The 72,089-nt window shown below is 40.9% G+C and overlaps 2 protein-coding genes across 2 annotated transcripts; one reads left to right on the top strand and one right to left on the bottom strand.

Annotated features, from left to right (window-relative positions):
• Positions 1–5,490: 5,490 nt before the first annotated feature.
• On the bottom strand, positions 5,491–23,767 carry lrig3 (leucine-rich repeats and immunoglobulin-like domains 3). The gene is made up of 19 exons (XM_026327296.2): positions 23,298–23,767; positions 19,034–19,105; positions 18,851–18,925; positions 13,544–13,678; positions 13,202–13,345; positions 12,730–12,873; positions 12,494–12,637; positions 11,265–11,408; positions 10,058–10,138; positions 9,892–9,963; positions 9,323–9,394; positions 8,732–8,895; positions 8,060–8,395; positions 7,678–7,959; positions 7,111–7,587; positions 6,809–6,967; positions 6,578–6,718; positions 6,191–6,439; positions 5,491–6,104 (listed from the first exon to the last, which is right to left on the bottom strand). The coding sequence occupies exons 1-19, from the start codon at positions 23,492–23,494 to the stop codon at positions 5,857–5,859; spliced, it is 3,336 nt and encodes a 1,111-aa protein (XP_026183081.1). The 5' UTR covers positions 23,495–23,767; the 3' UTR covers positions 5,491–5,856.
• A 13,321-nt stretch (positions 23,768–37,088) lies between these two features.
• On the top strand, positions 37,089–55,446 carry zgc:165507 (monocarboxylate transporter 2). The gene is made up of 5 exons (XM_026327310.1): positions 37,089–37,498; positions 43,671–43,916; positions 48,559–48,702; positions 49,429–50,232; positions 50,988–55,446. The coding sequence occupies exons 2-5, from the start codon at positions 43,700–43,702 to the stop codon at positions 51,266–51,268; spliced, it is 1,446 nt and encodes a 481-aa protein (XP_026183095.1). The 5' UTR covers positions 37,089–37,498; positions 43,671–43,699; the 3' UTR covers positions 51,269–55,446.
• Positions 55,447–72,089: the final 16,643 nt, after the last annotated feature.

Here is a 72,089-nt window from a genome sequence, read left to right as displayed (position 1 = left end):
CTAGGACCACCTTGCTGGTTTCTGCTCTCACAGATAACCCATTGGGTTGTTTTTTAGGGCAGGACTGTCTCATTTATTGGTTTGGTATTTTGAATATGTCCTGTGCTCCCCAGTCCTGCATTAGCATGCATTACAGACAACCATTTCAGAGATAATACGCAGAGCTGTAAAAGAAAGAATGGCTAAGTGTCACAGGTGCAGCCAAACAGCTTAGCCTCTGGCTCTCAGTTGTCACTGTTTCGCTCCTAACCCTCTACACTCATCACTACGAAGCCCCTCACACCATCAAAAGCTGGCCTGAAGTGCAGCTGAATCAGCATGAGTGGAGACTGAAACAATAGTGAACCTACATGTGTCAGGTGGACAGACACATGAGTCAACAAAGGTGATAATATGCAAATCAGAGCCAGGAGATGTTTACCTTGGCATAACAAAAAATACAGGGAAGTAGCTAGTCCAAAGTTTAACATGTTATATCTCATGTGGTTAATTTTCCATACAAGCACACATGAAATGAACAGGAGTGGTTTGATCTTCTCATCTAATTCTGCCTAGAGAGTCTAAAATGATGTGCAAAGAAGAGAAAAACTGAATTTCAACCATCCAGTTCCAACTTGCTGCTGTCAGTATCAGCCTGTGAAGCTGTCTATAGACAGCATCGTTCTCAGATGCCTTGGAGACCGTGATTCATCTCAGCCATTATGGGTGCATCTTTTACAGGCGTGGGGGTGTCGGTTATTGCCGTCCACAGACACACAGGCTGTGTGACTGATTTAGTTCTTTAGATTTGTGTGGAATTAGTCACAGTGGAATTCTGGCTGGGACAGCAGGGAGTTTAAGACATTGTTGGGAAAGAGAAAGCCTTCATTGGGCAGGCCTTTTTTTCCCCCCCTTTCTGTTTTTACGACCCCTCAGGTTTCCACCTGTGCTGACAAGGCTGAGGCTTTACAATAGTCCTGAAAGAGTTACAAGCAGCCGGATAGAAATTCCAGCCCCCCTTTCTCTTTTACCCCTTTTCTTTTTTTACTTTTTACTGGAAGGGTGGGGTGGGGGCTGGAGTTATTGTGGAACATTTGTCAGGCAGCCAGTTGCAGAGGCAGGGCCAACCGGTGATTTATGGCAACATCTGCAAGATGCAAAGCCCTTGTATATGCTTCTAATCATACAAAGAGCCATGGCTGGATTGGAGTATGAAAAGAGATGGTCTAATAGGGTCTGATGGGGTTTTATGGAGTATGTGCTGCAATTCACACTGAAGGCAACTTGTGTGAAAATATTATATGACCGTGGGATTTCTCCAACTCACTGTCTCCAAACTTAATTTGGCTTGGGTTGGGTTTTGCACCAAGCGAGAGCTGTTTCTGTGATCCGATATGGTCAAAAGATTCTCACCAAGCTTGAAAATAATCAGTGAATGATCTAAACATTTAGTAAAAGGAAAACTCAAAAGAACAGTGAGAAAGAGCAAAAACCATCCTTGACTGCATCACAACACAAATCTTGGCAGATTAGTCTGTCAACAGTTGACCTCACATACTGAAACCTGGGGTCACCTCATTTTTTAAATCAGTCTTTTAGCCCTGACAAAGCATATCTAATATTGAAACAAGCCCAATGGATATAAACGTAAGACACCAACCCCCCAGGAGATTTTCTGAGCTTCATAAGAGAGAAATAATGATTTCTGAGAGCCGCCTGTAGCTATTTAATATAATAAACATCTGTCTATATGTCACCACATCTGGCAATAGTAAGGGCAAATTAGCCACAAAATTCAGAGTGTCTGGCAATGAGATAAGACCATGGCATGCTAAATTAATTTTTCTAGGTCAGTCTCTTGGGTGTGGAGCGCAGAGATGGCCTCAGGAGCTGACTGTAGATCAGACTGATTGCTAACCTGAACCCTGTTAGGTCAGAAAAGTGAGATCTGACTGATCTCAGAGCAGGGAGCAGTGGACTCCATCAATTGTCTGCCAGTCACTGGTGGTCTGGAAGAATAGTCAACTTCCTGTCTCATTTCTCTGGATGCAGAATCAAAGAGGGGAAATTATTCTGCAATCTGGCCGGTGTTTTCTTTTTCCCTGAGGCTGGAAATGTGAGGGTTGTCGGCGGCTGCAGGAGACTCGAGGAAACCTTCTGCACCTCAGTCACTTGTTAGACCACAAATTGTTTTTTTGTTTGCAGCAACTTCAGAGACTTTCCTAAAGAAATAAATAAACCATTCTGAGGGGAATTACATCCACCCGCTTAATTGTAACACGCATAGTTTAGAGAAGTGTAAAACTTTGCCTACATGAAGGGGATCAAGTACTGCTGAGGAAAAGGACTGGCTCAACCAGACCAGCTGCTGAACTTTAAAAAGGGGGAGAAAAAAAAACGTTCTTCCCGCAGTTGCCATTAAGTGACCTTGAGAAAGGCAGCTCAAGGAAAAATCCCCCAGATCATTTTACGCCGCTAACAATCTTCAATCTGAGTGTTTCAACACAATCCAGGAGTAAATTAGTAATGACGTGTAGCACTCGATCTGCTTTCCCTCAACTTGTCTGGTGAGGGTGCCAATACAGAGATGTGTTAAACAAATAAATAAATAAAATAAAATAAAAAGAGACATCTGGCAACAGAAAACCTTGAACCTCTCATGTCAAATAACACAAACTTGAATTATTCTTAAATTAGTTTGAACCATAATTTTGTAATGTCCAACTCTACTAGTCATTAAATTGAACTAGTCATTAAATTGAAAGGTCAAATAATTGTCGCCATGATCGCTCAGAGTTGTAAAATCCTCTTCCAGACTGTCATAAACTGTTGTGCAGTGATTGGACATGTGATAATCCTTCAGGCTTATAGATCTGTTTCTCTATCTGGACTTCCTGGATCCTATTTCATGTCTCACTGGCACCTGAAGTAACATTGTCCGATCAAGGCAGCCCCCACGTGTTGTTTGACGTTCTGTAATGTCCTCCATGTTTAGTCAATTATCCACAGGAGCAAGAAACTACACTCGACTAAATCCTCCCTGTATTGCAAAGTATATAATCAAAATGTGTTTTAAATAATGCTGAAGTATTTCAGGTTGGTGTTTTCCTTAAATTCCCCCAACTGCTCAAAGGGGGAAAACAAAAACTACAACCAAAGCAACCTTTTCTCCTCTGGTCTGATGTGTTTATTTACATGCATTACCAACTCATCATACATCATTTTACCCACACAAAGATTTGGAAATTTACTTCCAAACAATACAACGTGTCAGTCCAGTAACTATCACCACATTGTACTCCACAAGAAGTCCAATCCAAATCCAGAGTTTATCATTTATCACTCCCAGGCCCCGCTGATCCATCCTGGAGGTTTGGGTAGACATGGTTTCGGCTCTAACCTGACACGACTCCACACGGAGATAAGGTTATTAGCCAGAAGTGGACTGGGCCTTGAATGTTCCCTCAGCGGCGGCGGCGCCATCTGTTTCCCAGGTGTTTGGATGTGTGTGGCTCCACCATCTTGTCTTAATCGCAGCCTTCTCAAAGAACTGGCAAGACTTCCAACAAACCCCCTCATTCCTTTTCAGTGGGGTAAAGCAATACAAACCAGCACAGCACTGCCAACAGCCAGGTGTACTTAAACATTAGTCAGCCAGAGGGATGGGAGAGAAATAACACATCCTATGTAAGCAAATCTCATCATCAGCATTTCCATACACAAACTGAATTAGAGTGGGAATCTAAACACACCATCAGAGTGACTATAACAAAAAGAAGTTCATTTTACTACTTTTCACTCCAGTTCTTTTCACATTCTAAATGCATGACTGAAACCACTCTCCATGAACAGGGCATCTAACTAAATCACCTCCAAACTGCCCGCACCACCATCGTGAATCTGCCATTTCGTAAACACAGCTCCACTGTGGCAGCCAGGGAGCCACAAGACTCTTTCCAAGTGCAAGTTTCAACAGCTAGCCCGTTGCACAAGCACACCTTTTTCCTCTCATGTTGAAGAGAAGAGGCCTGAAACAACAAACTGCCAGGCGCGAAGGGCTGAGGGAATCAGGGAGGGATGAGTCATCCAGCAAACAGAGAGACTCTAATTTGGGCTAAAGAACATTGTGCCATACTATTTCAGCAGTAATTCGTAGGTTTAACTCAAATCACATATAGTTATTATTAAATAACAATTATTAGTATGTTTATTATTAGATAAATATTCTTATCTTTGTTGTAAACATTGTCATCAAACTGCTTATCACGTTCATAATACCTAATGATATTTGACTTTGATTATCATAGAAATAATTCCAACAAAAACCTGCTTTGCTAAAGCAAGTAGCTCATTTTACTGGAAAGCTAAATTAAATCCAATAGAGTCCTAAACCAATATCCAAACATTATAAAAATAATAACCACCTAGACACAACATTGGACACAACCATTTTAGTCTGTATTATTATTAGCATTATTATTACTATTATTGTTGTTGTCAGTAGTAGTAGGTCACAAGACCTTATTTTGTTAGACTATATGAGGCTACAGGTTATATGTTTCCATAATACCGTAGTTATACAAATTAGGGCTAACAAGCTAAATGAAAATGAATTAGCCCAGACACGTTGAATGTGGTCTATCAGTGTGACATTAGCTCACCTGTTTTCCTCCATGTTGACAAAGAAACTTTTCCTTTCTTCAGTCTCTCTCCCTTTTCGGCGTCTTCTTCATCTTTCCCTTTGTTACAGATGAAATAAATGTTTTCTTGACTCGTGTCTCAGGCACTGACTGAACCAAACTGTAGAAGAAGAAGCTAGCCGTGCTAATTTAGCCCGGAGAGGCTAACTTAAATGGCTGTTGAACAGTGCTGAATTTAGGTGTTGACTTACAGTGAAAAGATAACCTTCTTTGTTGTACGGGTTACCTTCCAACACACACGATGCATTTAAAATAGTATATGTTCAAATACATGGTACATTAATCATATAAAAACCCTTTAAGACCGTGTCCACCTGAAGGCCCGGTCAGCCTGGAGGCGTTCAGGAACCAGTGAGTGTAGGACATCTGAGCTTTAGAAGCGCTCAGTCCAATACACTACCATTATCACGTTAAGAAACCAAAGGACCGGGGGCAAATAAACAGGGAAATTCTTCTATACTATTAGGATCCATTTGCTACTGTTTTACGTATGTTCACATACAATATAATTATTTATAATTGTTATTTTTAAATAATGTTGAGAGGGGCACCTTTATTTCAGGGGTAAAGGGCGGAGGCTTAAGTCCCTAAAGACCCCACTCCATGCATTCCAGCTGAAGACAGACCAACACCAGCCTTGGAGGTCTGTGGTTCTGCTCTACAAGCCAGAGTTTTAAGACCCACCACCAGCACTGCCTCTTCTGAATCTGTAATACATGTCTTGCAGGATGAAGACAGTAAAATCATTGAAGACTCCTAGTCCCTTAAGTGAATGTAGCAGCACACATTAAGGTGTTTTTATTGTCTACATATGTGCAAAACATTGCTTCATTCAAAGCTGGAATAACTGAATAGGCAGGACCGCAAAATACTCATACACAAAAAGTAAGCAAAAATATTGAAATCTGTTTATGTACAATTTACAAAATATAATAAACTTTATATAAAAATGCATATATTCATCTGTATCATTTAAATGCCGTGTCAAAGAACAGCTGTTTATGTGCTCCCTGTCATCTCCGTAGGAGCATTTAAAATCGTCCTTTACATTCATTTGTTGCTTATTTGAGGAGTCCTTTATTGTGAAAGTGTTTATTCAGTGAGGTAGAAATTTTTTTGGTCATCCTCTTCATGAAAAACAAGTTGCTCTTGTTTTTCAGGAGCTCAGTTACTCAGGCTAAGTGCTCACTCTGCACTGTGGGATGGGATCAGTCCTGCTGCTATTGTCAAACGGCTGTTCATAAACACTGTTACTCTGCTCTGACACCGAGTCCCTGCCCAGGCTGTTCTCTTCGTGTTCTGAATCAGTGTCCGGAGCAGCATAGGGGTTTTCGTGCAGAGCTATTCCATTTTGCATTGCCAGTGATGGGCCGAATCCCGTGCACAGGTCCTGCTGAGGCCTCCAGGGAGTTTTCCCAAAAGTTCCTGAGTGAGAAATGTGAGAGAGGAGGTCAGGTTCAAGCATGGACAAAACTTGGAAAGCTGGAAAAACAGAACAAGTTATGACCTACCCATGAAGGTGTTGTAGGGGGAGAGACACTCCTGAGGTCTCCCACAGTCATTCATATCACCCTCCTCCACAGGCTGCTGGCGCTCATTCTGGGAGGATCCTTGATGAAGACTGGCATTGGGAAGCTGCATTAGGACAGTGGAAGAGCAAAGGTCAAAATGCTCAGACAGGAAGTAGTCCCTCCTTTTAGAGCTGGCCAGGCTGCCGCTGTAGGAGTCAATGCAGACGGGTCTTTGGTCGATGGAGCAGCCTGAAGATGACAAATGGAAATTATTAGCTACTTTAGGAATAATTAGGTATAATGTCCTGGATCAATAACAGTCTCACAGTATTGTGGTAAGATAATGATCAAGAGAACATTTCCATTTGTCAGGAAATTTGGACAGACCTGTGAAGATTTCTGAAGGGTCAGTGGAGTACGTGATGTCTCGGCGAAGCAGCGAGCCTATTGGACCTTGGTAATGGCAGAGCAGAGGATCAATGGCTGCCTCCATGTCTGCTTCACTTCCAGTATCCAGCTGACAAAGACCTGCATGTGTGAAGGAACGGCATGTGAGAAAAATGTGATGCAGCAAGATGATTACATTTTAGGTCAAAAATGAAAGGGCAGGTGGTTTACCGTTCATGTCTCTAGCCTGCAGGTAGAAGCCACTGATTGAAGACGCCATGTACTGATGGCTGCTGCCGCTCTCAGACGGGATGTAGCCATCTTGTCGGTCAGCCAGCGTGCCCTGTGAGGACAGGTAGCTTGGGATGTCAGCAGGCAGGTTGGTCTCGTCTGGAATATGAAGACATCAAGTCAGGTCACACAAAAACTGTTATTTTTACACTTCACACATGCCAACCATGGTCAAAGAAGAGTAAAACTGGCAGCTTGGAGGAGGTTGAGAACTCCATCCAGTAAAGCCATCATGGACTCACCTGTGTTGGTGACGCTGCAGTCCTCATTGCGTCGACGGGTGTGGTAGATAATGACCACCCAAACTAGCGAAGTACCAACCACACAGCACACCACTGCTATGATGACGATGCCCACTGTCGTCCACCCGTCATCATCTGATCCTGCCCCACCGACCACGCCCACCCCAATGCTGCCCTGCATGCCAGGGTCACAGTTGGGGTTTGATATGACCGCCAGCCGAATGTTGCCTCGCTCTGTGCCCAGTGTATTGGACATTTCACAGGTGTATTTCCCTGCATCAGCTTCAGCAGCATCAACAATGATGAGGAGTTGGTTGGCAGCTGCAAAGAAGTGACGCTCGGTCACTATCAAGGGGCTGTCGTCTTTGGTCCAGTTGAGCCTTGGGGGTGGGCTACCCCCAGCGATGCACTGAAGGACGGCGGTCTCACCCTTGGCCACTGTTCGATCCACGAGGGGCCGCAGAAAGGAGGGTGTTTCTGCAAGAGGGAGGAGGCACCAAAATAAATTAGTGTTTCAAGAAACCAGAGTTTAGCATTCCTTTACCCATCATTCAGTCCATTTCTCACCTAGAACAGTCAACGTAGCATTTGCAGAAATGGCCCCAGCTGTGTTTTGAGCTGTGCAGCTATATACACCGATATCCTCTGTCTTGACATCTACAATGAAAAAGACATCATCCTCCGGCATGACATGCATGCGACGTTCACGGGCGGCAGGAAAGTCAGTGCCACCGTCTTTTTGCCAGGCAATCTGAGGAGTAGGGTGACCCTCAGCAGCACATTCCAATCTGGCTGTAGCCCCAGCTCGAATACTGAGGTCCATGGGCATCTTGACGAAAGAAGGGAGCACTAAAAATGGAAAGTATGAATTTACATCATTTATTAAAGACATGATAGCTATAAGCTATAGATACATGCCCAAAAATGGTTTCTCCCTGCCCTAACTTACTGTTGACAGTGAGCCTGGCTTTGGTGGAATAGGATGATCCAAAGTGGTTGGAGATGACACACTGATATTTTCCTTCGTTGGAGAATTCCACATTACGAAGCTGCAGGGTAGTTGTATACTCCGTTACCTCTGTCTCACCTCCTGCGCCTCCCTGAACCCGCAGGTGAGCCTGGTTATGGATCTCTGCGTCGTTCAGGACCTCGTTGTCTTTTTTCCAGGCAAAGGTCATAGGGGAGTCACTGGAGCTGGCCGCCGAGCAGATGAATGTCACGTTGGCGCCCTTAAGGGCCGACTGCGTCTCTGGCTGCACAGTGATCTGAGGCTTTGGGAAGTCATCTGGGCAAAAAAACCAAAAAAAAAAAAAACAGGTACCATTATAAATTGCCATATAATCTAGTCTTCATTAAGTTCCTGTCTATGAGAAGGGAAAAAACTGAATTTTTTCCTACTTAGTTTTTCCTGACAGTAATCAGGAAAGCTGAAAACCTAGTACATTTCCAATATGGACTCTCCATAAGAACCATTAGCTTGTCCAGGATTTGAGGAGGAAAATAATGAACAATCTGGGTCAGTGTATAAATGGAAAACCTTCCTTGGATAAATGACTCTTTCTGAGACATTACAGTATGCATGTGTAAAGGTGCTACACCGACTGAATGCATCATCGCTCACCACACACAAACTCCTCCTGGCTGATGGCGAACACGCTCCTGCCCTTCAGCATCTGCGGGTGGGCGCAGATGGCATTGACACAGGACTGGAAGGTTTGTTCTGCCACCCAGACGGGAAGCCACTTCAGCTGGCAGTCGCACAGCAGGCTGGAGGTGTTGAGGCACCTGTACGGGGGAAGATACCAGAAGCGTTTAACAGTTGGTTTCTGTGATTTTACTCTCAAATAGTTCATAAAGTTCAAACTTAAGCTCAAGATAAAACTTTTTTGCACAACTGTTTCTTAATCACCTCATTTAACCAACCAGGCTTACTCTAACAATAATATTCCCATGTGAACAATGCTCAACACAGTACATAAGAAATGTATAAGTAATTTGTCTAACAATAAGTCAAAATCATTTAGAAAAAATGTAAAGATTCCTTTGCATTGCTTGTCAGTAGAAAGTGTACCATTAGTGGAAGGAGACAAAAGGAAACAACTGCTGTTTGTTGCTGACTTTCCCAGCAGACTATAATGAGTTTCACCTGGTGTTGTGTCCCAAGAACCAAACCCTAACTGAAGCTGAAGCCTTTAAACATGATCACACTTACAGCTCCTGCAGGTTCTTCATCTGGGAGAAGGCGTTCGCTTGGATGGACATGATTGCGTTATTGCTTAAATCTCTGAGGAGAAAAGAGAAAATAAATTAGAACTGGTGAGATCTTCCCAGAAAGATGGCAGCTTTGTCTGCCAATATCAGCCTTATGGGGGGAAGGCTACAGAAACTTCAATTGAGTGAAAAAAAAAAAAAAGAAGGTCTGGGCTCCAGAACAATGAAGCCAGGGCAGCAGTTTGCTGTGTTAATCAAGAGAGGCCCAACACTGGGCTGCTTTTAGCTCTGGCAAAGACTGGGAAAAAACTCTAATTAGAATCAAATGCAGCTGTTTTACACTCACACACAGTTCTCTCTGCTCGCCTCTGTGATCGATATAGTTTGGCACACATGTTAACATACTAACAGCAGAGTTTTTTCTTGATTCCACATCAAAGAGTAGGAATGGGAGAAGACAGTTTGGGTGTATGGAACTAACAAACAATCCTGTGTCTCAGTGTGATTCACTCTGTTTAGCTTACAGCTCGAACTGTTGGAAACAATCAGTGAAACACGAGGCCAACTCACAGGTGCTGCAACGCATCCAGGCCGGAGAAAGACTTCTTGGTCACCGAGCGGATCTGGTTCCCCTGCAGAAATCTGTAAAAAAATTACATACGTCTGATCAATTTCAACCCTCACTTTTTCTCCCTGACCTTATTTGTTGGTGTGTTCCACTGAGTCATGAGCTCACAGTTTTTTCAGCTTGTCCAAGGCAGAGAAAGGCCCATTCATGTCTTCAATGGTCCAGGAGATTTCGTTATTCTGCAGATCCCTTCAATAAGAAACAAAGACAGGCTGCATTGTAAAAATTCCACACCCAGAAAACGACTGCACTTGCCATGTTAATAAAAGCTTATGCGGCTTTGCATTGTGACTTTAAAGTTGTATTCACAGAGGCTCAGTGCCTTCCAGGAAGTCTGTGGCACTTTCTAAAATCGTGTTTAAATCTATGGCTTTTCTGTGTTGTACAGGAAACAGTTCCACAGTGACGCAAAACCTCATTCACTACCTCCACTCCACTTGCTAACTCCATCTCTACAAGGAAAGCCCTGGTTCTATCAAACTCTGGCTGCTGAAAAAAAAAAAAATATGGTGATGTTTATCCTGTTACAGGCGGAAAAATGCAGCAACTAAATTCAAAGTTTTGGAGCACAAACATCAGTAAAAGCCAAAAATTTCTAAGATAAATTGCTTCCTTTGATCCCTCTCCGTTACTCCAATGCTTTCAAACAGTTAACTTTCCTCCTCAGCGTGCCTGGTTATGGCTGATTTAGACTGAGGAAGGGTGTGTGTATTGTGTGTATGTGTGAATGTTAGTGTGTGTGTGTGTGTGTGTGTGTGTCGGTGGGTGTCGGTGGGTGGGGGTGGGTGGGGGTTGCAGCCCCGAAGCAAAGTCCACCTAGCAGCACACCTGCCCTACACTGACCTCAGCAGCAAAGTTCACATTTGATTCCACTTAAAAGAATCCCAACCAGGGGAAATGTTATGGAGCCCCTCTGTGGGAAAGTGGGGGATGGGTGGATGTGGGTGTGGGTGTGCGAGTGGAGGATTGGGAGAGGTCTGGGGGGAGGGTGTTGAGCTTGGGTTTTTGTGTGTGTGTGTGTGTGTGTGTGTGTGTGTGTGTGTGTGTGTGTGTGTGTGTGTGTGTGTGTGGAGAGACCTCCATACTGTAATCTATCTCACGTCGCCAAAACAAATCAGGCAGAGGATTGATGGTGGGGGTAGTATAAAGAGGATGGGACAGGCAAAAACAAAAGTTAAGATTTAATATGATGTGTTGACTGAATGAATACATGTATCACTGCTGCTGCAGCTTGGATAAGTCATCAACATTACAACACCGATTTTAAATGGTGGTAGAAACAAACCAAAAAAGTCCTAATAAAAGTTTTACTCACAGCATCTGCAGGTTGGAGAGGCCACGGAAAGCTCCGTCTGCGATGAAGCTAACACGATTGTTTCCGATGTGGAGCTCATCTAGGAGGCTGAGACCTACAAAACTGGATTCCTCCAGTCTGGACAGGTGGTTGGAGGATAGGTTGCTGTAGAGAGAGACACAGAATAAAACAAGAAGAGGTGGTTAAATACATCATAACTAACCTCAAGAACAAAGGTTTTCCAAAGTCACATTAAAAACTCCTTAATTGAATTTAATGGTGCTGCTGCAGAATCATATAATCTACCAATGACATCAGCATATTCAGGACAATAGTGGACAAGAAATTAGGCAGCTGTGTGTAATAGGCTATACGCTGTATTGTTTCATGGTTTCATATTTATTCAATTACCACACTTCAAGCCTTGGAAATAGGAAAAAAATGTCCTCATGTTTCGGGACATGTATATCTGCACAATCTGTGATTTCATTTCAAGATAACTTATACTTGTGTGAGTTTTTGAAAATCTAATTTAGCAACAAGCCAGAAATCGTGAAATTCTAGGCAAGCTGTTTTTTAAGTAAACTCAGATGGGAACACATCAGATAGGTGGGCACGTTCCCAGCCAACAGGCGGACTGTTTACTCTCAGGTTCATGTGATAAGAGCAAGAGAAACAGGGGATAAAAGAACAACAACCGATCTATGAGCTAAAAAAAAAAAAAAAAAAGCTCCAGACACTCAAAAACAGAACTGACTGCTGCTGTAAACAACAGCCACAACAAAGGAAATTTAATCTGTTTCCAGGAATATGTGTTGATGTGCGGGAAGTCACTGATGTTGTGAGGGTAATGTAGTATTTCATGAGAGAAAAAAAAACTGGAACTAGTTGTGGAATTTTCAACAGGAAAATTAAGTGCCACTTCCGGAGGCCAATGTTTTGGCTCAAGTGATAGCAGAGCAGAAAAGAGGCAAAGCTGTGTGAAGTATGTTGGCAGCATTGTAAGGTTGGCAATGACTGGCAGGGGATAAGAGATTTTGTGTGTGTGTGCGTGTGTGTGTGTGTTGGTGACAGGAGGAACTACAGTGTGAGGACTGGCAGGCAGGAGTGCCAGAGAGGAGGAAAGGGCACTGCAGAGAAGTGTTGGGAGTTCAGAGTGTGAGCAGAAAGTGAGTAGGGAATAATGAGAGGGAGGTCGGGGGTGGGTACAGAGGGAGTGGGGAGAAATTAGCAAAAAAAGGTGGACTCACAGCTCACTGAGTTTCTGGCAGAATTCCCAGGCATCAGGTTGGATCCTGCTGATGGTATTGTGGCTGAGGTGGAGCTGCTGCAGAGTCAGCAGGCCGTACAGCCAGCCCTTACTCACCTCCGTCAGGTTGTTGTAGTCTAACTGCCTGCACATCCACACACACACAATCACAGAGTAAGATCTTACACTAAATTTAAGCCATGGTGGAAGAGCAAGACGTGATGGTAAGTTCCTTACAGGACTTCCATGTTGCTGAGTCCCCAGAAAGCTCCATCCATCAGGCGGCTGAGGCTGTTTCTCTGCATCTTCAGGGATCGAAGAGCATGTAGGCCATGGAACGTCAGGCCCTCCACCCTGCGAACCCGGTTTCTGCTCAGCTCTCTGAAACACATGCTCAGTGTCAGACCACAAGGACAGAAAACTACCCTAGCATTTCCCCATATGCTTCCACTGTTGTCAGTATTACCTAAGGGTGTCCAAAAATGAACCATTATTTAGTTTAGGGAATCTAACATTCATGCTTTATGTATTTTATCATGGTTTATATATGTCCATATTATATGTGCATATTCTGTGTTTTACCAAAAAAAAAAAGCCAAATTGAGATGAACTGAAGTTGAAATTGAGGTATGTATGCATGCACAATAAAGGTTTTTATAATTTACCCCTAATTGTGATATTTCTTAAATAAAGTAAAAAGTAAACTTACAGATGTTGGAGGTTAGGCAGCTGGAAGATCTTGGCTGGGATGGTGGACAGGCGGTTGCGGTTGAGCCGGAGAACCTGCAGAGTACTGGACAGGTTGGTGAAACAGCCTGTCTCCAACGACGAGATACGATTGTTGTTGAGGAACCTGAGACATAAAGTGCAAGTTTAGCTTGAAATATAAAAAGACAAGAAAATCTGCAGTAAAACCTTATTAACCATCAGATTTAAGCTACTGATACAGACGTTTTTGCATTAGATCAAAAATTCACCTTCAGACACATAATTCACCTTCAGACACATAATTAACCAATTAGAAATGCACATCTGTGGTGGTAACACTCACAAATTCTTGAGAGGCAGAGCGGGGAAGGAATTGGCCTTTATATCCACGAGGTTGTTGTTGCTGAGGTCGAGCGTTTCCAGAGCGAGGAAGGGCCTGAGCTGCCCCACAGAGATCCTGGTGATCCTGTTGTTTGCTCTGAAAATACAAACAACCAGCTCTCCAATAAATGACAAAAATACTGTGTATTTGACTAGTGGTGCACACCAGTTTCATGTTTCCAGATATACAAACAGCCCAGTCCCTCAATTAGCCCGTGGCATTAAAAAACGACTCTCTCATGTGCTGGAAAGCTAAAACTTACCACCCAGTGTGAAACTCTCTGTCACTGTTCTTTTTTTTTTTTTTTGCTGATGATACATGAATATTTCATAAATTCTTCAGTATGATCAAGGGTGCTGCTATTCACACCAGATCCAAACAACCTTTGGTTTAGAGATGTGTTATTTTGTTTATAAGGTAATTACTAACAAGGTATTTAAAAAAGCAACCTGCCAATTACTTGGCTGATGAATACCATTCCCTCAGTGAAAGCATGCCTTGGCAGAGGCCAGCAATTTCCTGAGCTGCACGCCTCCTAAATTGCAGTGCAGGGACTGCTCAGTTATAAACAGAGCCTGTACAGTGCCCTCTTTGTGTATGAGGCTCTGCAGCAGAGAGAGAGTGAAGGGTGGGGGGGGTCAGGAATTCCCTCCAGTGCACCAGACTACAGCCCTTGTTTTCATGGAGATGGTTACAGTCCCCTTCCAGCGACACCTTACTGACCACAGACCTGTTGGGTTTTCTGTTTTGTTTTCACAGAACCACTTGCACAAAGAAGGACCACAGGACAGTTTTAAAATGTAGCTTTCCTTTAGGATGAGCTGTCAATGATATTTCCATTTTAAGACTATTTGATAAAAAAAGTCAAATTTTATTTCTAATGTGTATCACTTTGAAAATAGGTTGTTTTTAGGACTCCTGTTGAGGTATTATGACCTCTCTAACCTTTGCTCCTACAGACACTGCTGTTCGGTCTGGTCCTGATCTCAGATTTTACACTCATCTTGTCCACCTCTGGCAGAAACATCACAGCATCATGCTGCTGCGAAAGCTATCAGCTTTTCAAAATGCCGTGTGGGACAACCATGACCCATTCTCTGCACAGAAGGTGTAGCACCTTTAGGTAATCTTCCGATTCAAACACACAGACGGGAAGATCACTCGTCAACACATATCCAAGATGGATGGCAGCCCGCACAGTCTGGTGGGACTGTGGGGTAATACTGGAACAAAACCCACCAGAGCATATCTTTGGCACAGCACCAAGTTTGACTCAAGCCCTAAGCACAGACAGCAGCTGGGGGTTGGCAGGATGAGGGTCAGGGGCAGAAGCTAATAAGGGCATCAACCTTCCTCAAAGATTTTATGATGCACTGAAACAAGTGGATGGATTTCAACATTATCAAATCATTGATGGAAATCTCATATTCTTAAATTATTACATGGAGTTTGGTATATGAGCACAGCCCAGGCAGCATGACTGTGCACAGCACAAAGTCCAAAGTCGATGTAAAAGTTTTTTCATGTCTGTAAATATTTTCCTTACACGGGCTATACAGCCCTAACATCACAAATACTCAAAACATTTTTCAAATTTCTTCAGTGTACAGCCACTACAGTACTACAGGCTATGGTAAAATACATCAGCTCATTGTTGACTATAAAAATGGCACAGGCAGCTCTTTTGTTTGGAGATTTGCAAAGGGCTTTCCATGCACCACAGCCCCCAGGTCTCAAACAAAAGCATTGCACACCACCTGTAGCTCAGTTTTCATGTTCCCCTGACTGGTCGCTGACTGAAGGAGGGCTGCCCGGAGAGAGAAAACCAGTCTTTCCAGTTTCTCTCTGAGGGAAAGTAAAGCCGTGGAAAGGGGAAGGAGTTGGGTGCATGTTTCCTGGCTGAGGATGAGGAGATGGACCCTGAAGTTTGGCTGCTGGCTGGCTCGTTATTTCATATTCATATCAGCCATCTCAGAATCACATCTGGCTCATTTTGCAGAAATATCATCTGCAGTGCACCCACGAATTCAACAATAAACTTTGGGCCCAATCTTCAACATCTGCACTGTCACTCAGTGAGCGCACCTGTGTCTTCTCCACACACAAACAAAGCGAGCATTGTGCGCTTTAATGAAACACACACATACAAATTTGTTCATCCAATTACGATCAGGTAACATGATTACGGACTCATTACAACTGAGGCTGCAGGGCTCTGCTTCTCTTAGAGTAAGTCAATGGAAGGTCAACCATGTGTCAATAACCACCTGAGGTATGTGTACTCGCTATTAAACTGATGCAAATATGATGTTGTGCTGATCCTATCACAGCCAGACAGATTTATTCCTAGGAATTCAACTTACTTTCAATTTATAATCCTCATCTGCATGTTTCCAAACTTTCTAAGAACTCATGAACTGCTGGTGTAACAAGTTATTATTACAGGCCTATTACATCAACACATACCTGACAGCAGTCCACAGTAGTTTTGGCTTCATTTACCATCAAACTGACCACATTTAAACACTGAACAATTTTGTTGTTAAGTTGTTGTTGTCCACTGAGCAGCAACTAATTCTGTTAATGTGGGAAAGTCTTTGGAAAGTTGCTTCGTCAAAAACGGTCTCGCACATACTGTAGATCGTGTGTGTGCGTGTGTGTGTGTGTGTGGTATTTCCTATTGGAAAATGAACAGAGTTTTGAAAAGCCATCTGATGACTCCCTCTCTCTGCAGTGGCGCCTGTAATGAAAACCAGGACCGAGTTTGCTGTAGAGACGCCATATTAAACTCTGCACATATCTCACTCAGATGGCTGATCATCTTGAGACATTGGCTCTCTGTTGGAACGGAGAGAGGCACGGATCGTGTTAACATATAAACTGAAGAACCTTCACACAAAATGACAGGGGAGTTGTAAAATTCTTGCTGTCTTTGTGCATTGCCTACAGTACTTCAAAAATTAAATTACATATGTCATTTAAGTTCATCAGATCATGCAAAAAGCTGCTTGAAACTAGTACTGAAACAACTAAAACGAATAATACCATGAATCAATCAAACTAGAAAAACAGTGTTGGGTAATGACTGTACTGTGAATTGCTTTGGTTACTGTTTGTAAGTCTCATCTTCCTCAAGTTTCCCTTTCGTCAGAGGGATACCCAGAGGTCCACCTCCTTACATACCTAATCAGACCTGAAATCTCCAGGTCATTTGTTAAACCCCCTGAACACAGGCAGGGGATTTAGTGGCGGTGGGGTTTACCCCCTCCATAAATTCCTGGGAAATTGTTCAATTAATTAAGATGATCACGACTCAATTACTACCAGCTGCAGGGTTATTGCCGTTTGTTTTTACTCGGAGCTGCAGGGTCAAAGAAGTCGACGAGAGCTGCCGCTATGTCTGACTGGCTGTTTGAATAAGTGGTATTTGATACCCTGAGGTCTTTTTTTTCTTTACTGCCCTCCCAGATCCAAGAAACTGAAGGAGGGAGAGAAATTCTGGAAAAATTGTTCCACTGGAAGGAGGGGAGAAAAAAAAAAAAAAAAAAAAAAAAAAAATCACACTATGTCATCTAATCTCAGGAATGAGCGACCAGTGCTATGTGTGAAGTGTGAATTTCAGTTTCTTCATAAGTTTACTCAAGCTGCAGCTTAGCAAAACAGCAACTTTGAAAAAAAAAAACCCAAAAACTAAAACACAGTATAAATATGAATGTCGGCCCTATCTTTTTTATTAATGATCAGGACCTTAGCCCTTTTTGGACAATATTTGTACAACTTTCATTCTCAAGGGAGTTTGTACACTTCTCTGGAGTTATTTATGTTCTACTCTTAAAAGTTCTCTATTTACAAAAAAAATCAAACGGTGTAGTATTGATTTGGAACGTGTAAAGGCAGAGTTTACACGGATGACACAACTTCGGGTAAACCAAAATGAACAACATCCTGACATCAAATAAAGAAATTATGGCTTGGAGAAAGTGTGGAATTTTAAAAGTGAACTCAGGAACTCAGCTTTCTAACCCAGAGCTGCTCAAGGGTACTTGGACAGCAGTTGTGGTAGATCAGCCTGTGACCTCTTCCAACCATTAAGGGAAGAATGCAGCCACTCACCACCAGGTGTTTTTTTTTTTTGTATATGGAACAAATAAAGAAAAATTAGAATGTTTTTTTACTTGGGCGAGGATACCAAATCTGATTCATTTTCCAATCCAAATCAAAGCCACTACATGCAGGGGGAAAACTTTCAATGGTTCGGCCTCAAATAATGCAGTCACTACCTACTTCTAAGGTGAATGGGGACTGCTTTAACTAAAAAGAGCATCCCGTTCATCTTCTTCGGCTGAAACTTATAGCTGAAGGTGACACTCCTACACTAAACGTGCAAATAAAGTGTTGAAGGCTGACAGCTGCACACCCTGCGGCTGCAGCAGAGCGTCATGTTGAGGCTTGATGAGGAATATGCCTCATCTAGCCAGGAGACAGATACATTCTTCCACAATAACTTCACGTCGCTTGGTTTGGGAGAGGTATGCCACAGAAAGCAAATAAAATTGTTGAGGTTTCACATATTAATATCTGGTGTTGTTCCGAAAGCACGTATTGCACAACAAGTTGTGTCTGGTTGAAGACTAAACAGGATGAAATATGCCAAAGTCAGACAGTTTTCAGTGAGTTTATCAGCAGGAGTGAACTCAGACTCACAGCATCAAATCAGATAAGGTTATATTAAATTGCTTCTTTAAGGTGACAGACCAAAACACTATCAAATTCCAGGCACTAAATGAAACGTCCTTGTGTTCAGATTAACCTCCATTCATTTCCGAGTCCCATAATGGGCAGCACAGAACCACGTAATCCTTTTATTTTAGCTCAAAACAGAAAAATCAGCACCAAATTTGGATTCCTGTCAATTTCACATGACGAATTTTCTTTCTGTCCAACATTACGTCACTGCCTCCAGGGTAAAAATACACCAACTGCAGCGAAAGCCACTAAACAAAACATTTCCATTTCTGTTGATGGCATTTGTCTTCAAACATGTGACCTGTCTGGGGCTGGGTGCCATGTCTCCGACTGCCCTGTCTGGGAACTAGCTCAACCAAAAGGGTTGCTCTCTAGAGGGAAGGAGGGGGGTGGGGGCACTTCCCAGCTCACTGCTTTAACCAGCAATGACAACTCTGGCGGAGGATTACTCTCCCAAGTGGGCAGAAACTCTCAGGAGAGTCCAGAGAGGTGTAAATCAAAACAAAGAAGGATTTTACTTACAGACTGAGCGTCGTGATGTTTGAAGCGGAAGGGCCCAAATCAGGTACCGCCTCCAGTTCATTGTGGTTCAGCTTTCTGTATACAATGACAAAGACAAATAGTTTATAACATGTATAACAGTGACACTGTTGGGAAGATCATATGTTTGCTCTAGAAAGTGCTAAAAACACAGGACATACTTACATTTCCCTTAGATGTTGTAGTTTGGAAAACAAAGTGCTGTCAAGCACCTGTAATTTGTTATGGCTCAGGTCCCTGTGAAGGAAAAAAAAAAAAGGCAAAAAGTAAGAGAAAAGTATACACCATGGGCCAGATTTTTCAAATGCTGCAGTCCTCTATTTGGACCCACACTGCAAACATAATTACATACCAATTCTCTGTGTTATTGTGCTGTAACACTGTGAACAGAGGAAGCACATCAAAGAGAAGGAGTCGTAATTAAACTGCAAGGCTGTAAGACCATAGGTGGTGAAATGAAACGGCACGTTCAGAATCACATACTGCAAAAAACGGGACAACTCATGACGAAGTCTGAGTTTCAGATGTAACCCACAGTCACCAAGTCCCGTTAAGAACTGTCCTAATTTCCAACTGTTTACCATTGCATCTAATTTTAACTGATTATCTGGGGTTGATATTGATTTTGAACATTAGTTTGTCTCAGACTGAATTGATTCTTCATGCATAACATCTAAAAAGCAGCTGAAAAATTTCCAAAACAAACTGCCCCCCCCACCTACAAAAAAAAAAAAAAAAAAAAAGTCTTAAAAGTTAAAGGTCTGGTGTTGGATTTCCACCCGTTCTTTATAACACAGAAGAGAAAGTCTATGCCAAAACATCTCACTTCACATCCAGGCCTCTGCTGAGAAGCAGAGCCAAAACAGACAAGCTGAGAAGTTATTGTGAGGCGAGACTCTTTCTGTGTGCTCAAAGGAGGCCGAAACCTGGCAAGGGAAGTCGATAAAATGCTGGAGTTGAGGTTTTGGCACCAGCCAAGGCTCAGTGCAAACCTCTTTTTTCTGGTGTCTGGACTTGTATTAATCACATTTCCATTTTAACTTTAATATTTACAAACCGACAAACCAAACCTAACAGCTAAAACATGTATGTTCTTTGATATGTAGCTTATTTCTGTGTGTCTTTTAGAGCCATTGATTAGTCATTTAGAGGGCCGTGTATGTAGATTGATTATAGCCTATTTTAACCATGAGTACGGCTTAAGTAGCTCTGGTCCATGTCTCAATTCTGTCTGAGCCCAGGCTGGATCTGGCCCTGACTCAGACTCCGCTGAGCCTGCTCTTGGACTCAAGTGAAGCAGTCCTGGCTCCAGGTCACAGGCTGTGAGACCTGTCTGTTTGCTGCCTGTTTTGAAAAGACGCCTGAATACCAGCTCAAGGAGCCTGGCAAACAGAGCCTCATGCACCATAAACCCATGGAGTTATTGAGGCTGCTGCGCACGATCAACGCCGTGGTGCCAGACACTTTTTACACCCCCTCACCCTCAACCCCTCCTCCGCCTTACCTCCCTCATCTGGAATCCATCAAGGAGCTCCAGGAGGAGGGGAAGAGCCGAACAACTGGTAATGCATTCACAATGCCGGGAAGAACAAGAGGGACGCCTTTCATACGTCTGAAACACCCCTGTCGAATTTTCTGGGGTCTGTTTTTGTTCTTTGGTGGAAACTTTCATGAACCACTCAACCAGAGTTTTACTTGCCTTGCCAAAGCAGCCCCCCGCCCCCTCCATCTTTTCTTTCCAGCCATGCAGCTGCGTGTTGTTGTTGTTGTTGTTGTAGTCCCAGTGCTGGGGGCCATATGGGAAAGGTGTCCTATCATACTCCCTAGATAAACCCTGAGTAGCCCTAACACTTCCACTTCCCTCACAAAGCAGGCTCTGAGCGCAGAGAGATAACACACAGTGCTGCGTACAGGCTTCAGCCTGTATCTGCCGGGTCCTGTGAAAACGTAGCGAACATCATCCTTATCAGTGACTGAAAAGTAGATGATGAACTACACTTTAGGCTGAAAGAGCTGCCATTAATACTTTGAGATTAGGATAACAATGAAAAACAGCAGCAAAGGATGGAGCCAAAGGGCCAAACATCAGTTAGCCAAATAGCAGATTAAAGACAGAAGAGCATAGTTTGGTAATAATAGAAATATATGTGGTACTAATGGCTTTTGTGAGTTAGCAAAGTCAGTGTGATGACCTGTAGCTTGTTAGCTTAAAACTAGCTGCCTTCTTAAAGGTCAAAAGTTAATGTATATTAGGATTAGCTACAGTTAACTCTATTAGCATTAGCTAATATGCAAAGTGCTGTAATTCCTAACATTATCAATTCCCTTTAGTATTATTAGATTATATTTTTATATTATATAACCCCCCTGGTTTGCTCAAGACAGTAAGTTTACCTGGTCAAACAAATGTGGTTCTCTAGCTGAAAAAAAAAATGAAAAACACTAATTTCTCCAAAGACTGTCTATATCAACCTGAGAACAGCTTATATCACCATTTTCAAACAGGATATAGTGTCCGTGTGTGATTTAGTGTGTGGGTCCAAGTACTGGAATTAAACAGTGCCCTTAATACAGACTTTAATAAAAACAGAGCACTTGGACTGCTCATACCTAAAATCCACTTTAACCTGTACACAGAGAATTAATGGAACTTGGCCAAATAAATTTAGTTCTTTAGCTCCAAAAGCCTCAATTTTCTCTAGTAATCGTATGTAAAAGTCTCAAGATTTATTTCCCCTCCACAAAGATATTATTATTGGTGTAGTTTTTTGTGATTCATTGTGATTTTTTTTTTTTTACCTTGATGTACATAAAACAACATAAACCTTTTACCATGCCAAAGTGTTAAACTCTAAGTTTTATTTGTATTCCTGTGAAAAGCCATTAAGCCTTGGGTCTACTTTCCCCACGACAACCTCCCAGATATTCAGGACTTAATCTCATCGCTCCTTCTCCCTCCTACTTTCTCCTTCCCCCGTCTTCTTTCTGAGAGTTCGTTTCAAACTAATCCTACACGCTCCGCCTTAATCAGTACCATCACTGGCCCTGGAGTTGCTAATTCAGCAGAAATAATGGGGTGCTGGAAAACAAAGGGTCGGCCAGTTTAAGGGGTTTAAGATGTGCTGGAGAGCCACTCGTAAATTAGCATGCCAGAGTGAAAAGAATTTTTCCCCCCATGTGGAACTTTTTTTTTTTTTCATTTTCTTTGGGAGGCTGGTCTTGGTTATGAGGCTCAGGCTTGGTCTGTTTTCTCTGGCAACGTCAAGTTTCCAGACCAGCACATTTTAGAAAGAGAAAAACTAAACTCAACAGCAGGGTAACAGCTCCGATCAGACACTGAAACAAGCACCATAACACACAGCGCAATAAAAATCAAGAACTCCAACTTATCTCAGGGCAATAAAAACCCAGTACGGACGATTATCTGCTGAGAAGAAGACACTGAGCAACATGCCATGTTTTCAGCTCCAGCAGGCTTCAGGCCGAGATCAGCCTCATCTCAATTTATGGGGCCAAACAGGAGAGTAATGCGGATTTGACTTCAGGAGGCAGTCCAAGGCTGCACACAGACTGCATGTGATTTATGACTTTATGTCTTTGAAGACCTCCATGTCTGTGGAGCTGAAACCTGAACACTGAACCAACTTCAATCGCTGTGGATGTAACCACACTATCAAACCAGTACAAAGGCTGCAGATGTCTACCAGTTACAACTGTGTTTAATATGGGAGACCTGGTAGAAAAACCTAATAACCATCATCTACACTGTTGTTATCATTGCTCCTATTTCTACCAGCATTACTATTGCTACTGTCTGTATGTGCTGCAACTACAATCACTCACCTGGAAGCCTTTTTTAATGAAATGCCTGCACTGGGGGCATTTGTTCCTGGTTATTTACACTTTAACAAAGAGCTTTGGGTCTGACAATGGCACATTGATGTGTAAAACACAGAAGGCCTGTTAGCTTTCAGACATGCTGCTTTAAGGAACACAATACATAAAACTTACTGACACATAAATAGTTGAATGCCTGGGTGTTATGTAGGATCAGTGAGGTCAGGTAAGACTTTCTGATACTCCAGAAGAGGAACTTTCTTTCATTTCTGTTAATTCATTAAAAAAAAAGAAAAAGCTTTGCAGAAAGTTTGCTGACTGGACCAGACTAGAGAGAAATAAGGGCCAGTGTAAATCAAAGCAAAGCAAAGTCAATCAAGTGACTTTCTCCTGCAGCACCATACTCCTTATGTGGTTTACGACCCAATCTGTTTTCACTACGACAGGAATGTGGACCATCCCATCTGCACTGAAGGAACCTCAGCCTATTTACTCCTCAAGGCTCAGAGGTGTGAAAGGATATTACAGTTATTAACCAATACATGGAAGTAATATGACAAATAAAAAGGTACATGGAGGCTCTTTAACTCACAGCTGAACTGTCCATTCCGGGATCGTGTTGGGAATTTGGCCCCTTTTCAGCCGACTGCAGTCCACAAGCTCCCCGGAGCACACGCAGGGTAGGGGGCACGTTCCTGTGTTAGCACCAGATCCATGTTGGAGCCTCAAAAACAGCAGCAAAACCACGACAAACTTTGCCAAACTGCCACACTGCGTAAAGGGACGCATTTTTTTTTCTGGCCACACGAGAGAACACCCCCTCTTTAGTTTTGTCTTCAGCAGAAGCGCAGCCAATCCAAAGAGTGAGAATTCACCAAAAATATCCCAAATCTGCTGCTGTTTATCACCGCGATCGATCCTTATATCCAATCCCTCGTTGTTGTGAGGATCGCAGACAGAAAATGAAAAAGAAAAAAGCTCTTCTTAAACCTGCCCATTCCTGTGGAGAAACTTTTCTGCCGTGCGCCTCGCTGCTACTGTTGAACCAACTTGTGCTGTGCAGGATCCCCACAGCGCAGCGTGAGCGCACACCAGAGGTATGTGGGCGGGAGGGCCCGCAGGGGTGCCTGGGAAATGTAGTCAGTGCTGCGGCCTCTAAATCCTGCAAATTACAGAGTAGTTTTAGCACAAAGTCAGGGCACTTTTGGTTGAACTGGGTGTTTTGAAATATATATGTTATAGCTCAGGGTGGATTCAGTTGTATTTTTGTTAACATGTTCAATCCACTATATTTCAGAAATGATTTGTACTTTGTATTTGTACTATTTGTAATTCATGTAGTAATTCTCAATTTAAGTGGCTTCAAATTGCCTATTCATGCAAATCCACCATGTGAGGCTCTGTAGACATAGAGCGCCTTCACCAGAAAATGCTTAAGATGTCTCTGCTGTAGCATTAAGCCAGTACTTGCTTTTAACAGGACATACCTGTGTGCATCATGTTTGTCTTTAGAAATGAACACTTTGCATCTGTGGGATGCAATCCGGCACGACCAGCGTGAGCTAAAAAAAAAAAAAAAAGCCCATCAACAGTATTAACTCAAATAGTTAACTGATAACTTAAATTATTTGGTTGACTTGACTAATAGACTTAATTGTTCAGCTCTACTTGTGATACAGCACAAAACAATTTGACTTAACAAAGTGATCTGAGTACTTCTTCTATTACTGCTTTTGTTTGTCTCTGTTGGTTGTTGCTGCAGACAAAAGGCTCCATTGCCTGGTGCATTGGTTAATTAAACCCAACTGTAGCTGATCAGTAACGTTTGTTTGTCAGACAATAATAAACCCACAGTTTTGTTGAAAACAGACAAAACTATGAGACATGTTGTCATCGGGATAGTTTTTGTTAGTATTACATACTGGAATAATGGGATGATAGTCTTAATTTAAAGACACACGCAGTTAGTGAGTATATGAATAGTGCCAATTAGACAGAAAGCCAGATTTCACCTCTGTGTGGGACACTTAAAGGTAACATCACTAACAGAGACTTTAACAGACATCCTGTACTTGAAAGCAGAGTGATATTTTCTCATTTGCAATTTAAAAAGTGTGTGCCCTTTTTTCATTTCCGCATTAAAAGGGCCCGTCATGGGACGTTCATGCCCAGGCAGATGTATCAGGTTCCCCTCAGGCAAAATGTTCAACAGTTTCCTGCTGACCAAGGTCATACTTTCACTGTGCACTCGCACTTCCTCTTCTCATTGAGGACACAGGCCCATTAATCTGTTGTTGACATGCAGATGAAAGTCAGATGGATCTTGATGGCAGCTGAATAAAAAACAGTGTTAGTGAGTTGCCCTGCAGGCTGTGCTTGAAATATGTAAAACATATATGTGTCCCAAACACATGTTTAGTTTTTTACTTTTATATCAAATAAAAGGTGATGTTTTCATCTTACTCTTTTGAGAATTTTGATATAGCACTTAAAATAGCAGTAGAGTTGTTTTCATTATTGGATTGTTTAATGCTGCTACATTGACAGCAAACATCTTTTAATGCATCATCCATCAGTACCAGGCATTACTTTGAGCAAATACACATTATGAGACTGAATTGTTTTCAAGTGATTGATCTTACAATGCAGGTAATTGGTGATAAGCAGCTCCATTGTTTTCTGAAAGTTGTCTTGTGAATGGTTTATTGCCTCTGTAACAAATGCTCTGAGGTGTGAGCCTTGTCTTCTGCTCAGGTAGCGGCTCATTTGTATTCAAAAAGAGGCAAATGCAGCAGCTACAAAAGGAGGAGAACCCCCCACCTCACATGGAACATGAAGGTCATTTATTCAAAGAGAGGCTCCTGCACACACACATCCCTGTCTTCTAACATTCAATATCTGAATTTTATCTGATCCTTAACATCTATTAAGCATTTTCTAATGGAAAACACAGCACACATCATTTTCCTGTAGCTCAATTTGCTCCTATTGTCGGTCTTTTTTAAATTACAAGTTGTCAATGGAATGGATTGTGCCAGAAAGAAAGTGGGCTATTGACTGATTCTAAATTGGATGTACAGAAAACTAATAAAACGTTATTTCCACTTAGTGCTGGTTTTGTTTCTTACACCATCAATTTAAATGTATGTATGCAGAAGCTGTTTAATTTTATTTGAAGATAACCACTGTACAGTATTGCATATTGGCACATCTCTACCTTTTAGTTAAATCCTTGCAATGTAATTCTTTTTTTAGCCTTTTTAAATTTTTATTTCTTTTCCATTCATTATTTTAAACCTCATATTTTCCTTTCTTAAAAGCTTTAATTTTATTTAATGCTTGTACACAGAGAGAGCTTAGTGAACCGGAGTCAAATTCCTTGTTTGTGTTCACAAACTTGGCCAAAAAAGACGATTCTGATGCTGATTTTGATTCAGTTTGACATAAAATCAAGTGGTGTGACTCCAGTCTGCTCACCAAATATAAACTGGCTAAAACATAAGAAGATTCAGTGAATTCAGGGAATTTTCTGCAGTTGAATCATCGAGGTAAACCTCACAGCAGAAGCAGATGATTAACATAACAGATAATAATGTTCTATCCTTTAAAGAATTCTTCAACACCTCAGAGTGCTGACTTCTCAGTGGGGGGAAAGGCAAACAAAAACACAAATCTAGCAGGAATCTGGGGGGAGGAGCGGCATGCCTGGGTATTTTGCCTGCTTGAAGTGATTGATTAGATCCCTGCAGACTCCTGCAGGATTTTGGTAGAGCAGAAGGGGGAACACACTGTCCCAATGGGCCCCCTCATCGATGGGCTGATTGCTTCCTCATGGCCTCCTCTGCTGAGGTCTCACGCTGGAAACCAACACCAGACCAAAACAACAGCAGCTTGACAACTCATTTAATAATCCAGAGGCTAAGAGAAAATCTTATTTATGCTTAAAGCAAAACACAGTCAGTAGGTGGAGGTAGCCTCATTTTCCCCCAAACAGAGCAGTTCATTACTTTTTCTTTCTTTATTTACACTACCTGTGATGTCTCATCACACAATGTAACTAGGAATTTTAGTACGGAGCCCCTGAGAACCACTAAGCCCTCACTAGCTGTAGGCCACTAAAACTGTCCTCACATCCGAGAGCACTGATCCCATCATGCCTGATGTCTGCAACGTCATGCACAGTGCCCATTGCAGTGTGCTTCGGCACTATCATTCCTCTGCTGGAATCATTTTCTAGCTGCTGCTGATTTGTTTGGTCACAGCGGCGCCTGCATGATAGATGTTTTTCTGGCTGTGAAACACCTCCTGTACCCCTGAATGTACACCCCTCCACTCCCACTCTCAGACAGTATGGAGGATATTTGGTAGGTATGCGGAGCCGCTAGTTAGTCCGACACTTGAGTAACAGTTCCAAGCCTCTACAGTCTGTGCGAAGCACGTACAGATGTTGGCAGCGAGCTCGCCGAGCTGCTAATGCTGCGCGTGGCCAGCCGCCAGGCATTATGCTCAGAATAGCAACAGGGCTGAAAAATGCTTACCCAGCATGCCTAGCTCCAGGTATCACTCTCTGCCAGAATAAACATACAGCAGAGAGGCTGGAGAGGTGGAGAAGGTATGTCAGTGGTAGCATGTGTCTTTTCAGTGGATTTTTCTTAAAAGAGCAAAATAGTGCAAACCCATTAGTGATTTACAGATTTAAGGCAGTTATTTGTTTATGAGCTGTTGATTTTGACATAAAAATGTGGCCGCTGCTGTACATCAGGTCACCTGTCAAGACGCTCTCAGTCAACTTACTATTGATTTTGTTGAATTTCTCCAAAGCTTCATGGGTTTACTGAAGCTTTGGTATTATTTCCAAATAAATCAGAGACATCAAAGGCTTTACTTCTTAGGTAAAATGAGTTACTGACATAAATTTGCTTTCACAAAATGGACATCAGTGTCATATTGTAGCAGTCATTTATTTGCATTAAAAGCTTTTCAGGTTACAGGGTATAGTATCTCTGAGGAGGGGAGGTTTTGGAGGGGGCTGCAGGCTCGTTCCGTGTGTCGAGCCGTGTTCATGTTCTCACTGCCGAACACAGGAGCATTTAAACGTCTGAACAGTGTACGTGTTGTGAGGGTGAGGCCTATGTGAAGTCGATGTTGACGGGTGGCTGAGAGGCTCCAAAGTGGCCTGTGTTAGGGTCTGCGTTGTGTGGCCGTCGCCAATTAGGAGTCCAAAACAAAATGTCTGCTGTGTGAACTGGTCAGTGGAGATAAATGAGCCACTGTGTGGAGCTAGGTCAGGATGTCTGCCTCTTATAATTAATGAGACGACCGACTTTGGCATGGAGTGTGGTGGCCCAGACTGATGACCATATCATCTGTCAACACGCATCCTTTCGCCACATAATTTCACACACAGACACACACACACACACACTGGCTGAAAACCAAGAAGACCCAGTTTTGCCTGTGAGCCTGTTTATAATCCAACACTATCTTGTTCTTGACACCAGTGTGAAGGGAAATTACTCTCATAATATGGAAATCATTACTGAGATGACTATCAGTTATGAAAATGCGGAGAAACACCAGCTAACACAACACAGATACGTTCACCCTGGGTTCAAGGTCAGAGTATATAGGATTTTAGCCTGAGGTTAGTATTGATTGTAATTATCTTTCATCCTGAGGTGGAATTGCAGCTCATCTATAACTCAGTTGTCCTGCATTTGTTAGGCCTTATTAGACTGGCACACTTTTTACCCAATAACCCTGTTGCATGCAGACCCAAATGCAGACAAGTCAGTTCAATATCCAATTTAACTTCCCAATCAACCTTTTGCACTTTCCCTCGCTGACATTTACTTCACAACATACACTTGTGCTCATCTTATTAGTATGCATGTGTGTTCCACATGCTGATACACCTGGATAGAGACACTAACTGACATCGCACAGCACAACAGAAAACTTAGTTACACATTTTACTGTCAAAACAAGGAAACAATAACAAACAGCAAACAAACTTGCCTTCCTGGGATGTTAACACCTAATATCTGAATGTGTTTTAGCCTTCAGTTCAACACATGATTTCATGATCTAATGTAGTTAATAGGTAAAGTGAATGAAAGCAATATTGTTGTGTTATATGATGACAGCACAGCTGAAGAATTCTCGATTTCCAAGCACAAAATCCACAGGCAGCAGTGTTTCTGTCGTCTTGTCTGCTTTTCCTGCAAGAAACACATTGTTGAATGGATTTAACTGAAGTGAATATGAGGTGGAACACTACTGTAGAAATATGTGCTAGTGTACACCTATGAAACCAACTTTTCTTTGAAATTACAATTTTTCTTTTTGTTGTTTTGCCTCTCAGTGGTTTTTATTGTTCCCCTGTCCACAGTAAAAGGCCAGGGCATGGATCCTTCAGTGGCCCACTCGATTTCATAGTGATTCTTTGTCTTGGACAAGGACATTTCAGTAGGTCCTCTGATTGAAGAACATGGCTTCTGTGTGCCTGGAATGTCATTACAGCTATCTATGTTAGACATTTTCCTATTTTGATGTATTTTATTTGAGGCAATTCTGCTCTATCAGCCTCACAATGATCAAACCCCAGAAGATATGATCTCTTGACATAGAGAAGTGATGCTTCTTTAATCATACTTTTGCAGCACTGGAGGTCTCTTGGCAGTGACATGTCTTTTTCCGGCTGTGCTCTGCCAAACAAGGCAGTCACACCAGACCTCCTTCCTGCTGAGAGCCTCCAATCCCAGGACCCCCCACCTTCACATACTCACCTCACTTACCCCTCCCACCAGGAAGAATCAGCGGTGGGTCCACAGCAGTGATAAAGAAAGCCCAGCTGTTCAAACAGTTGGAAGGAATGCAGAGGGGGTGGTGGGAGGGATACATCAGCATATTTAGTTTATAGAAATCAAACTCCATGCACATCAACGGACCACCAAATACCAGAGCAATAAAAACCAGGAGGACTATCATGGGATACTAAAACTCCTGTTAGCAGATTCTGTTGTGAATTCTACGAGGAATCCTGTTAATAAAAACACATCTTTAACCTGTGGCTGGCAAAACACTTATATGTTGTACCAGACTCCAGTATCATGTTGAAAAAATAAAACTGACCAACTTGTTGAAGCTGAAAATATCTTTTTAGATTTTTGCTGCTAAGATGTTGCAGATCTTCTGTGGTGAGATGATCTACTGCATTTGGCAGAATGATCAAGTACTAGAGGATTAGACAAACACTAATTCAAGCATGTATAGTCTTGTCTTACTCAAATTACTCTAGTTTCATTTTGTACACTCGGCATTACAATTGCAAACATCAAATAATGTCTGCTAAAGTATTAAAGTATACTGCAGCACTTCCTATTACCCTTCATTTTGTTCTATTCTGATCAAACAATATTGCCTTCTCATTCTGTAAACCATGCATGTGTTGGCACAGGCGTATTCATGTCGAAACACATAATTGAATCCTGTTAATAAAAGACAAGAGAATATCAAAAGTGCATCACCCCCTGTCACACTGGTGGAGCAATAACAGAGGTGAACTTTATGATACAACTGTGGGTCGTTACATTTGCATTTCAAAGAACATTTGTTAGATTAAAGCACACTGCTGTCAGGGCAGTGATGGATTTAAAGGGTCATTGCTGAAAACAATGTCCTGTTAATGGATAACTCATTGTGAATAGACTGGAGGAAGTGCACCTATCTGATGGGAGATAACTGAGACAGTGCCTACACTCTCACAGTCTGTGAAAGTCCATTGTAACCCATACACCCAATTCTTTACATCAGATTTTTCAAATGGCTTTAACTTTACGACTGTTGTACTGGAACACAAAACCTTTGTGTGGCCCTAAATTGATCTGTAATTTTAAGTTGAAAATTTGAAACCATGAGGAGCCTTGATGAGGGACCTTTACACCCCCTCAAGGACTCTAATGACTAAACCCAGCCCCCGAATGCAACTTTTACTCCGCCACAAACCTCCCGTTGCTTGTCCCCTGATTGCACACCCTCCTCCTTTCACCCCCTCTCTTTCTCCATCCTGACCTATTGTTTGGTGACCGACGAAGCACGGCATTCATGCCTGGCTTGAGGTTTTTGTTTCCTGAGTGGCAGGAGATTCCTGATTGACCCCACCCCCCCAACAAAAGTTAAGTGTGCATGAGTAGAGTTGATAGATATTTTTCTCTGGTATTAAATATAGCAAAAAAAAACAAACAAACACTATAATCAGACAATCGCAATCACAACAAGCTTCAAATACTATAAAGTCAAAGCTAGTAAACAAGATAAAACCAAGGAAACTCTTCTATATGGCAGGACACCCTGTCACATAGTATTTTCAACTGATCGCTGACCTTCATAAAGTCTTTGTGCTGCACAAGCCTACGCAGCGCGTCAGTTTCTCCACATGTTTTTCCAAAGCACCTGCCAAAACCTGTTTCTGTAGCAAGTATATAAATGAACAACATTAAACCTGGCAGAATACGCCAAGCTAAATTGAATTTAGTATGTTTACTGAGGCAAAATGGCAGGAGGGATTGTAAGCAAAACAAAGAGATGTGTCTGGCTTTTAAATGCACCAAATGTTGAATTTTTCACAAAGTGACTTTCTGTTGCCAGGCACAGGTAAACAACTCTGCACAAGGGCAGGACCTGGTTCAACACATAACCATAATGTGTAAAGTAGCATATAAATTAGAGAAATTCCAATGTCTGTAATTAAATATTTAATTTTAACTTTATTATCCTTCTGTTAAACTTGGTAGACTTAGAATTCTTCCACCTTGCTGCTATGATGTCTTATGCTGAAAGAATGATCATTTGAGGATAATAGTATAAAAACAGATAGCTTTTTTAAAATAAGAACTTGTGGCAGTGTGAAACAGGTGGAAGGTGTCTATGGATGCAGCTTATGGATGTCTCCTTACCCCATCTCCCCCTACCCCACCCAGGAGGGAGGTGTAGAGATTTGTCCAGCTGCAGTTCCTCTGACCCAAATCAACCAGGGTCTTCACTGCCTTTGTGGAAACAAGCTGACAGGAAAGGTAAACATCAAGGTGTGGAAGGAGCCTCTTCATTAGGTGGTCTCATCAGTCACACGGCTTTAAATCAGGAACACAGAGTCAAACATCACCCTGCACAGAAATTATGATGTTAGAGGTGATGTGATGTTATGTGAGTGCAGCACTGCTCTTCTTTTACTGCCTGCAGGAAATCTCTGGTAGATGGTGACCTCTAGGGGCTCACAATGAATGTAGGCGACTGCATTTCTTCTATGACTCATTTGTGTTTCCTGATATAGCTTCTATTGTGTTTCATCTGTATTTATATTATTCTAGAAAGTGGGTGTATTGGTAACAAAAAGTGGAAATTTTGATTTTGTAAATGTATTTAGGAAACGAAAAACATTAAAATGTTCATTTATGTTCACAGTTTGCAACATTGTTTAAAATATTTAGAAAAAATCTTAATCATTTTTATAATTAATTTCTTTAATTATAAGGACAACACACATTAATCAATATTAATGTAACTGAATAAACTGAGAGGTTTTGAAACATTTAATGGCAAAATGACAACTAAAGCAACAAAATCAGCATACACAAGACAATAAATCACGTAAAGAAAAAATTTCATTTTATCCTTTCTATATTTTTCAGGGGTCATTGCTAATTTTATGATTTGTCTCAAGAAGTTCATCCAACCAAGGAAGATGAAAGATATGCATTAACATCCATATACAAATCCACCTAGCAGATCCACCTACAAACCTACTCCAGGAAGCTTCATGGTGAGCATTTAGTTCGACTTAAATGATTACAAAAATTCAATTACACTCTTCTGCCCAGTCTTTGCTACGGCTGTTGTGATGTGACATTATATATGTATTCCCAGTGTGGTGTGAGTTGGACGCCTTTGTTCAAGTGTTATCTTGTGGATTAGTTTACCATACCGCCCCCTGCTGGTGGGTCACACCCTGGTCAACTTTAAGATGTAGCAGAGCTGTTTGATGTCTTCAAAAGGCTCTTCTGGAGTAGGTGAAAGGTTACTGACAGCTTTACAGCTTTACATCTATGAATGATCTATGTTTATGTACATTATCAGATTTGACCTGGCAAATCATTTATTTTCCTGTAGCATCATCATCTCTAATTTGAGCTGTAATTTTTTATGTCATCTTTATGTATGTAATGTCTTAAAGCTGTGAAAAAATGCATCAATCTGATATATTTCATTTACTCCATGTAATTCCAGTGAAAACATGATGTCTCTTTTACATCACATGACATGTAAATGAGCCTACACCAAAATCTATTTTGGAATTTTATTGACATTTATACAGTCTAATTTAATTTGCTTTAAAATAATTTAAAATGAAACATTTATATTCCATTCAAACACAATATTTTTTTTAGTGAGATTTAAGTTTATGTGGTTTGAAGTTACATAAAAACATGATCTTCTGTAAACGTGGATACATAACCAGAGTAGATTCTTCTTTGTTCACGTAAACCCAGTTTCCAAAGCCATATATTTGACTTTTGTTTAACCATATTAGTGTAATGCAATGGCAAATATGGTGAGTGTGTAGTGTAACTATGCTAATTTCTAAATCAGCAGTCTGATGTGCACATATGTCATGAATATGTTCAGCTTCTGCAGTAGCCTTCTTTTATCCAAATGCATTTTTAAATGCACCTACGGAATATTTTCATTTGCACTAATCTGAGAAGTGCACTTAGAGCTAAGAAGGAATTAAACATTGTTGTAAATTGTATTATGCATCTGTTGTAGCTCGGTCAATATGCTGCCAATTTATTTTTTGGTTACTGTAGGAACTAGCCAAACACTGAGCTTTAATTAGAAACACAGCAAATATGCCATCAAAATATGACAAATGTGCAAATGTGACATTGTCAAATCAAACTGTTCAGTGATAAACTATGCGTCTGAGCTTTATTTAGTACTTTTGAAATATTCATAGAAATCTGATGCCTGGGAGTTTGTTCCAGAAACAGAGGATCTGTGTAAAAAAAAAAAAAGTAACACAGAAGTCCCTCAAACAATAGCAATGTTTAGATCTTTTATTTTTATCTCATAGGTCATGTGTACCATAAATTCTTCATCCATTCAGTCATAACTATACTCTGTTGTGAGAAAAAAAACATATTTCTCTTGGCTGCCCCTGTGAACCACACCTCTACTCCAACAGTGTGAGCCTGTCTGAAGTTTGTTTGGAGTATGGGAGTGCCATAACCTGAGCTCCCTTGTTTGTGTTTTTATCTATAACCTGAAAGCGTATTGTTTACGGTTTCAAACAGCGAGGATCATGTGAATTCTAAGACTGCACCATATGGTTTTGTTGAGAAAACAGAAGTAGGCTACCATGTGAAATACATTGCTATTTAGTGGTGACTGCCTTTGGTCTGAAACTTCTGTACTGAAGGTAGTCATTAGACCTGGTGTGAATGATTCTGTTACTACAGAATACAGAAAACTGTCAGGAGACTGTATAATCTGTTACTGCTGTTAAACTTGTTTCTTTAGCGTACCTGCATTTCACCTAACCACCACTAAAAATGATCATGATAATTCTCATTAATTAACTTACATTTAAATTTGCAAACCTATACCTTAGGCTCCTTTTGTTCAAGATTAAGAATGTCTAGGAAGTGTTTATTAATATAAGTACATTATAAAAAATCTTTTGCCACCTCTTTGTCACCCTATGTTAAAATTTCTAGATCCATCACTAAGAATTAAACTGAAAATTAGTAAATAAAATTGCTACATTTTCTTACAGTGACTTAGTTATTACTTTTAGTTAGCTGACATAGTTTGCTAACTAGTTTATCGGATAATGTTAGCTCTCAGAGCTAATCTGCTGCACACTTTCCAGGTAAGAAGCTAAAAGATTCAGTTTATCATTTTGGTTCAAGTGGAAATATGTAACTAGCATAAAATATTATAAGATACTGTAATAATGAACATTGCCCTTTGTTAACTGAAAGATAAACATATGTTTAAATTAACCAGAATTAACTCCACATGGCTAATCTGCCTACATTAACATGAACATGTGGCTAAATAACAAACCACTGTTAAGGTTAAGTCTATTTTGTCTGTCTTGTGACCCAGTTACCCATATTCCCCGTACAATTGGACAAGCATTTATTTCATGTTCTAACCATATAACTATGGAACCAAAACAGTGACAGCTTAACTTTGGCACTGAAAAATAACACTTGGCACTGAAACCAAAATTGGAACTGAAAAATAAAACATTGAAGGATTTGTGCTGAAAAAAAAAATTGGCATTGGAAAAAAGTATTTAAAACAAGTGTTAAAACATCCGTCCGCCCCTCAGAGCGCTCCCCTCCATACCAAACAATCTGAAACTTAAAAAAACAAACAAAAAAAAAAAAACTCTGGCATTGAAAAACACGTCAACAAACACTGAGAAGATTGTAATTATTTTCAGTATTAATACTTTTTTCTGTGCCAATGTTTTTCTTTTTGGCATAAATATTTCAATGCCAATGTTTTATTTCTCAGTTCCCTTTTTTTTTTTTTACTGCCAAAATGTATTTTTCAGTGCCAAAGTTTAACTGTCACTGTTTTGGCTCCATATATAACCACACTTGATGATACCCGTCTTAAACACTTTAATACAAAGAGTTAGCTCATAGCAGTAGTACTCCTGTAGTTAGCTGATGAAGCCACTGTGTTCATATTTGCTGCCTGACTGTCTTTTGGTTGACAGCAGTGCAGTAAGACGAAGAGAGGAGATGGGAGAGGAAGAGAAGGAATGAGAGCAGGATGGAATCAACAGAGAGAGAGTTAAGATGAGGAAGTGGACTGGTGGTCAAGGCCACCTCTGTTTATCCCACATTTTCCACAGTAGAATCCACAAAGCCTTTACATAACTAAGCAGAGTATTGATCAACTATAATCAAACGTGAATTATCACCAGCCTCATCTTACATTTATTTATGCCACATATACTTTTTGCTTGCGCTACTTATTACAGATTACATCTCAATTTGTAGCTGGATACAAAATAAATAAGCACTTTGATCCAGGAGCTCTCAAAGCTTTTAAGCCAAATCAAACGCGACTAAACTGCTTGGACATTAGTCCAAAGAAGTGCTAAATCATTTATGTCAAGATGAAATGTGTTTCTCATTGATATTTAATTTGTCTCATCATGGAGCAGCCTTTGAAACAATATTTAGATCAGCATGAGACACTCAAATCTTTTCTAAAATCAGCCTAACATTGTTTTAGCTGTTTTGGCCAGAGCAATGCATTATGTGCCATAGTATGTTGACTTTACACGGAGAACAGAAAAAACTGTGGAAAGAATATCAAATGCCCCCTGAGGTATTTCTACCTAGTTTGGACCATCACAGTCAGAGGTAAAGATAGTCAACTGGCACATTTTTAGTTTATCATTCATCACTGGAATGAAAACATTTTACAGGACTGAGCATATTACAGACCAGATAAAGTGCTGCAGCAGCAGGCGTCTACATTTGTAGTCCTGCATGTTTGGACAGACTCTGAGTGTATCAAAGTCTTTTTCACAGCAGTTTGGACAAAAATGATGAGTGACCTACACACACTGCAAGATTTTCCAAAAATTAGATCATTGACTGGACCTGGAAATTATTCCTGGTGCAGGTATTCCATTTTTTTCATTTGGCTACATGCTGCCGTACATAATGTGTATTCCCTTTTCAGGTATGGTCAAAACTCCTGCAAGATGAGCTAAGTGATCACATCACCTCCCTGTTATACTCTGCAACTTTGCTGCTGGTGCAATTTAGAGATAAAAAATTAATGAGCCACTCCAAGGGAGAAGCTAACAGCCTGCATCATCTTCAGCCCAGAAAACTGCACTTTGCTTCATAACAGCACAGAGACACCTGACTGAGATCCCAAAACACACAATATTTGTTAGAAACAGCAAATGCAGATTGTTATTTTGCTGTTTTTATTTGTGTGTTCTGTGCTGACAAGACCCTGCTAAACTTTCATGCTGGTCTCTTCATCTAACTCAGTGTGAAGCCTTATTCTAGTCATTTATTATTAGGTTTCTATTTAACATTTGGTGAGTCACTGACACTCTATGCGCAGGCTTCACTCTGACCCATGAAATTAATCCCAGGGACTGAGCTCAAATGACCCAGGCTGAGTATGTTGCAGCTGATACCAGCAGCTTTGTGCAGGCAAATGACAATTAGGATAAAGACTGCAATGCTGAAGATGTAAACCCAGATCTAGAGAAAAACAACCTGCAGCTATTTTAACCCCCTCTTCAACTCACACTTCACTCTTTAAATCATCAGCTGACATGTTATGTTTTTAACGCTGGTGCTTCCTCGTGGTTTGCATTTTTCATCATTTTCAGCAAACAAATAAATGAGAAAGAAGATAAGCGCTCATTGGTTGCAGCCCCTGTGAATCTACCAGCTCTAACAGCATTTATCAGGTGTCTTTTGCCCGCATGGGACACAGTGCAGGAGAGAAACACTACAGTACCCAGGAGGAGCAGGGGGGATGTGACTGAGTCGATCCTAATAACGGAGGCAGGCAGCACCGCCCTCTGCAGCCCGCGGAGGCTCCACGTCAGGCAGCGGCTCGCTGAGGAAATTTAAACACAGATCCGACCGCAGCACAGAGACACGCATCCTTCTCTGCTCCAAGGTCACCGAGCCAGCAGCCTGCAGAGGACACGCACGGCTCCATTCATCCCCAAAGGTACAGTGGCGTTTAATGCCAGTTTGTCGCTGAAAGACGAGCCGCCGCTGCCGGTGATGAGGGGGATTAACCGAGCTTTCGGTATGCGGGGATGAGTATGTGCCGCGATGAATGAGAAACATATCAAGGCTCGGCTATGTGAGTGACCCTCTTTTGGATGGTTAATGCGTTTTATGATGCGTTCAGGAGCAAGATGCGACCCCCTGAGCGCACTCAACCTAAATAAAAACAGGTTGGAAAGAATTGAGATGATTTTAAAATGTGGAGCGATCCTTTCTTAGCCCGTATAGGCCCTGGGCACTGAGACTGGCTTCATCCGGTCTCTATCCTTACATCAGCAGCATCATATGATTAGGCTGCAGTGCTGAGGAATCACTGCTGTCGCATCACCTTGTCAGCTGTAGTTCTCCCAAAGGTGGGCCAGCTTGTAAAGGTCTTATGGTCAGTCTCTTATTGGGTGAGGATGAAGGTTGTTTTACTGAGCAGCTTTGACACACTTTCCCTCCTGGTCAGCTGGTATGCTGTGAAAATAACATCACATGTCATATTGAGCTGTTTTCCTCAGAAGACTGTGGAACAAGACTGTTTTCTTTAAGCTGACTAGTTAAACACCAGCTTGCATCAGAGCTGTGAGTCATGAAATGCCTCTGCCTGTGTTGAAACCATTTTAATGTGGTAAAGCAAGTCCCTTTATATTTTATTGGGTTGGTTCTTTTCAGAAGTGGCATAGCATGTAGGGCAAGCGCTTGAACCTATTCCAAAAGCCTGCTAACAATCAATTAGATGCAGTTTCGCTTCTTCATTTATTCTCAAGAGGAAAATGCTTTGAATGCTCAAATCTAATTTAAGCATCGAGTAATGGCTGCACATTTGAAGTCGAATAAAAAGTTCTCCAAACTTTTTTTTCTTTTTTCTAATAAAAATGATAACTAGTTAAACATTTTGGAACATGCTCTTGTTTGCTTTCCCACAGAGTAATAAAAAATTGTTGCCACACTCATCTGTGTGTGGTAAATGCTACTTTCCTGTAGCATTAAGGCTGAAAACAGGCAAACAGCTGGTCACACTCTATTCAAACGTTATAAAATCCATCTCATGTCAAAAGCTCACTGATTAACAAGTCATATCTTAATGCAAACAGACATGACAAAATGCCACATCGTGGTTTTATGAGGGTATATACCAAACTATTTATGGCCTTCCTGGAGCTACACTGATGGCCTGTATTTACTGTACACACATGGGCCCTGTATCAGTCTTCTTATCTAGATCTCACCAAGAAAGCCTATTTTCCAACTGTAACACAACACAGTATAATTTTGTCAGTGTTCTCTTAAGGCTTGGATCTAAACATCTTAAGTGTTTGGTTGCTTCTGTTGACGTCTTCTTTTTAGTCGATTTTAGAAATACAGAAGAAACTTTCTGTCAGAGATGTTTTTTTGTCAGTTAGGGCTTACCCTAGAGTCCTTTTGTTTCATTGCCCCTGAGCGGAAATGTGAGGTGGTCTGACGTTATATTTTTCTTTTTTAATATTGTCTGTGCTGCAGGTAAGCGACACATTGTTTGGTTTTCATTGTGCCATTTATTTCCTGTGGGCAGGAAGATTAATGTCAGACGTGTTTCTGCCTGACTGTGAGGCTGGTCTCATTACTTAGGTGTTATTTTTGTAATTACAAAAAGTAGCTGCATCAATCTGTTTATTATTTGCTGCAAACTTTTCAAACTCTATGATATATACTCTTGATTTTCCCAAAGTGTGTAAAGTTGAAGTGTAAAGTTGAATTTTAGGGAATTTAAAGGTGTATTAAAAACCAGACTAGACTGATGAAATGGTCTTCTTCTATGGCACTCATCCCTTCAGTTTAATCAACACAGTCTGAAGATGTTCTGCTAAATGCTCTGTGTATAAAAGATAAACTTCCTTTATGAGTAAATATCCACGCCTCTGCCTCTTGTCTTCGAAGCCGAGGTATAAAAAAATTTTCAAACGAACCTGTAACAGGACTCAATGGTCTTCGTGGTGTGGGAGCGGAGCCGGAGCTTTGGATTGGTTGTTGAGTGTGGGTGTTGGCAGCCCACATGGAAACGTGGAGTGGATGGATATCCTAGCATGCTGTTGTGTCCACATAGGTGTAGTTGTGTGTACATGACACATAGAGTCTGTTAGTCAAATGGACAAAGGCTACAGTGTTGCAGCCTGGGAGAAATAGTGTGTTGGCAGAGGTTTCCTATCCAGTTTCAGTGGTCAAATGTCTTGACGGAAATTTATTGCGCCACCGAAGATTTTTAATCAAGGTCTATCCTCAGAAATTAGTGCAGACAATGTCAGTTGAGTAGAAAGGGTACTGTAGTCTTTGTATACTTTATGGGAGGACCTCCCGCCTCGTGTCCTCTTGCACCAGGAAGCAGCTTTCAGAGTCCATCATTGTTTCTGTGGTATGTCTCTTGTTTGTTGGTGCACAAGACCAAGGGCAAGTGCATTTTCAGGATCACTCTAGTGAGATTAGATGTAACATTGATAACAAGAATTAAATGTTTGGCTCTGTCAACATTTAAAGAGTTTCTGACTCTGTTAATGATAAACTAAAACAAAGTGGGTAGTGTTCCTGAGAGGGTAACTTGGTGCTGATCTAGCTTTGCCTGAACTTGTAAGCCCCATGAGGGTGGAGTGGAGGGGTGGTGAGGGTCATGCTGGCAGCAGCTGACTGTAGAGGTCACATTTCCTTTTACAAAGCCTCAGAGGACTTTAACACTTCTTTACCTGAATGACATTTAACAGGAACCACTGAATATTTCTGCTATGCAAGGTCTCAGCAAATATGAAGCATTTTTCCATCTTTTTCATGTGGCTGAAAGCTTTACTGTTCGGGCGCAGCTTTAAAGTTGTCATTAACATTGTTTCCAGTCGCAGACAGCTGTATGTAGTGAAAGGAAGACTCTGACGTAAATACTGTGCATGGCCTGCCCAGCGGCAAGCTGCTGAGGGAGTGTGTCTGCCAGACATGCAAAGAGGCAACCGTTTGCTAACAAAGTTAACAGATTCATAAGGTGATACAATGGCGCTGTTGTAATTACAACCTGTTGTGCCACTCTTGTTGAGACTTGATGTTGAGAACCAGGATAGGAGCACATCCTGATGATGTAACACACATCTCAACGGTGTGGACAACAGAGTGGGCGTTGTGATGCATGCCATAAACTGATGGTGTGCCTGGTTCTTTAGTGGTTCCACATTTGACCAAACTGCACTGATTTCATATTTCCCACCTTAATAACTAAACCAATATATGCCTCCTTTACACACACTTACCTGAAATACAACACTGGGATGTCAGCTTTGGCTGTTGTTTTAAACGGTGTGTGTGTGTGTCTTCCAAGGTCAACACTTAGTAGTTTGGCAGGAAGCCTAAAAGACTGCAGTCTTTGTAGTGTGCACAGACAGACAGACACACACACACACACACACACACACACACACACACACACATATGCATACACAGTCAGGTTTCACTATAATTGTGAGAACACTCATAGACATAATGTATTCCCCAAACCCTAACCATCAAAACTAAATGCCTAATCTTAAAACCAAGTCTTAACCCTCAAAAAAAAAAAACATTTGAAGTTGTGAGGACCAAGGCCTAAATGTCCAGACAAGAATGGGATAAGAGTAAAACGTGTCTACACCACCATAAAAGGACATGTACACACACACACACACACACACACACACATACCCTCAGAGCTGTTCTCCTGTAGTTCAATACAATATGACCCAGTCTGATGCGGTTTTTGCCAGTTGGATGATTTGATTATAGAAACACTAGTTTGGTTTCTGGCCTCCCGCCTTCTTCTTGCAGCTCGTATACCCTGCCCTGTTGTTTGGATAGGCTCACCACTATGAAGGCAACCTGTCAGCTTAAGTACTTGCAGGATACAATAACCCAAAACAAAGTGTGTGTGTCTAGTCCGGCGTCACACAAGGAAATCTTTGTGTGTCCCCACTGAATGTCTGATTTTTAACTGTGGTTCTTTATACCTGCAGATTATCCAGCTTCTGAAAAATGTGCAGATTCTTCTGTAAATCCTGTGGATCAGATAAGACACTGAGGACATGAGTTTGTATTGTGACTGCTTGTGATGGATTATAATAATTGCCTTGACAGTTTAAAAAGGAAGTGACCAGTTGCTGTGCTCTCTTCCTTTTGGCTACATTAGCACTGTGGCTCCGTGGATGACAACATCAGCTGAGTCAAACCACCATTTTGACCAGCGCTATACACCCATGAAATTTTGCCCTTGTGACTTTGGTTGATTCCTGTAGTTTCTCTAGTGTCTGTCCAGCACTGTGTAGAGAAATAGAATAGGGTGCAGTCAAATATAATTATTACCAGACACCGTCACAAATAAATAGTGCTGCCTAACCTGCTCAGACCTTCCAGTTAGACCGTACAGGTGAGTGACTACCTAAAATACCAAAGAGATGATGAATATTTTCAGGTGTTACGAGAGGTCAGCTGACTGGGTTCATACTAGTATTTATATAAACTGCTGCCTGTCAGCTGCTGTTTCAGTCAGTGGTGTCAGGTGAAGGACACAGCAGAGAGGGCAAACAATAGGAAACTGGAGGGAAGTGCTGACACTGTCGTGACTCAGCAGTGACTTTGCTTTGTGTGACTTCTTATGTACTTATATGGTTGATCATAAACCACATTTGTCAGTTTGAAGGTTTCCCTTTTTGTTCACCTTGTAGCTGCTTTTCTTTTTTTTTCGGTCAGTCTGTTACAGATCTTCAAATTTGAATCCATCAATTTAAGCTACTTATGGGTTCTGAGTCTCCTTCGTGCATTGTTGTCATGTTCAATCAGTCAGAACCACCATCTACAGAGTGTTGCAGCCTCTAATCTGATTAGTGTGGATTAGACTCACTGTATGGAAGAAAGGCATAATCTCTAACTTTGATTAAAGGGGCAATGCAAGGGGTATAGGCAGAGGATTATGTTTCTATTTGCCAGACTCACTTAGGTCAAGTTAGAGATATTTTGTTATTATTCTGTTATTTTTGAGACTTGAAGTTTCCACCAATGTCATAATAGATTTACACCTACATAATTGTACTGTATATAAAACCTATATAGTGGGAATAATGAGAATTGTTAATAAGGACATGAAATTCAATGATTAATTTTTTATTCTATACAAACCCAGGTTTTTAGTATTTTTGGGAGCACTCCATAAAAGCAGCTTTTATTTCAACATGTGACGGTTTTAGTAGTTTGTCGCTGCAGTTTCTTCTTCCAGCTATTGCAGCTGCGGTTGGCTGCGGTTGGCCATATTCAGTTAACCACGTCTAACTGGTTATGTCAAACAATTGCTCATATACAGCCGCAATGCAAAACAGCAGGAAAAATGTTGATTCTTGCTGAAAACTGGTTTCCATCATCTCAACATGCACCATAGACATAATTATATAGGCGCAAATGGCTCCTGGCTGATTAGACAGGTGTGACAGGTTTTGTTTCTTCATGTCGGGTAGCGTGTGAAAATCAACACACTGAGGTGTGGTTGTGGACAATTGCCTCTTTTTGATTTTCCACAACCAATTGCAGGGTGTTGTGAGTGGTACACACACTTATTTCCAAAATTGTGTAAGGGCTCAGTGGTGGGTTCAAGGTGAATAGTGGGCAGGTCAGAGCTGGTCTCTTAGGTTAGTGCATGCCCTCTGGAACAGGTGATTAGTTGTGTGTATGTTTGCACAGGTCTTCTCCTGGATACAGACCTCTGGTATGTTGTTTTCTGTCTTGTGTCACATTACTGCTGGAAGCTGGTCACGTAAATGACGTAAAGGACAAAGCTTTTTGCCTCATTTATATTCCAACAACCGTCTGTATACTATGAGGTGCAGTTTGTGATCTGATCTCCTGTATCCATATATTTGTATATTTGGAGTTAATATCTGTGACAGATTTCTATCAACCACTCATGAATTTACCTGAATTTCTTTTTTGGCGTTAATAAAGTTCATCTCATCTAATCACATGCACATGGTCATTTATTTCTAACTGTAATATACCGAATCACTTTAGATAAAAAGAGAAAGAACCGCAACTACATCTGATTTTCAGTGAGTTAACTTGCGCTCTCACTTTTTTTTTTTTGTCTTTTGGTGCAGTGACTATCCAGCATTGAGGTGAACCAGTGATGCCACCCCCTGTCAAAGGTCCCTCCGTTGCACCTCCACCAGACGGTGGGTGGGGGTGGGCTGTGGTTTTTGGATGTTTCATCTCCATTGGCTTCTCATACGCTTTCCCCAAGGCAATCACGGTCTTCTTCAAAGACATCCAGATCATCTTCGGTGCCTCCTACAGTCAGATCGCGTGGATCTCCTCCATCATGCTTGCGGTCATGTATGCTGCAGGTGGGTCATTCTGAGTCATTCTAACCTGCTTTTAGATAAAATCTCTGTTTGTTACACATGTTGCTGTTAAGGATTATTTAATGGTAAGAATGTGTTGTTTCCTCAAAAGGTTTTTTTCTATTTCAAGATCCTTTAGCCAATAGCAGCATAGAGATGGATGTAGATTGTGTCATCACATCATTACCTGGATATAAAATTGCAGTATTATAGGATGCTATGATATAGACTATACAATATACTGACTCATTTTACTTCAAGGTAACAGGGATGGAGTGATAACAAGGTCATAATTCCACATGGAATCAAAAAACATGTAGATTTTAGATTTTTTAAAAGGGACTGACACCGAATTCTCATGCCCACATTTACACTAATGGCAAATATTTAATCATAAGAAATTCCGACACATAACCACAGCTGATCCTTAAGTCTTTCTTCAATAAGGAACCTTTGGAGGCTCAGAATGTGTTTTCAGCAGGTCATTTTCTTTAACATATTTCTCCAGTTACCTGCTATATTCCCCACTTTAGCTAGAGCCCAGTGGCCTTCTGGGTGGCAGTGACACGACTGCCATCTGTCCACACTGTAATCCTCCTGTGACTCTTATCTACTGCTGTTGTCACCATCTGTACTGGTCATTGGTGGGTCTGGAAAGCCCTTTTCCTGTGTCATATATTTGAGCTTCTACCAAGAGCTGTGAATGAATTCAGGATAGAAATAGTCACGTTCTTAATACCATGATGTGGCTCAGATTTATATGAAACATTGACACATATTAAAAAAAAAAGTGATGTTTTATAACGTAATGTTTTGCAATATCTGTCAGAAACAATCAGGATTACTGCTGTAACTGCTGGTTAAAGGTCATGATTGCTGACAAGTCACTTTGTGAGGCACTAATATAAATGTTTTATCTTGGTCTCAGACAATCTGTAGGCACACTACACCCTCTCTGACAAAGAGCCTCTCTAATCGAAATAAATAAATGCTATGACTTATAACTCTGCTGCAATAGACCTGACAGACCTGCAAATATTAGCTTTTTGAAGTTATCCACTGGTATCAGCAAATGCATAGGCCAAGATACAGTATGTTTGAGGTCATTCGCAGGTATTTGCTCTCAAGCAAGAACTTCACCAGTGTTTATGATAGAATCCCATGTTGTTTAACCTTAAATTAAGTCCTTTAATCTGAATGAATTTGGAGTCTAAATTTTGATTGTAGTTTAAATCAGTAGCACGATGTGTGTGATATGCCAGAGTACTGTGAGAATTGTGTCAAGTTTGTTGCGATAACATCTCTACAGTTTAGTTGCATTTAATTTATTGTAGTCTGACAGCTGCCTCAGGGCTCTTTATGTAAAGCACCGTCAATGTGAACATCCTGTGTTCCAGCTCGCACTGTAGCCTCATATCTTCACGTCATGATGAAATAGGCACTGTAGCCTTTCATAACAGTTTGGGAATGTTGACCACACTGATTATCAGATGTTATGGATGTACACCTATGCCATGAATAAGTATTGTTCATCAAGTGCTGCATCTAGCAATTATTAGAAGTTCATTTGCTGATTTAAAAAAAACAACTTAATAAACGTATAGTCTATGACACACCAAAACAATTGTGAAAACAATTTGCTATGTTGCAGGTGATCTCTTCAATTTTCTTGTTCGAAGTCCTAAAAACCCCAAATATCCAGTTTATAATGATACACGACAAAGAAAATCATCAAATCTTTTCTTCCGCTTGACCTCCGACCTCATTGAGAGCCAGTTCTAGTGGGTCTCTGCCACATCACAGGACTGTACTGATCTCCAACTGCTGCTTTAGCTGTACGTCATTATCACATGGTGAGGATGTCAATATGTGCTGTTACTAAGTGAGCTGCTCTTGCTACTCATTCATTTAGATCGATTGCAGCCGTCAATTTGTCATTAAACAGCAACTCTCTTGTTCTGTGTCTTACGCCGATGAAGCGATCACTGTTTGAATGTTAAACACCTTTCTAATTTCCCACTGCTGCACCTGTTTGTGTGTTTTTGTTGGTGTTTACACAGCTCTGTCATTAAAGCCAGGCTGTCTGATAATGAGCAGAAGCTTTAGACACCCAGAGATAATCTGATCAATGCGAAGAACATCAGTGACCTTTCACGGCCATGTGCCTAAAACCAGCCAACCTTTTTAGCTTCATGGTTTCATAAGCCAGAGATCAGGTCCGTGCTCTGGAAATGTTTTCACAGCATGTGGAATGAGACTGTGAACCCTAGTTGAATATATAGTTACCGGGAAACCTATGCTGGTTTCCAGCAGTAGTGGTAGGACAACAGCCTTGGCCTCTATGAAGATTTGCATAGGGCCTGACAATGCAAATCACATGGCAGACATGTTTTTTAGAACACACACATCTTTTTAAGCACAAAGAAAAGGGAACTGTTTAAAATCCATAAATATATTGCTGTATTATATATTGCAATGTACTGTTACTGCTGGGAAAAATGCAAGTTATGACATGATTAAAGGTGAAGGCTGTGGTTGTTGGATCAGTGTCAGTAATCCACAGAGTGACAAAGCTGACCTTGGGCAAGGCAGTGTGGAAACAATGTACACCCACATGATACAAACAGTCAGTAAGAAATCCAGCCTTTCTCTGCTAAGACCAAGTTTTTCACGGAAGAATTGTGGTAATATTTTAACATTTTATATAAGAAAAAAAAGACTGATATTTTTCATGACTCTTTGTATATGTTGTTATTTTCTACCACCCTGATGAAGACCATGTAAGATCAAAACTGGTGAATGTTTCGTCGTTTCCTTCTTCTGTAGCACTTAAAGTTTCCCTGGCTTTGCTGCATGTGAAATGGACTGAGTGCTTAGCCTGTGCAATCTTGTAGTGTCTTAGATTGGATAATCCAGAGAGCATGCTATTAGGGACAATTTGCATGTAGATCAGGAAAAGCTAGATAGAAAGCAATCCAGATTTGTGAATTGGCAAATGGAGACACTGCTTTGTATTTGATCTACGTTTCAAAGTCACTGTTTTCCTTGTTGCTAAAATGAGTCCGAAAACAATGCCAGGTTTCAGTGTGATGTCTTTCATCATAAGGACAGAATAGACATTTCATGAATGTACTGAGTTAATAAAACAGTGAGTAGCTACCTGCAGAGAACCCACAATGACACAGGGAGAATATGGAAAGTCCACACAGAAAGGCCCCAGGGTCAAACAGGATTGGAACTAGGAGCCATCTTTCTGTGAGGCAGCAGTGGTGTCTGCTGTGCCACCCACCCTTGGTTACGTTCCTGTAAATATCTGTGTAATGAGTCTGCAGCCAGAAACATAGTTCAGAAAGCTGCATCTGTGTCCTCTTGTAGCAGCACAGCTTTCAAAAGTTGTTTGCTTCTATTTCTGTCAACTTTATCCTATTTGAAGCATGATGGATAGCTGGCATCCTCTCCCATCACGAGTTGTACCAGCTTCCTTGCTTTAGCTCACATTAAACATTTGTGGGAAAAGCCAATTGGACATATTACTATATGTGTCATTCCCTCTGGGGATCTAGGTGGTTATATTTAGCCTTGAGTTTTGTCCACTCTGTAATGAAGTCCACATTGCGTCTGGCCAGTAAATGATAAACCTTTTCAAGAGAGGTGATGGGCAGGCTCAGGGGCTCCCTCATCACTCTGGATACGGGTCCTGCCGAGCCCCTGAGAATACTGATCGCGGCTGTGGATGCAAATGAGGGGAACTTTTCTCAAGGTCAAAAAAAGATTCATGCAGAGCAAATTAAGTCAGATGACTCGATTCCCGTAGTGGCTTTTTTAAACCGCACTGGGCCTGGCAGAAATATGATACATCTCCTGGCTGGTAATGAGCATTATTTCAAAAACATACATCTTTCATTACTTTTCTCTCTCCCGATTTGATTTGCACCTCCTGTACTTAAAATTCAGCAAAGGGATATGAACATTGTCAATTATAAGATGCATAAATTCTTAAACTGTTTAAAGCAGCTACATTCATCGTATGTTATACATCAAGTCTAAAATCCTGATCAAATGTTCTCATACACCTTATGTGGAAAAATGTAATAGAACATAAACAGGAACGGTATGAGGAAACATCTGGACTTCACCATTTTGCTTAATCATTCAACGATATACAGGAAACATACCTTAGCATTGTCTACTACTACTACACTACTACTGCTCATCATGTATTCTGTGGCTAATCTTACTGTGCAAACATTTTTAAGCTGCGCTAATCAATACTGTAATATTAAGAGTTGATTAAATGAAAGTGTATGGTGAAAGCTGCCACTAGTAATGACAAGCTCACAGAGATTAAGCAGTTCCCATTATCTTTAACAGTGCATTTTACATGTTTAAGGTTTAACATCACCCTCGTTGCTTAGATATAGGGACAGACAGGTAGTTAAATGTCTTACTAAAGTAAGAGTGGGAGCATACCCAACAGGAAGTGATGGTGGGAGTGTTGTTTTTAGAAACAAACAGTCTGCTAATAATAGAAGCTGGGCTCCTGCTGGCATGCACCACTAATCAGATTAAGGCATAATGCACTTACTTTCATTGATCCTGGACTGTAAAACGTGTAACCTGTGGGTTGATTTTCTGTTTGTTTCAGGTCCTATCAGCAGTATACTGGTCAACACATATGGCTGTAGGCCTATTGTCTTGGTGGGGGGCTGCCTCTGTGCCACAGGCATGATCTTAGCTTCCTTCTGCAACAATGTGTTGCAGCTTTATATCTGCATAGGAGTTATTGGTGGTAAGTACATGTAAATCCACTAAAGTCCATTTTGAGTTAATGTGATTAGCCTCTACTTCTGAGTAGGAGGTAAAAAAAATAAAACTGCAAGGACTACTGATTTGTTTATTCAAATATTTGTTTTTGTGCTTTCATTTTATTATGCAGTATGTTTCTAATTTCTTATAGATGCGTGCCAACTTACTTTTAGTGGCGCTTGGCAAAAACAGCCTGCTTTGTTGAAATCTTGCTTCATTTTAAACAAAAACAGCTGCAAATATGGAATCACTTCATAGCCCATTTAAATTCCAATGACATGAGTCAATACCCACATGTAGATTACAAAATGTTAAATTGTCTTGTTCTGCAGAAAGACTCATTGTGGCTATTAGGCCATAGTGATGGCCCTGATTTTGCAACACAGGCAATTCAAAAAAAGTACAACTATATTGGTTGATGGAGCTTTATGGCATTGCAATGCATGAAAGACAAAATGTGTGCAAAAAGCACATAGATAGAAAAAAACAACACTATTGGTGTGTCTAAACAGAAGTTGTTTCAGGCACATTTTCACATGAGACAGCACAGATATGCTGCTATGTTAATCAATCCAGGCATAGAGATTACATAGGCCATGCCATAATGTTAAAAGTTTTATGAATCCCTGGTATGCTAATAGTTGTAACATCACACCAATTTGTAGTTGTCGTTAAAAAGCTAATATACTTGTGCCTTCTTTCCTCATAGGGCTTGGGCTAGCCTTCAACCTGCAGCCAGCGCTAACTATGATAGGCAAATACTTCTATAAGAAACGTCCCATTGCTAATGGGTTGGCGATGGCAGGAAGTCCTGTTTTCCTCAGCACCCTGGCTCCTCTCAATCAGTACCTCTTCAATCAATTTGGCTGGAGAGGCAGCTTTCTCATCCTGGGTGGCTTGCTGCTAAACTGTTGTGTGGCTGGTTCCCTCATGAGGCCTCTGGGACCACCACCCAATAAGGCCAAAAAGGATGAAGAGTTGGCTGCCTTCACCGCCACAACGAAGGAGAAACGTACTGTTTGGCAAACAGTCAACAAGTACCTGGATCTGTCGCTCTTCAAGCATCGAGGCTTCCTCATCTACCTGTCAGGAAATGTCATCATGTTTCTGGGCTTCTTCGCACCTATTGTTTTCCTCGCTGCCTATGCAAAGGACATGGGTGTGGATGAGTATTCTGCTGCCTTTCTGCTCTCGATTCTGGCTTTTGTTGACATGTTTGCCAGACCCTCAATGGGGCTACTGGCCAACACACGCTGGATTCGGCCCAAGATTCAATACTTCTTCAGCTTTGCTGTGCTGTACAATGGGGTGTGTCACATTCTCTGCCCATTAGTGGAAAGTTACACCGGCCTCGTGGTGTATTCAGTGTTCTTCGGCTTTGCCTTTGGCATGGTCAGCTCAGTGCTGTTTGAAACACTGATGGACCTGGTTGGGGCTCAGAGGTTCTCTAGTGCTGTGGGACTAACCACCATTGTGGAGTGCTGTCCTGTCCTCATTGGTCCACCACTAGCAGGTATGGTTTGTCTGTCAGAGTACATTTATTTACATTACAGTGTAGGTACCGTTTTTACTCCCTGAACTTTGAGTCTTTCTAGCACTTTTCATTCAAAATATGTTCTCTGTTCGAACCATTTACTCTTGAGTCATAACAATCTGCAACCATCCTATTTTATTACTCAGGCATACAAGGTTAAATACAATGGAGGAATTCAACACAGCTATTAATTGCAAAATCATTTGCCAGAGCCCACCAAATGAGAACCTGGTGCAAATGTATTTTGCCTATACAATTAAACCAGCAGGTTGTGATGATTCCAATGTAATTAATAGATTTTGCCTCAAAACCAGTAGTAAATGCAGGATCTATCCAGTTTTTAGACTAGTAATGGTATGTAATAATAATAGTTGGCATTAGTTGACATTTAAGACATACAGGATTTTCTGTAAGATATGTCTCACATCTTTCTGTGTGGAGTTTGCTTGGTCTTCCTCTGTCTGTCTGTGTGTATGGCAGCTTTCTCCGATAGTGCAAACACAGGCAGGTTAGGTTGAATGCTAACTCCAGAGTGCAGTCAGCCCTGTGATGAACTGGTAATATGTCCAGGGTGTAACGCCCTATTGCTGTCAGCTGGGATTGCCTCCAGGCTCTCCTCAGCCTTTTATTGAAATAAGTGGATGCATGGATATGTCTCACTTCTACTTAGTAATACTGAAAAATTTTATATCACACAGTATGTTAACATTTTAAAACTTTGTGTTGTCTTGCAGGGAAACTGGTCGATGTCACAAAAAACTACAAGTACATGTATTTTTGTTGTGGAGCTGTTGTAATTCTGGCCAGTATTTGGCTCTTCATTGGAAACTTCATTAACTACAGACTCTTAGAGCGTGAACGTAAGCGTGCAGAGATGTACAAACAGACTGAGACAGAAGATCCAGACCAAGTTCAGGATAAGAAGAAGACTGATGGGGAAATCCAGGCGTCTGAGGAGCTGCTTGACAACAGTCAGAAACAGGGAGAGCCTATGCAGCGGGAAACCAACATCTAGGTCCTTCTGCTCTACAGTTCACCATCACGTTCACCACAACCTCACAACACCCTCAACTACGATCAAGCTGAGCTCCAAGCCAAGGGGTGCCTCTGGGTGTTCCACCAGGTTCTATTCAGGGTCCTCTCTATTTCTCTAAAACTAACTGCCAAAGCAACAGCTGTGTTGTAGAAAGATATGAGAAGTAATATCTGTGTGTCAAACAGCATCAGCTGTGACTGTTAACAGAAATATTAACCAGAGACAAATGTGTAAGATATTGCATGCATATGAAGAGGCTGGAAGTCATAAAATGTGGAAAGAAGTTTAGTGTTACTTGCTTTTTTGGCATTTATCGTTATATCATATCTTTATTTACTATAAATAGAAGACTGCAACCTTCCTGGCAGAAATGTCCTGGCAGTTCTGAGGATATGAGAATAGTTTTTGTAGGAACTCCAAAATTGGGTCAACTGAGAACATACATAGCAGCAAATTCATAGATGTGGGCAGATAGTTAGGAAATTGGTCACAGTCAGACACTCAACTCTGCTTAAGGGGGTATTCTTTGTTGCAGTTTGCTCATCTTTCTAACACAATGATCCAGGCTGTCGCAGCCAAAGTCATTCTTCCCTTTCTCCTGTGTCTTCCAATATTATATTAATGCTGCACCAGGGTGTTGTCACTGTTCCAACACCAACACCAGCAAATCCATATGTTCAAAATGGGATTTATCTTCACTGTGGGAATGCAATGAAGATAAATGAAGAAAGGTTAAATAAACAATTAGGAACAATGAAAAGATTTCTGGGGACTGAAATTTCACTGTTTATGTTGCTAACAAAAGCCAGGGTCATTTTAGGAGGAAGTTTTGAACAGCATTGATCTCTAACTGGGCCTTCAAAATGCGAGCAATTTGGGTTTATGTGATGCATCTTTTTAAAGATTGTGAACAGTTAGCAAACTCTGAATGTACCAACTAAACAGACAGTTCAGAGTTGCTGTTTTGTCAGCAATCAAAGAACTGATAACAGTTTACAAAATTAAGATTAGCCAACATCTCTGATGCAAGTCTTTAACTTCAAAGTTGTGGAGAACTGTGAAGCTTTCAATGACTGAAATCAATTGCTACTATTTTAGGCCAATGTTTATGAAATGATATCAATAATGAACAAAAGAGGAGGTGCAGTCCGGTTTAGTGCTGGTAGTTTAGAGATTTTGGCAGAGTTTTTCTGCATGTTGAGCTAAGGAAGAAAAAGCTCCGAATGACTTGTTGATCGTGTTGCCTGCAGTTTCGATACAGCATTAACAATCCCAGTGCACTGGAAATGGTTGCTCCATCTGATGATATGTGTCAAGAAAGAACACAAAATCCTAATTGCACTGTTTCATATGACAGTTGGGTGCCCTAAAATTCCTACTTCCATAAATGTGGAACAGATGTGTTCACAGCTGGTGATGCTAGTGCCTGCATATTAAGCTGCCTGCCTGAACACTCTAGTGTAATGCAGTAAAACCTGCAAGAATGTCCCACTTTAACACTTTTGATCAAAATGGTTCCTGTTGTCTCGTGTTCTGTATTACACTCATATACACTATACTGCGTTAAAATAGAAATGGCCATATTTCACCTCATCATGTTTATAAAACTGCTGCAATTCAATGAAGTTAATTATGGTTGAATGTAATTTCCTCTGTGGGCCTTAAAAAGGTATTTTCTACATATAGACCCATAGGATACTATATTCTCTCATATTTTAATGCAGATATACAGGGATATATAGTTCTTGTGGCAAGGGTAACAGTCAATTCTGTCATACATTGCCTTAAATGTAACATAATATAATTAAGGCAGGGGACTTGGACAATGAATATTTGATTATTATATGAAGCTGATAGACCTTTGTGTTAAATGTGACCTGTTTTTTTGCTGTGATGAACTTGTGGCTAACCATTCGTCTCATAAAATGTCGATTCTAAAGTTAAAGGAATACGATTTAGTTGTTCTGTATAGTCTCTCCATTAACTAATTCACTAATGACATCTATGTTAAACCATGTGAACGAATACTAATGATAATACTAATTACTGAATGCAAGTCAATCATATACTGGTTGAACATATCAATTAACTGTCTGTTGCTCAAAGTGTCGATGTTATTCGGTGTCTCGATCCATTCCACGTGCTCATTTTTGTAAATGTCACCCTGTTCATGTGTTTTTGTCTCCAAACCTGAATAGAAAAACTGAGCTCTCTCAGATGTTCTAACAAAACCAAAGCCACACAATCTAATAACAATCCCATTTTTCAAAGCAGTCCACAAGATAACACATTTTCCTGCTCTGAATAGTTGGATGTGTATCAAGTCATAAAAATAGATGTCCAGCTGTGCAGCAGTGGCTCACAACAGTGAATAACTCACTATAACCAAACACTAGGTCACTGTGAAATCTTCTGTGGTTTGTGTTGATGAATCAGATGAATCTGATGCTGTTTGAACATTGTCTGCACTGCCATAAGTACGAGCAGTTTGAAAGCTTGACACACTGCTCCATTCTTAGTTTAGCACTTTGAGTTTGGTTTCATTTATGTTTTCATTTTTAGAAAGAACTAGTTTTGTTTTGAAGCGGCCCCGACTACATGTAGACCAACCCAGTTTGTCATTACTCGTGTGTGTTAAAGTTAACTCTCATAAGAGCTAACAGTCAATCATCCAAAATGCACTTAGACAACCAGCATTTAATGCCAATATTAGTATTTTCAGATTGCCATGTTTGCACCGTCCTTTTAGATTTGATAATCAGTTACACTCTGCTCTGTGCATTCAGATCCTGGAAGTAAAGAGTGCTGTACAATCACTGTACCAAATAACACTGCCCCCTGCTGGTTCCAAACCATCTGGACCAAAAGGTACAGCAACTTCCTTTTGAACTGGAGAACATATTTTTACTTTTAGTAATGTCCACACAAGTGTTCATGGGTAGAGAGTAGAACAAAATCCATCATTATAATGCTTTGATGGTACTAAGGAGAATACCACTGAATTTCAACATTAATGAGTAAAGTAGACGTCTGCAGTGGTTCACTGAACATGATTCCCAAACATGATATGTGACACTTTTTGTTTTCTGGTGAAATACAGGGAGGTTTTGTCCCCTGAGGCCTCTATGAATAACCTGATTTAATGACCTGAGAAGTAACAGTCACATCTGTTGTATTATAAATAAGGGGTTGTTTCACTTTGAGGTGGAATTAACCAACTGTGGGTCCTTAACATCAGCCTGCTAGTCACTACTAATAGGGAAACGTCCAATAAATAACACATGATTGAAATTTTATGGTATTCTCCTGTGATTTGTTATTTTATTTGTTCAGATTGAAGAGAAACTCATATAAATTATGTGTTTTAGTTAAAAATTTTGTTCTGATTGAATAGAGAGAATGATGAGAGAAGAGAATAGAGATGATACAGGGTGAATTTGATATGCACCGGTAGCCTGATCAGTTATATTCCATAGCATCTTATATGTTTTGTGTATCTCTTCTTTTGTATGACAATCTATTTAGAAGAAGATTTATATGTAGGTTTGTTTGAGACCAAATTTAGCAAAAGTTCATTTAAAACGAATATTACTTTCCTTCCTCTATTGATTTTTGATTTTCTGTAAATCAAAATAACTGTTTAAAAAAGGAAATGCTCACTTTAGTAAGATATGTCTGATGTTGTTTTGCTAACTATAGTATGGCACGGTTGGTTTTTTTTTTTTGATGTGCCACCAATTAGGTTTTCTAGGCTTATTTTTGAAAACACTTAATAGCGACTGCTCTCGGCTTCTGACAGCATTTAGCTGAAAGAAATACCAGAGTTTAAAACACCCATAACATTTCAGTTAAAAGGGAGAAATGATCCGATTGGATCATTAATACAGGACAGAGCCAAGAAAACACAGTATTTGTAAAGTCTATGTAGAACCATGGTCTCTTGAAATATTTTTGAATTGTGCACTGAATTTCGGTTTGACTCTGAAGTACATGTATGTGGTCTGAACCTGGTTTGTACTTTTATGAAACTGAAACATTTGTATTTATTTCACAATATTTCGAAATTTTCAGAAGTTTATTTTGAATTCAGGTTTCTACATTCAAAACTCCCCGTTTGAAAGCCCTGAATTTTAAATAAACAGATCTCTACCCACTGAGACAATGGGGTAATTTCTTCCTCCATAAAAAGTCCTGTATCTGCAGAATGAAATCTTCCAAGATGTATATCACACTTCCATGTCCTCTCATTGATGTGGTCAGGATATCAGCATGTGATAGTGTTGACTGTATACAAGGTGGTTTGCTACTGGGAGGTTGAAGGACAAGATCAATAGCATATTTGGCTGTTAAAATAACTGTGCCTTATTGTGCCACGTTGACCATTATATATTAAAAAAAAAACTGTTATGAACATGGTATTGAACATTGTGATGTTGTGTTGCTCAAAACTGTGACATTTATTTTTGTCATTGCTTTTACTTTTTATGTTTACAAATCATTGCAGTCTTCAATTTTATGTAGATAATCAATGCGTGTAGCTACTAATTCACTTCTGTCTGCATCTTTACACTACCTTAACACATATGATTAAATAATCAGGAGGAATGTGTCATCTAGGTAAAAGATTTCTGAATTGTGACGTCAGGCCATCTGTATTGTGTGTTGTGTCAGTATGGCTTTCTTTACATAGTCAATGTACGAACACATTTGGAAACAGTTGTGTTCACGTTCAGCAGTGAACTCAGTCCGTTATGTCCTTCCAGTAGCAGACATACTGTGTGCTTTCTCATCAGGGGAATTCTACTGTATCGCATTAAATCGTTTTCAGATTGTGTGTCTCTCCACTACCTCTGCACCTGCCATGCCAGAGTGAGGAAAAGTACCACACGGGCATAGAAAACTTATTTATGCTTTTGTAATTCTAACATAGAGATATCACTTATCACAGTAGATGAATAAATAAAGTATATATCCAAATAAACCTTGGCCACATGACTCTATTTGTAATTGTTTAGTTTGACTAATTTGAATCAAGCTAATATGATGTTGGTCAGTATATAAATTACAATGAGCCTAAAGAGCTGTGTTGTTAAGCTGGTGATGCTTTTACTTAAATTCAACTGAATATTTGCGTTGTTTCAAAAGAAATTGAGTGAAACACTGAAAACAATGTAGTTGCAGCCTTTGTCTGGGTGCTGTTTACTGCTGAGGAGTTCAAGTGAAGTGCTTGTATTACAGAGTGTTTTTACTGCCTGCTGTGTGTGGGCCTGCTGCTGACGGGAGAGAAGAGACTGAATCAAACCAGCATTAGTAACAGTAGCTCTCAATAGAGACCTGAGCTCCCCCAGGACCAACAAAAATTCAAGGGTGGTCTTAGATAATCAATAACCATGATAGATTTTACTACATCAATTCTAATATTTAAAAATGACATAAAATCTAAAAGTCAAAACAATTAAATTAACAATTAAATTTTGACCCCCTCTCTTTTGTCTTTGGTCTGGCCTACATTTCTCCTCCAGGGCACAGAGGGCGCTGTTTTAATTAGCTTCACTGAAATCTGAGGTGTCTACAGTTTTCAGAGGAAAATAGTCTGTTTTATTTTGAACTGTTAAAGTGGAGGCAAACCCAGGCAAGATAACCAGATGACCCGTTGGTGCTGAAGAACTAGTCACATTTCCTGCTGTTGGTGCAAAGACTAAACCTGAAGGCAAAGTTGAGGGCTGACTCTAAAACAGCATGTCAGGAGTGAACACCTGTACCTGGTCTGTTCTGTCTGCTTACAGGTAAGAACTCATTCTCATATTGAATATGTGTGTGAAAACCTGATGTTCTTTGTTAGGTTCTGTTCCTGTGCCCAGGTCTCTGTAATGAATTTGACTCGTTAGATGTGTTGTTTGTATCATTATTGTATTGTGCCCCTATGAGTAATATTTGTGTGTAGTTAATTTTAAAATAGTTTGATGTCAGTAGAGGGACTGAGCCACGCGGTGTACTGGATAAAGCCTGTGTGAATCGGACACAGAGCTTATGTGACAGTGTGTATTAAAGCAGCTGTCTATATGTTTGTTGGCCGGTGTGCTGCTTGTGTGTAATGTGTGCATGATATATGCACATATATATGTTTTACCTCTATGTCTGTGTTTCAATGAATATTTAGTCCCTCCCCATCTGTGCTACAGTACATAGTGTTTGCATCTTGAAAGCCACAGTGTCTTGTTTGATAGAGGGATGCCAGAGTTGGATATTTTCAAGCAGTGACTTTAATTAATATTCAAAGCTAATTAGGTGAATTTTCAAATTCCAGAGAGACTTTAGGGCTGCATGTAAAACAGGCCAGAGAACTGTCTCTAAATACTTAATATTTCTATTTAAGCAAATAATTACTGTAGTTAAGTCACTTAATACAATAGCCAGATTATTAACTAGACCACTGTGACAAGATGAGGTTTACCACCTGAACACTGGGATGAATCTGGGCAGTAAATTTCAAGTCTTGCAAGTTTGTTGAGATAGCCTGCTGACAGAGCGGCAAAGAAACAAACCACTAGTTGAAAACAGAAGCTCCTTGATGGGAGGTAATCGTCAAATCACACAATGAATAATAATATCTTAGCGTGTACACTCCGTGCACGAGATCACCTGGATGGGACCAGGAGCATTCGTTACACTCAAAACGTCTTTCATCAAGCCCACTAATAATCAGGTACCAGTCTGTCCTTTATTCTGCCTGGTGACCAATCCCAACCCACATTTTAAAGATGGAAACCAGACCACCACTGCTCCCCCCTCGCCTCCATCCCTCCTCTCTCTCTCATTAGTATGGAGTGCTTTGGCGAGGCGGCGCGTGCCGATGATGGCTGGAGACCCTCAGGCAGAGTTTCAGGCTAGATTTTAATGGGGCGGTAAGGGTCAGCAGGAGAGGAGAGAACAATAAGCCTCTCCAGTTTACTGTGATAGGTGTTTCAGCAGGACCGGGCACCCCGGGGGGGGACCTGTTGGAGTTTGGACTCAGAAGAAGTTGACCTTCAAAACAGTGTCAAAGTCTGTTCCCTGTAAAACCACAGCATTTCAGGTCAGCTGCCTTTGAGTCCTGGTGGTTGGCAATTAGCTGCCACATTGGCAAGCCAAACACACTAACAATGTTGTGATAATAGGTTAAATACTGAAGTGAGGCAGGCGGCTCGGTGGTGATGTTAATGTTCTTTTGATGTGGCCCTAAGCTGGTAATTGCGTCGTATCCTCCTGCTTCCAATACCTTTATTCCTTTGTTTTGAATTCACTCTCTGATTGAAAGGTGTTGGGACCTTTGGGTTTAAGGCATCACTATGCTTCAAAGTGCATACTGGATTGTTAAATGGCATCTGAACACACACACACACACACACACGCACCAACTTTTGAATTGTGTATGACACAGCATGCTTTTCAACACTTAAATTACATGGTGTATTGTTGATCTTGAGAAAGGTTTTGCATATGTCTTTTTTCTTACAGAAAATTCAATGAGAAAATTGGTGGATCCTTCTATAATGTTATTCTGTGCTTACGTCCAACATTTACTGATATTTACTGAAGCTGTAACAGAGTGAAGTCTGACCTGGAAGGAAGAAAGCTGTTCTCCAAGCATCATTTTAGCGAAATGAACAAAGTGAATGAAGCCAATAAACGGCGGCCCCGAGGCGTTCTGACCCACACTGGACCTCAGGCCGTCATGCCCAAAAGCTACAAGTGTCTCAACAAGACACACATTAACCTTTCCTGCGTTATTTTTCTGTGGAGATCTCCCACTTTGAAGTGCTTCCATTTAACCTTCATTTAACTTTTGTGTCATGCACTCCCAGGCGCCCCATTTTGACAGCAGAAGCCTTTAGAAGTCAGAAAAGCCCCGCGGCTACAAATGGCATATCAGCACATCTGTCTGCTCCAGCGCCAGGCTGTGGAGTGAAGAACTGGCTGTTGGGTGTTTTGGCGAGTGTTCTGCCACTTTCTGACTGGATCTCACAGTGGCTTAACGTCACAAAGACACTTTAAAAAGACAAATCTTGAGCTTCCAGGGTCATCACTGTTTTATTACATGAAATTATTCAGGCACAAGTATTAAACCACCAAAATGTCTTTGTTAAATATGCACTACAGCAGACATACTGTACCCTTCATTGTGTGCCTGATCATGAAGATGATCCTTAAAAAGACAACTTTTTTTTTTAGAAAAATGTATTTAAATGAGCTTTTTTTCTCTCCCATAGCGTGTTAACTAAGAGGTGTCATTTTAGCTGAGTGTTTTTGGTTGACTGGTAAATGTAAATCCAATTCACTCCTGGTCTCCACTAACTCCCGAGGGAAATATCTGGCTCTTTAGCCGCTAAATGCTAACTCTGTCTGGCTGCTGCTTAGTGCTGAGCACATTTGCAGGGGTTAAGAATGACAGATGCTTAATGGAGCAGCTGTCTGATCGTTTTAGAAGATGGTGCTCGTGGTCTCATCTGTCCCCGCTACATCACTGAGGTTAGGCAAACTAACTGATAAATGCAGTACAGTTCAACAGCAGCACAAACTATGGTTATGCAGTGTGAGTCACTGCAGGTGACAAACCCTGTTTTTGCATAATCTGACTGGAGAGAATCAGATGGGGTTTTGTTACTGACTCCAGATTTCCCATCTAATTGCAGTTTTTATAGCACGGTAATAGACTTGTTAGCTAAACAAGTCTTCAAACGGAGAGCTTTGATTTGGGTTACACAACCATGACTGCTGCGTTTGTGTGTGTGTGTGTGTGTGTGTGTGTGTGTGTGTGTGTGTCTGTGTCTGTGTGTGTGTAGCATCATCTGGCACTGGAGGGAACAATGAGTCTGGAAGGAAAATCGTTTTTGAGCATCTGAGGTTGTGACAGGGTTTCTCAGGCTTTAGCAGAGATAAAGTGAGACAGTGAAGATCTGCTTTACTGCTTTGATCTGGTCTGCCTTCCCACTTAACGCCTGATGACACTGCACTTAGAAAGGGCACCGTGAACGTGAAGGTTTCCCTCTGACTTTTACCTAAGGCTCTCTTTATACGAAGCCCATATCAAGCATCTCGGCTGCTTGAGAGGCAGGTAAAAGGGAAAATGTATTACCGTTCAACCTTTAAGCCAACTCATCCTGTGCAAAAGCAGCAGTGAGAGAAGCCTGATTCTGTAAATTCTGTGTAATCTTGAGCAATTTTTTTTTTTTTTTTGCATGACTGTATTCCACATTTACAGGCACAAAGCTGCAGCCTGCACATAGAGGGCACTCTTAGCTCGGTTTTCTCTGCAGTCCCACCTTGTAATAGCAGTGGGAAGTTATTTATAGAGTCTGGCTTCAAAGGAGGAGAGAGCAAGTTTTATTGAGACGATTTTGCTTTTGTGTGAGACAGAAAGGACAGCTTGGTGTCTTTTGTTTTCAACTTTACAGTCTAATCTCTATCATTTAGAAAAACGCAATTATACTATGCTAAAAACTAAATTTGCTATTATGTCTGAAATGTCCCTGTTGCAGAGAGCAATGTTTTCAAAATGAGCGTCCACCCCACAGGAGGATTCTCATTTGATTTTGGACAGCTGGGTTTAGATAAAAAGTCTTCAAAATGTACCGTCATCACACACAGACTTTCCCTGGTTTTATTGACAGTGAGTGGGAGGCCAAATTTGTGGACTCTTCACAGCACTGAGGGGGAATTTTCTGGTTTATGGACAGATTTTGTGTTGCTGAACTGTCAGCCTGACTATGAAATAAGCTTTGGGTATAAAAGCTCAGTAAGCACCTGAACTGTCTTGAATCAATAATCATCAGTCTTTATGCAACTGCCTGAGACAATCGCTGATTATTGATCTTTATCAGATTGCTCCAGTTTATCCGTTGAGGAAAGAGTGAGTCGTCCAAAGTTCCTAAGAAATTTTCACGTTCAATTTTAGACACCTCTACTATTTTACTATTTTCTGTGGCTTTATCGCCAAAAGTAATGCATTGTTAAAATAAAAATACTGGAAGTGGCAGCTTTAAGTAAATACCCTGAATACTTTCAACAACCCAGAAAGAGTTTATTGGAGTCGTCCCAGCTGAGCTTATTTTGTTGACTTTTGTTGATTTTTATTTGCAGCAGTGCCATGGCAATAGGCAAAATGTAAACCTGCTGACAACATAATAAAACAGTCATAATACTGAGGAAGACAGTAAAGTAGGACAGGCAGGAGCTGGCGTGACACACCAGGAACTGTAGAGAGCAAACAGCATAACAAATAAGACCTGTAACAACGAAGACGCAGTGAACACACCATTAAACATAAACCTACAGTAAAATATCTGCTGACATCAAAACACCAGGAAACAGAACATTTTCTGCAGATTTGGGATGGAAACTCAATTGACACTGCATCACAGGATTATTTTTATTTTTATTTTTTTAGGGTTTGGATTTTTAGCCTGGTTCCTCTGTGATGCCTGGGCAGCAGCAAACACAGAAAATGGAATAAAATGAAGTAATAATAAGCAGCCTTGGAATATCCTTTTTTTTTTTTTTTTTCAGGTTGTGTTACTCCAATATTTCACCATCCGGTCCACACAGGCCACAGAGGTTGATGAGCTGCAGTCGCATTGCTCCATTTCTTCTAAAACCCAATTCCTTCCCCTGAAATTAATTTTAGAGCATCTTGTGAAAGACACACACAACTGGGAGATAAATCACAGATGAGATGGAGGTTGTGAAAAAAAAAAAAAAAACCTCCCTCTTTCTCTCTCTCTCTCACACACAGGGCAGTAAAAAAAACAAAAACAATAGATGACACAGACTTTGGTCTGCGTTTCACACACCGATGTCATTAATCATGTCCTTCAACTTGGCGGAGCAGAGATTATTTGCTCAGCTGCCAAAGTTGGGTAAAAAGTAGGGCACCATTTTTGGTATTTAATTACAATCAAACTGCTGACGTCCAAACTAATATGCTGCACAGCAGTTTCTCTGACACTTCTAATGCTCATCTCTCTCTCACCAGCAGCCCTGTAAAAACACCTTGCAGTGTCTGCTTCTGCTATCATTTATTACGTAACCAGACAACGACACTGTGATCCAGGAAAAGCATGATTCAGAATGTGTTCTATGCATGAAAATGAATGTAATAATTATTCATGCTATTAATTGCAATGAGTAAATATTACAGACTGAAGCATGCACAGATCTGAGCTGAATTCATATTTGTCTTTTATATAATTATAGTCACCTGCTCTGCAGGAGTGTTGCTACAGGAAGCTGGAATCTGCAGGAAGGGTTCACTTCAGGCTCAGGTGCCAGCACGTCTCCACCTCTTTCCATATCGCTTCTTTCCACCTCTCAGCTTGCTAAAACCCATCCAGCTTCACTTAATGTCACTTCACATCATCATATAGTGATTCCTGACCATACACTCTTTGCATCAGTTCAGGTCTTTTTTTTTTTTTATTATCCTTAAGGCTCCCACGTGTCTTCCTGAAATGCAAACACAGGTTTAAGCAGGACATGATGATGCTTTAACCACAAATTGTCTTTTTTATTTTTTCCTGACCTATCGCGCTACAGGTAGCTATGCTTAGGCAAGTCCTATCTATGGGGCAAGGTTATCCAGAATTCATACCGCAGCAGGTTGCATCTTTCATGCCATGATGTGAGATAAAAAGGTCACCTGTCTGGGCACACAGTCAGACTGTAGATGAACAAACGCAGGCTTTCTTCTGCCCTGTGAAGTGAAACTGCACCTTATACTAACAGACCACTGAGGTTGTAATTCATCAGACACCTCACGCTGGATTTTTTTTATTTGGCTGTACAATATAGGTGGTGTGGTTCTTTATATGTAACAGCATTTTGGACTCAGTCAATTGCAGGTTTGTCTGAAGATATGAACTCTGGTCTCCTGAATGAACCTTCCCCACACTTTTCACCTCTCCACATGAAGTGCATGTACTGGATGTAAATCACAAGGTGTGGAACTGTCAGATACTTTGTATGAGACAGAGGGCTTGGCTGGGTGTCCAGCTGGCCCACTACAGTGGATGAGGAAGAGAAGAGTTAAAGCACTAGGGACCTAGGGTTTAGCTTCGCCTCTGGGAAAAATGTTGGCTTGGGACTTTACTATCTCTTCACTAATCATCTACCCCTAATTGGCAAAAGAAGAAGCCATTTCACCGTAATGTGCACTTCTCTGCTCATTATTATAAAGAACATGCAGGCATAAGAATGAATCACTTTCTAGATGTTTCCCAAATGACCTCGCAGCAGACAGAGCACTTTAGCTGCTGCTGCACTGAATCTTTTTACTTCTCTAGCTGCTTGGTGCTCGGTGCTGCTTCACGAGGTCAGGTAGCATCAATGACATCCCCTCCTCTAGGTTACTCCCTGGGAAGAGGATCAACTCCTCCCCAAATATTTTTGCCTTTTATGGATCTCTTCCTCACCCTCCGGCTCGCCTGACGGTAACAGGGCCTCCCTGCAGACTGGCTCACACTCTACTCAGCCCAGGCAGGCCAACTGTGGAGTTCAGTGCGGATGGGAAAACTTAAAAGTGGATTCACCTGCAATCTGCTGCACCAGCGGGACATGTTAGATAGAGTGTAAACATAGTGCTCGCAGCACATTTTTAAAGAGTGTGACAGCGTTAGTTGAATCACATACAGTGGAGGTACAGCTTGTTAAAGTTTAAAGGGATAATGTGGATGAAATTAGCTTTAACATTAACATAACCATATATTATGAGGTACAAAGACCTAATTTAAATGGATGAAGATATTGAAATGCAAGGCTCACGACTGTTGTGCAGCATTAGCGAGCATTAAAAATAGCACTGACTGGTCCACGAAGGATTACAGTAATATCTCAAGGCAAGGTGATAATTGCAGTATTTTTGGTGCTGACTAGCCCAGACAGGAACAAAATGTTCATTGTTAAATTATTTGAACTAGCACAATAAGCTGCTGAGTTGTTTCAGATATTTGATCCCCTCTACTCTTGATGCAGATATCTGAACAGCCCAGATTTTGGCTGCAGTTGGTCCCGATATGCTTTAGATCTCAGAAAAGTGTGACTCAGTAGATTCAAAGCTCGGGCAGATGCTGCTACAGTAAGCAGTGTATTTATATATGACAGTGAGGTAAATACAGTGTGACCAGACACCATACCAGGGAGCCTTGTTAGTGCTGTAGCCCGCGGATGTGAGACAGACTCAAAGGACAGGCACACAGAAGGTGAAAACAGCAAAAGAAGACATTTAATATATGCTGTTTGAAATCCGTCTCTCTCCTCCCTTCAAATGAGTCTCCTTTTTGTCGTGCTAGAACTTGACATGTCCATGGGCCAGACTCACATTACACTACAGGTTCCCCGAAGCGAGCCAAAGCCATGGTCTCGCTGTTCCTTAGAAAATCTTCCTCCACTCTGAAAGTCTTTAGCAACATGGAGACGTACTTTCCTTACTCTTTAAATGCCAATTTCCATCTGACTGAAAAACATTCTCTTAGATAATAGAGTTTCCTCTTCCCAGCTCAATTTCCCCCAAGTGCCATTCTCATCGACAAACACTATATATGTGTATAGCAACTGCCTTCTTATTATAGCTCATGAATAATTTAGAGATTTTTTTTTTTGTGGTGGGGGGGGGGGGGGTGCAATATTGCTTTGTTTCCAACACACAGCTGTGTAATAAATGATCTTTCAGAGTTGATTCATGCTAATGTTATGCTGTTGTTGTTCAGGCTAGATTTGTGTCTGGGCAAACTTAACATGCAACCACACATCTGTGAGTTCTGATGGATGGATTACTTTATCCCACTAACAAGTCAGATTGCATTTATTTATTTTTTTCATTGTTTTTTTATGCGAGTGAAGCATGATTACTTTTTCAGAATAAAGATCTACTCATACATTGTCTGAAGTAACCTACTCTAATTTGCTTTAAGCAGCACTAGGACAGATATATTTGTAACTACATATTTGTATGTTATGGACCACTGTTTGGACTCAGGCTTCACCACTGCTCCTTCCTGCCTGACACTGTTGTCTAAACTCTGAGAAAACCTGTTTCCTTTCTGTCATTTTAATGTATGTGTTTCATTGGGTCCTTTCTCTTTTCTGTGTCCTAACGAGAAAGGTGACAACGGCTTCAACAGAGATGCATCCCATCCACTCTAACCAAAATACTTTACAATCAGGAATCTGATTTAGACATTGGTAAGAACAATTTGGCTCCCCAACAGATTAATCCAAATTTTAAGTTGAAATCTATACAGTGGCCTGTACAGCACTGATTTGCTGGACTCAGCATCGTCAAATGTAGCTGTCTTGCCCCGCTGGTATAATATGTATGGATGTTCACCTTGACTTTAAAGTGGTCTGAAGTTGTTTTTACAAACACAGAATTCCAGGGAGAGTGACAGAGTTTGAATCATCACTTTATCTGTGGCGCTTTCCTCTCACTTTCTATGATTAATCTAGGAAAGTAGAATGACTTTAGAGCTGATACAAGATGCTTTTCAGTGTGGCAGCAACTCTTTGTCATTTACTGCAGCTTTATTCTGACACAGTGATTTCGCTGCTTTAAGTTGCTGCAGGGTTTTAGGGGTTCATAAAGAGCTACTGAACAATATCCGTACCAGCTGAAATGCAAAGATCATTATAACCGAACGTGTCAGACAGTGTGGGGACTCACATTGACATGCAGGAAAAGGCATGCACATGCACACACGCGCTCATACGCAGATGTAATTTAATAACATTACCCCTGGTGAAACTTCATTTCGCGTTTTGCTTTGTCTGCCCCGGTCTAGATTTTTCAAGCTGCCTGCTGCTCTTTCCCTGCGCTGATCACTAACGTGGACATCAATCAATGCAGTGGAACGGCTGCTGAAACACAGAAAGAACCTCTCTTAATTAAGGGATTCAATTTAAACCATGAAAATTGATTTTCCTGAAAGGCCTGCACAGCAATCATATAAAAGGTGACATATTCATGTAATCATCGTAATTAGTTCTGTTCGGAGTGTTTGTAATACAATTTTACCTCATCATATTTCATCCCTGCACTTGTACTATTTAATTGTTGTATTTCTGGCAGTGTGATAGTTCTGCTTCTTCTGCATTATGCAAGGGAAGTTCAATTTAAATGTTTGTAACATTAGTTAAAGAAGTACAAAGAGGAATGTGGAGCTGTGTGGCAGGCAGCAGTAATGCCCTTGACAAGCTTCAGGCACCAGATTTCCTCACAACTGGAGCAGGGCACTGGGGGCAGCACTATCACAGAGCGGCTGAACCGCTGAAGTAAAGGGACAGCTGGCACTAACACTCTAAATGCATACATTAGCCATGCGGTTATTGTCAGTGCACCCAGCAATTAGGACTAGGAAACAAAAGCATTAAATTGAATGTGTCATTTGTACATCCAAGGAAATAAGCATTTGTTGAGGAAGAATGTGAATTCAGCAGTTTCTTCTGCAGAGACTAACCTCAGACTTTGTCTGTGCGCCTTGCTCAAGATACCAGTGTTTTATGTGTGTCACACTGTGGGGACAAATGTCTGTTAGCACAGTTACTCTAGTAACATAGCAAGGCCATGAAAAGAAACCTATGAGTGTGTTACACCACCTATAACAGTCACATGGGCACTACCTTGCATGCCATGTTGGCCTTTTACGAGTATCTACCAGTGTTTTCCTCTATCAGAGATGCACCTTAAAAAACCTGGACACATCTGCTAAATCAGTTCATTCCCATCTAATCTGCACATTTGGAGATTTGCTTGAGGAGGCAAAATGCAGGAATGTTCCCTATAGAGTCAAAATATGAGGAGGCAACTGTAGCTTATTAGCTGAGTTGCACCATTTACCTTTATTTAACCTCCTCTGTATCAGTAGAAACCGTTAGACAAAAGAGCAGGGGTTTGCAGACCAGTGTGAGACTGGGAGTCGATGATACTAATATGAAAAAAAAACTGACTTCAGTGCCCTGATAGTGAGATAAAGAGCAAATGGTTTTTAAAAATGATCCTTAGTAAACTGTCCACATGTTTGACTGAAAATCTGGTAATGATCCTGTTAATGTCTGACTGTGTGATGGACACTGGCAAGGTCACAGGCTTCTGTCGGTAACTGAATCTGGTTCAGCCCTGAGTGGAGAAAGACAAACTCTCAGCTTGTCCATTAACGGTGCTGGGTTTTGTAATCTGATCGAGCCGCAACTTAACATGTCAAGACAAATTGGCGTCTCACTCATTCACTCAGTCACTGTGATGTACTGTACAGGTAGCTCCATCACTGGGATCCTGAGAACACTGTTGATTGCCTGAGCTGAGTTTCTTTTCATATGGCTCTGTGTCTTTTGAAGTGAGACGTTTCATTGGGCTTCTTAGAATTTTGCTCACACAGCCTTTTGGGTGTTGTTTCTCCTCTGTTGAAAAGTAAGTAAAGCTTTATTTGGTCTCAGAAAACTTTGGAAGAAAAGGCTACAGCTTTGATGGAGTGAATAGCTCATTCTGCTCTGACTACAAACCACAGCACAATGCTAAGACAGAATAACCTATTTGTGAATTAAAAAGCCACTTTCAGCTTTAAGGGTATTCAACGATTCACTGTTTTGCAGTTTTGCCTCAGGGCAAACTAATGTGTTTGTTGTTTCTATGATATATAATATATTGCAGCACTGTGGTTTAGTGGTTACCACTGTTGCCTCACAGCAAGCAGGTTCCTGGTTTGAAACCCATCAGGGACCTTTCTGTGTGGAGTCTGCATGTTCTCCCTGTGCTTGTGTGGGTTTTCTCCAGGTGTTCTGGTTTCCTCCCACAGTCCAAAAACATGTATGTCAGGTTGATTGGTGACTCTAAATTGCCCATAGGAGTGAGTGTGAGTTTGTGAGGTTGTTGGTCCTGTGATGGACTGGTGACCTGTCCAGGCTGTACCCCTGCCTTTCACCCAAAGAGAGCTGGGATAGGCTTTTTTGTTTGTTTTCATTAATACTGTGGCAGTTTGGACTCCTGGTTGGACTAAACAAATTTTGCAAAGTGGTGGCTTTAGATTCATTATTTCCTGTTTTTGCTTTGTTTGTTTGCATTTTAAAACAAGCAATCAAACGAGTAATCGAGACAAGAATTAATTACTTGCAGTCCGATTAAAAAATAGCACCACCTCAGCGAACTGCAACAGTGAGATGCCTACACATTAATGCATGAATGATAATAAGCCAGTGATATAATGTATCACAACACAGTCACACGGGCTGTTTTTCTGCATTGAATATATTTACATTTTCCTGATTACATCCGTATATTAAAGTAGGCTATTAAATGCAGGATTTCTACTTATAATGGGGTATTTTGAAAGTGTGGTACTTTTACCTTAGTAAATCTGAATATTCCTTCCACCACTGGTGAATTCATGTGTTGTATGTTCACCATGTTAACACCGATGATTGTAATAGTAAATCTTGATAATGAAACATTTTTGCACCATTAGCTAAATCTTCAGGTGAGCAGCCAAGGTTGTGCTGTGCAGTGCTACATCTGTCACTGGCTGCTTTCTTTTCTTTTGTAGAAGAATTATAATAATAGTGTGAATAATGAGTTTGATTAATAGTTTATTAAAGGCGTGTCTGGCCCATAGAATACACAGTACACAAAACCAAACAACACATAGGCACAGACAAGCGAAAAATAAAAACACTGGATAACCCTAACCCAAACTTAATGTTCTAACTTTCTCAATAAGGCATAAAAAGGATCAGTACAGTCCCAAATATAATTTCATTTTTGGTGCTTAGTGTTTTGGGAAATTAATTTTTTCCCTAAAGCTCTGTGCTGCATCTTTTATCCTCCGTTGGCCCTGATACTCTCCAGTGTGACCATTTGTCTGTCTTGTGTCTCAGGCAGCTGTTAAAAGCTGGACAGATAAACAAGTATGTCTCTGGATGCCATGTTCCTAAAAAGAAAACAAGACATTCCAGTGGAAACCTCGTCCATGGGCACAGAAAAGCTTCATCCACCCTCTCTCACGAGCTTGGACAGGTATGACAGAACAGGTCCCTGGGCACTGAGGTATAAGTCCCTTTACACTCCTCTTACACTGGAGCAGGACACTCGGAGTGACAGAGACCCAGAATGACCACAAACCACATGCTGTTGTCGTCTGTGGTCACTGCATCTCTTTATGTCTCTTTGCAGTAGTTTTGCAGGGATTTGCATCTTTTGTAGTTTTGCATTTTTGTAGTTGTTTTGCATCACTTTGTGGTCATTTTGCAACTGTTGTGTGTGTGTGTGTTGTTGTTGTTTTTTTTTTTTTTGGTAATTCTTGTTTGTCTCTTTCTGGTTTATTTCAGTTATTTGTTTAACCTACATCAATGTTTCCCAAACTAAGGGAGAAAAAAATTAGCTGATTCCTACTTAAATGTCACTTAAATCAAACTCTATGTTGAATATTTGAATTATATGACTTCAGATAACAAAACAAAACAAAACAAAACAAAACAGCCTGGTGGGTTATCCAACATTTTTCAAAAGCCAACAAAAACATGCATGAAGAGACTTGTGCAGTTCATGTTGCTCCTTTTTATGCTTTGTTTCTTCAGCATAAACAAAAAGCTCCAGGATATCGTGTTAGAACTGATCATAAAGAGCAATAAAGCTGAGTTACGGAAAAGAAAATGCCACTGATTCTCCTTTTTTACACAACAGCAGCACACATTCTGTGGTGTCTCCTGCAGTGTGGCTAAAGAATGAAGACAGCATTGCCAACTAATCTGCCTCCCCCAGTAGCTGCTGCTGTCCACTTCAGATGATAACCTCTGTCTCTGGTGGATGGAGGATGAGGAGGTTAGATCTTCATTATGTCTGTCACGTTAAAGCTCATACACTGGAGCCTTTCCAGGGCCCCTGTGGTGACCTGGGACTTGCCACAGATAAATGAACTCATCCAGGCACAAATGCACTAAAATGCATACATACGCAGCCATAGACACAAGCTGACAACCACCCACATGTAAATACATACCATAAGTGGCCTCAGAGACAGTGGCTGTGAATTCACATCAGGAAATACACACACACTCAGGCAAACTGTCATAAATTGCACACATACTCAAGTTGTTACCTGTCCTATTTGTCCTCTCTCATTTTTCCTCTTCACATAGTACTACTACTATCACTGTCTCTCTCTCTCACACACACACACACACACACATACTGTACACGTCCACACAAAAGCAGTGCAGCACTCTCCTCGGCACTGACAAGATACATGATGAATGCATCCACAGTGATTTATGATAACTCACTTCAGAGCGATGCTATTGCCTAGGAGGAAATTGAACAAACAGGCCATGTTATCTGTCACCAGATGACCCAGTTCAAGTTCAAGAAGCCGCCTGTCAAGTACAATTGACTGCACAACTGATATATTAGACCTTAATGGCAGCAGAAAAAAGAAGCTCTTAACGATTGCCTTTGCTGGGCATGTGAAGGTCCCACAGAGGGGTGGATTGCAAAGAGGAAAAAAAAAAAAAGACTTCCCGAAGCAGCATCTTTCTTCCAAAAAGAAAATCCATGTGATACTGATGCTGGACAGTGGCAGTGGTGGTTGGAAGGGAGGGGATTTGATAGTGAGTTAGCCTCTTGATGACAGGATGAGGTGGGAAATGATTTGTGACCTCAGAAGAGGAAATATTAACTGTTTTGTCGATGTATCATGAGTGTGGGATGAAACTGTGCTCAGAGTAAAATCTTTCCTTACAAGTAGTAGCGTTAAGTAATTACAAGGCAAAAAACATGTTGAAAACCCTGTCGGTCTTATATATTTAATGTTATTTTAATAATATTTGCAAATTAACACAGGATGTTAGAAATTTTTCATATAACCCAGTACTTTTTGTGTACCGACCAAAATATAGTCAGTAGTACCAAGAACTTTAAACTTGAGCAAATAACATAATGATCGTATGACCAAATGTACAGGTGCAGCAGAAGGCAATGCAATGTTTTCCAGGAAACAATCCTCAATGACCTTAATGCAATCACTCTGCTAAGAGGAATGGTTTTGCTCCAAGTTATGAAACACACTTGTCATGGACGTATTTTTTATTTACTGAGTCTAAATGGCTGGCTGATAAGACGACAGCAACAAAACAAAACACAATGCATCAGAGTTATCAGGAGGCTTGTGAAACATATGTTGCCGCATATGGCCCGGAGAGGAGATCAGATCTGATTTGCTGTCAGACAGATTAACTCGGTGTAAAAAAGTTTGAAAAATATTCCAGCACATGGCTGCTTTTGGAAAACACATTAACCTTTTCGCAGAGTGAAAAGGAATTGAAGGCACAGCTGTGAGGGTGAAGTGGAAGCAGTGGAGGTGCATTTAGATGTGTAGCGTTGCAGTCCGGCCCATCCCTGACGTGACTCCAGCAGCCTTTTTTAAAAAATTCCTTTTTTTTTGTCACAGTGGATCTAACCGTGCACAGGTATATTCACCGTGGGGTGATTTGCAGTAACCTACAATTACAACAGAGGTGAAATTGCAATCAATTGACATGGCAGGCCACCCCCCAGTAGTCAAGTTACAATTTCATTAGAGGAGCAACAGAAAAGCTTTGCAATGACCCAGAGGACCATGATTTGGGTCTCACACAGCTGTTCACACAACACACAATGCAATTATCTCCTGTTTAGCTGACAAAACCTACTTTAGGCTCTCACATAGGGTGGTGCTTTAAATACCATTTGCTCTCATTGCGGTTTAGATGGTCACCTGTTCTCTGTAACGCCTGATTGTTAATATTC

This window comes from Mastacembelus armatus, chromosome 23 (assembly GCF_900324485.2).
Source record: "Mastacembelus armatus chromosome 23, fMasArm1.2, whole genome shotgun sequence".
Taxonomy (NCBI): Eukaryota; Metazoa; Chordata; class Actinopteri; order Synbranchiformes; family Mastacembelidae; genus Mastacembelus; species Mastacembelus armatus.
Note: the sequence above shows the minus strand (reverse complement) of the source record. Positions and strands in the feature narration are given on the sequence as shown.

Excerpts from the sequence above, each read along its gene's own strand:
- lrig3 (XM_026327296.2), bottom strand. The coding sequence starts at position 23,494 with ATGCGTCCCTTTACGCAGTGTGGCAGTTTGGCAAAGTTTGTCGTGGTT. Across the intron at positions 9,964-10,057 it reads TTGGACAAGCTGAAAAAACT|ATTTCTGCAGGGGAACCAGA; the intron begins GTGAGCTCATGA and ends ATTTTTTTACAG. Across the intron at positions 6,105-6,190 it reads CCCCTACAACACCTTCATGG|GAACTTTTGGGAAAACTCCC; the intron begins GTAGGTCATAAC and ends TTTCTCACTCAG.
- zgc:165507 (XM_026327310.1), top strand. The coding sequence starts at position 43,700 with ATGCCACCCCCTGTCAAAGGTCCCTCCGTTGCACCTCCACCAGACGGT. Across the intron at positions 43,917-48,558 it reads TGCGGTCATGTATGCTGCAG|GTCCTATCAGCAGTATACTG; the intron begins GTGGGTCATTCT and ends TGTTTGTTTCAG. Across the intron at positions 48,703-49,428 it reads CTGCATAGGAGTTATTGGTG|GGCTTGGGCTAGCCTTCAAC; the intron begins GTAAGTACATGT and ends CTTTCCTCATAG.